We start from the raw sequence: 64355 nt of genomic DNA on the forward strand, positions 1-64355 counted from the left end.
GAATTGTGTCCACCCGCAACATACAATACTTGGATTTCAACTTCACGACGAAGGATATTCAAGTCAAGGCTCAACTTCACAACGAAGGGGCCATCCGCGATTTCAACTCCACGACGGAGGATATCGTGGCACTCGAGACAACACAAGTTCAACTTCACAACGAAGGGACGGCTGGTTGTCAACAAACAACTTCTCAATTTCAGAGCCAATTTCAACTTCACAACGAAGGATATTGGACTCCAGACAACGCAAGTTCAACTTCACGACGAAGGGACCGCTGGTTGTCAATAAACAATTTTCCCAATTTCAGAGCCAATTTCAACTTCACAGCGAAGGATATTGGACTCCAGACAACGCAAGTTCAACTTCACGACGAAGGGACCGTTGGTTGTCAACAACAACTTCCCAATCTCAGAGCCAATTTCAACTTCACAACGAAGGATATTGGACTCCAGACAATGCAAGTTCAACTTCACGACGAAGGGACCGCTGCTTGTCAACAACAACTTTCCAATCTCAGAGCCAATTTCAACTTCACAACGAAGGATATTGGACTCCAGACAACGCAAGTTCAACTTCACGACGAAGGGACCGCTGCTTGTCAACAAAATTTCATTCAGAGCCAATTTCAACTTCACAGCGAAGGATATTGGACTCCAGACAATGCAAGTTCAACTTCACGACGAAGGGACCGCTGCTTGTCAACAACAACTTTCCAATCTCAGAGCCAATTTCAACTTCACAACGAAGGATATTGGACTCCAGACAACGCAAGTTCAACTTCACAACGAAGGGACCGCTGCTTGTCAACAAAATTTCATTCAGAGCCAATTTCAACTTCACAGCGAAGGATATTGGACTCCAGACAATGCAAGTTCAACTTCACGACGAAGGGACCGCTGTTTGTCAACAACAACTTCCCAATCCCAGAGCCAATTTCAACTTCACAACGAAAGATATTGGACTCCAGACAACGCAAGTTCAACTTCACGACGAAGGGACCGCAGCTTGTCAACAAAATTTCATTCAGATTCAATTTCAACTTCACAACGAAGGATATTGGACTCGAGACAACACAAGTTCAACTTCACAACGAAGGGACGACTGGTTGTCAACAAACAATTTCCCGGTTCCAGAGCCAATTTCAACTTCACGACGGAGGATATTGGACTTGGAACAATGCTACTTACTTGGATTTCAACTTCACGACGAAGGATATCCAACTCAAAGAAAGATTATCTGCCATCAAAATTGTCGAGTTCGACTTCATTCAGCTCGATGACACATCAATCACACTACTTTCCGGTTGCAGTCGAGGTTTTCAAGTCGAGAAGAGGACCTGGGTTAGCCATGCCTTAGTGACAAGCAACCATTTTCAAACAGCATAGCTTAAGTCAAGAAAAAGCTATATGTCAATGAAGATTTCTGAGTTCGATTCCGATCCAAGGTCTTTAAACCGAGAAGAAGACCGAAGGGTAACGGGAAGCCACGTGCTGATTCAAATTCCGAACTACGGCTTTAATTTCATATCATTTCAAGATGAACTCGACTTCACGATGGAGGAGTCATCCGTAACTCAATTCGACAGGGAGTTATTGAAACATCAGAGTCAATTTTCAACTCCACCGAACGAAAAGTATGTCTTTTAATCTTTGCCCTATCCCCGTTACACGACTATGGGCAAAGAGGGGCAGCTGTCAACACACCTTTTCGTCCTACTAGAATTCAAACTCCTAAAGATAGGATAGAATTTTGCTAGGATTCAAAAAATAGGATAGAGTTCTACTATTATTTAAATTCCTAAAGATAGGATCTACAAGCACTATAAATAGCCATTGTAACTCACCATTTGAGGACACGATTTACACACAAAACATAGAGGAAAGCACGGGAAGATACAAAGGCAAAGCTATTGTAAAGGATTCGAAAAGGAAATAAAAGGTAGCATTTTCTTTTTTCTTTCTTTTGCATGTGCACGTTATTTTTCTTGAGATTTGGTTCGAATAACCCAAAACGTGGGTTGCGCCGATGACCAAAATGGGTAGGGTTTCGAAGTTTCGAACCTAGATCTACCCCGAGGCTTATTTTGAAAAACCGGTTTGATTTTCGGTTAAAGGAGGGGAAGAGGTTTTTAAAAATATATATTAGTCCCTTTATTTATTATATGGATATTTTATTCATTTATTTTTATTATTTATGTTATTATTATTATATGTATATATATATATATATATTTCTTTAATATTCTACTTATAAGTCTATTATTATATATATTGTAATTATCTTTATCTAGTCATATATTTTTTATACTTTTAATGGTTGATTTATATACCTATTATTAATATATATATATTCTTAATTATTTTTATTTGATTATTTTTTTTATTTACGTAATATATCTTATAACTTTATATATATATATATATATATATATATTATTTTCATTTTTTTATTTATTATTATTATATTATTTTTAAAAAAATCTTGTGTCTTTATCATTATTATTATTAAACATTATATTATATATTACTAACCTAGAGGACCCATTTTTTTGTCTTATTTCTGACTAAAGCCCCTCACTTTCGGTGAAGTGAGAGGGTAACTTTTCTATTTTTTAATACTTTGATGTATATATATATATATATTTTTTTTTCCTTTTTCAAATATTACTATATATAATTATTACTTTACTATTTTTTTTCCTTTATCTTATTTATTTATTTTATTTATTTTATTTTTCCCTTTTACCTTATTTGTTTTATTTACCTTGTTTATCTAACACATTTCTCGATTTTTTAAGGATATTTTCAAATCAATAAAGGGTAAGTAATTGGGGTCGAAACTTTACCTTTTAATTTAACTTGTTATTTTTCTTAATTAAGACAACTGGAAATTACGTAGTACCGAAAGGGCGGTTCAAGGGCGCTAATCCTTCCTTGACCGTAACCGACTCCCGAGCCCGACATATTTCTGGTAAGACGCAGATCAGGTAAGAAATAGGGTATCCGATCAACCCATTTATTTTTAAATAAATGATCGGTGGCGACTCCAATCCATTTTCCTAAGTCGAAGCCCAATTCCGGGGCCCAACCGAAAGACGGTTACGACAAAAAGAAAATAAATTATTGTTATTTCTCTAGATCTTGGGATAAAACACCAAAAATGTTAAAAATATAAACAGATGAGAATTATCATTGAACAAATAATATCGTATGCTTAATTAATAAAAAAAATCAGATGGAAGAAAAAGACTCATAATATTATGATGACCCATTATCCCGAAACTAACTAGAAAAGAATGCAGTATCGACATCTGGAATCAACCAACATTAATCAATTAATAAAACTAATCAATCATAAATAAATAAGAACTGCACTCTTTTTTCAATATTTGGAAAAATTACAATAAAAAACAAATACTAGTAATTTACACCTTATAATGAAACGAAGTCCATTACATAATTAAAAAACAGAGGAGGGTAGTAAACATGACACTCATCGACTTCCCACTCACAGTTCATTGTCATGAGTGAATCAAATATTAAATAAAAAAATAAAATTTAAAAACAAAACGAGGATACTCCCTAAAAACCGCATCCATGTCTTTTTTTTTTGTCGTCATATAATATTAAAAGATAACATTAATTTTTTATATTTCAAGACCTTTTTTTTTCCTTCTAAAATGGCATATTACGACGTAAAAGTAGTATAAAGGGGTATGGTTGGTTGCATTTTCCTTCAAAGTAGGTTCTCATCCTTGTGACAGTTAGAAAATTCCGAACGAACTTCTGTTCCTGCATTATTACAAATTAAACAAAAATATATATAAATAATATGCAAATTTTTAAATATAATCACGGGAAAAAGTTTCACTTTCACGCGCTAGCGCCGTATCTACAAAATCTGCTCCGTTGATATAGCGACAATGTTTCGTTTTTACATATTATCGCCTCAATCAGAACTTACACAAAAAATATAAATTAAATTAATTATCAATTAATTAAAAGTTAATTTGAAGTCATAAACACTTTTTAGCTTCAAAGTTTTTAGTCGTGATTTTTTCTTGAATAGAAATGGATAAAGAGAAGGGTAACGAAGTACTTTTGATGCTAATGAATGGCGCTAAAATACAGGACAGTTGCTAACGCGCCAAAAAGTAAGTATTGATGAAAACCCTATAAGATTAGTAAAATTCCAATTATAACCTCGTAAAAGGAGAACGTACCTTCGTTTGCGCGGGGTTAGTATCTTTATCTGGTTATTCCCTCCAAGCCCGGCTGAAAATGGTCTTGAGTCTACTCCTTGCAAGTCTTTGAAGCGCCTTCTTAGCTCCGGTGACTTCCATTTCCGTTAGACTCTGAAGATGTTTAGTGACTCCGGCAGCCACAAGTCTTTTCCTACAACCATCGCTTCCTCCGCCTAACACGGCGGTCACCACCATCAATGGGTACTTCTTAGAAACAACCTCATTCTTCGGATCCAACATCTGCACTAATCTCATCACACTCTTCTCATCTCTAACCAGATCCTTCCTGTTTGATCGGACGGTCAATAGCGAAACAATTGCTTCCGCCGCCGCGTCTTGTAAACCCACCGGCTTTGGAGATTCCATTAACTTTACCAAAGAACACATGCAACTAGAGATGGCCCGCTTGTTTCCATCACTAACTGACAATTTTGACAACAAAGAAGCTGAAATCTGTTGTAAAATCATGTTCCCGTGCTTGATAAATTCACCTAATTGGATAATGAAGACTGTTGAAGATGATAAAATCCTTGAAACGGAATCTTTAACAGAAAGTGAGCTGATTGTACTGAGAACATGCTCGATTGTATCTGAACTTAATGAATCTTGAATGACATGCATTAATCTCGGCAATCCCTTTTCTTGTATAATCAGAGCGCGAAAATATTCACCAGAGGAAGCAAGGATTGAAAGGCAATTGGCTGCCTTTTCTTGTGCGGCGGTGGAACCCGACACTAATAACTGGACTGTAACAGGAACAGCGCCTTCTTCACCAAGCGCCATTCGAATATCTTCCACGGAAGCCACGTTTCGAAGAGCGCCAACCGCGTGGATTTGGGTTGGTTGGGAACCAGATCGACAGGCTTCTATCAAGACGGACACACCGCCGTAAGCTGAAATCGCCCAGGCGTTTTCAGGATCGGCGGTGATTGCTTCAACAGCAATGGCGGCCTTTTCTTTTAAAGGAATGGAACCTGTTTCGAGGATTCTTAACAAAGGCCCTAATCCACCTTCTTCGAAAATGATTTTTCTTGAATCTTCGCTTGAAGAAGCCAGAATCGACACTGCTAAAACAGCTTGTTCTCGAATCAAAGGTTGGCTGTTAACTTCGAGAAGACTTATCAAATATCCAAAATTTCCTTCTTTAGCAACCACAGCAGTAGATTTCTTGTCCTTGTCGAGAAGCTGGAGAAGTGATTCTAAAGCTTTCCTTTTGAACTCGATTCCTCCAATCTGAAGTCGCGTGAAGAGGTCCCTGATGAAAAACACCAAATCATCTTTACCAGAGCCAGGTCCTGGCTGAGACAAAACGATGGCGCTTGATTGGTGAAGAACGCCAGATCTGAGAAGCAAATCGAGGTCATGGAGATGGCTAGAGAGAGAAGACGAAGCCATATCGAGGTCGCTTTGCATGAGGAGTTTCCCGCCGGCGAAGGAAGAGAGAGTACATTGATCGGAGAGAGCTTTTAAACGCTGGAGAGTGGAGAGAAGGGAAGGAAAAAGAGTGTGAAGCAAAGAGTTGTCGTTCCAGTGAGGAGATTCTGCGATAGAGGAAAGAGATGATTGGAGAGTGCAAAGCTTTGATCGGACGACCTGCCATCGTCCAACGAAAGATCGGACTGTGAGAGAAGAAAGTAGTAAGATAGAGAGAACGCCTGTGATCAAGTCGAGAAGTGTTTGCGGTGGTTGAATTCCAGATTTTTCTGACGAGGGCGGCGTTTGCGGTGGCTCTGATGTAGGCATTTGCGGGTGAAAACCGGATTAAGGATGAAATTGAAAAAACATGAAAAGATGTAGGGTTTGCTTGGAAGGAAAGGAAACGGAGAGGCAGAGAAATACACGCAGAGAGAGGGAAAGGGAAAAGGGTTTTCGAGAAAGGCGTTGAATGGGAATAAATTTTGGTACTTTTTGAAGATAAAGATGCAGCCAGCTGGAATGTATTGATGAAACAGAGTCAGTAAAACTGTAAATTCAGGCCTCAAAAGCATCGATTACGATAGATAGAGAGGCAAAGGGAAAAGGGTTTGCTTTAATGGCATATTACCGTATACGAGTGCGTGGTAGAATTTTTCTTTACTCATAATTTGTACTTGATTCAGAGGGTGAAAACGCAGGAATTACGTGACGTTTTAAAGATTACTGGGTGTAATTGTTAATTTCGTATCTCTCTTTCATCAAAATTGAAACATTAATCAAACTGTTTTAATTTATCATAATTCGGTCTTTTTTCTGTACAAAACTGAAAAATTAGTTGATATTATTATATCTTATCATTAAATTGCTACACTTTATGAGTAATTAATATACTTTGTATCTTTCGTGTTTGATTGTTATAGATGTTTCTCTTTGAAATTAGATATGGATATGAAATAGGATTAGTTGAATTTTTAACCGCTCTAAAAGATTAAGTCCTAGCACCAACCTCAAACTAGACTCGTAATTCGAATTTAAATATGTCTCTGATTCGATTCGACCTTTCTCTTTTCTTTTTCCTTTCTTAAACACAAAACAAGACTGGTTCTCACTTAAACTATTTTTCTCAATTTTAATTTATTTAATATTTTTATTTAAATTATAACGTTATATATGTCATCGTCTAATTGTATGAAAAATATCAAATAAATGAAGACCCTTCAATCAAATAGTGACATATATAATAATATGATCAAATAATTTAATTTATTAAACAAATTAAAATTATGAGTACGTTATTTTAAATATTATATATGTTCCTCAGCCAGATATTAATGTCAAATGACTTGATTGATAATATTTCAATAGTTAAATCATCCGATTGAAAAAAAAATAAAAGATTGATGATGAAAATAAAATTTATTTATAATTAAGTAATCATGATTATAATTTACGCTAAAATAAAAAGGCAAGGTAAACTGCGTGTAGGCTAGAGAGTCAGCCACGGTACGTTGACAGTTAGGATTTCGTTTAAAACGTTGAATTTCTTAACTCTATTTTTTAGTCAACCGTTGACTTGTACAAATAAAATTTGAGTTTGACTTTTAAAATAAAATAAAATTTATTGTTAAAACTTTCCAATTATATTTTAACTGTTTCTTTTTATTATATCATTAAAATTTTATTATAGCCGTTATGTTCAATTTGACATTTATATTTGACTGTACAAATCCAATTATTTAAAATAAATTATTTATTATAAATATTAGACTTTATCAAAATTTTAAACTCTAATATTAAATTAAATTAATAGGTGAAATTTATCTGTTTAATTAAATAAGAAATATATATTAAATTCTACAATAAAAATCAATTTTATGCACCAAAATATAATTACCTTAATCATTATTAATACCACTATGAATTTAAGAATCAATTTCTTGAGGAGGCTAGGGTGGGGATCAATTTGGCAAGTGCATAAAGGCGAAGTCGGTGAAGATTTTCATAATCTTCTTTTTATGGGAAGAAATATGAATTAAGATTTTTTTTTCCAATAATATTTCTTATTTTATTTTAATGGTGGGTGAAAATGAAACAATATTTTTCATGCCACCACATTAACATTTTAAGTTAAAAGGCTTAAAATAAAAATAGGTAATCAAATTATGTCTTCTTTTAAATATTTAAATTATTTTTTTGTCAAAATAAATCCTAAAACTATTACATACAATCATTTTAAATGCTTAAATTAATTTTGATCGGAATAAATCTCGAAATTGTGACTCTTTTTTACTTTAAGTCGTTGAACTATTCTTTAGATAAAAACAAGTACCTAGTTTTGTGTGATCAATAACGGAGCACAAACTAGACTAGAGGGGCTATATTCACAAAATTTTAAAAATTATAATTTATACTCTTAAAATTTTTAAAATCTCCAAAACTTCTAGAAATTTAGATTAAATTTTAATTTTTTTTGATGTTTTAAATTAAATTCCCTTCTATAAATTTTAAAAATTCTCATTAAACTTTTAAAAATTTCAAAATTTTAACTAGACCCTAATTTTTTGGAAAAAATAAAGTAAACCCTTCAAAATTTTTAAAAATATTAATTTAAACCTCTATTCTTTTTAAATTTTAGGTTGGCCCTTCAAACTCTATCACAAAGTTCCGTCACAGTGTGTGATGTGTCAACATCTTATTTGTTAAAAAATATATTTTAAGTTGGCCCCCCAAACTCCATCGCTAAGTTCCGCCACTACGTGTGATGTGTCAACATCTTATTAGTCAAAAAATATTATTCTAACTAAAAAATGATAAGACTTAAAATGTTTAAATATAATAGTTTAAGGAATAAGTTTGACCAAACAATAATTTAGGTACTTAAAATAAAAAGAATAAATAGTTTGAACACCTATTTTTACTTTAAGCCTAAGTTAAACAACAAGCTTAAAATTAGCAGAAAAATTTTGAACTATTAACTATGGAAGTTTGACTTATGTGAACTTTTTAGGGCCAAAATGCAACATATCACAGGCGGTATTGGGATTTTAAGGAATACTTGCACGTGAGCGAGGTCCATTTGTTGGGAATTTACCATTTTAATTACAATTATTATTCTTCATGGGATGTATGAACTACTTACATTACATACTTCATTGCTTATTAATATCTTAAAGTTACTGATATTTTCATTTATTTTAACCTAGTACATTATGAATATGATAATTTATCATAAGGTAAATAAAAAAAGTTAGATGACTATCAAACATAATATTAATTTAAAATTTTATTCATGCATTATTTAATATAATATCATTTATGTTTACGAAAAACAGTTGAAATGAAATCACTTTTATAAAACCTTAGAAGTAGCTTTATTTGTTACAAAAATTACAGGAGAAAGAATACATATTTTGGAACGTATATTTGATTAAGTTCCATTTAAATTTGGCATTATATTTTTATTTATAAAACAATTCATTGCAAGCCCTACAATGAATGTCTAAATTTCATTCATTTCTAAATTACAAGCAGATTTCAGTGTCATAATAATAATCAATTTATAAGTACAAGCTTTTCACTAATATTTACTTAAAAACTCTCTCGTACAAGGCTTTATTCCATCTGCCCATGGTTTATGTTTAAATTACACTTCTCCGTCCATCACTCATTCATTTCTAAATTTCATTCATTTCTAAATTTCATGCTTATCCCAATACTAATGCATATATTCATTCTTTTTCGTTTTGTTCTTGTCATATACTGTGTCGATCACATGATAGTTTCACTCATAATATTTTGTGTCCCTCGATTATACTGTGTCAATCAAATTATCTCTCGATTATAGGATATTACTATGTTAAGTCATCGATTATTAATAGTTACAAAACGATCATCCGATTATAAGATTTTATTTTATTATGTTTCTTGACTATTAAAAATTATAAAATGATCTCAACTATTTATTATGCTCCAAACTCGTCATTTTTCACTATACAATTGGCGATTGTCTAAGTTAGACATTAACATGATGACTGAGATATAATAGTCTTTGAGATTCTAGGAATAGATTTTATCATATCAAAGTCAACATGTTGACGTTTAGCTCAGAATACTCTCTATTTTTAATGGAAAAATGACAAGTTTGGAATATAATGAATAGTCGATGACAATTTTGTAATTCTTAATAGTCGAGGGACTCAACAAAGCAATAATATATAGTGGGAGGACCATTTTGTAACTTTTTATAATCGAAAGATTTAATAAGGTAATATCCTATAATCAGGGACCAATTATGTACTTTAATAATATTTAGTTCATAACCCTTAAAGGAAGTTAAAATTCTTTAACAATACTACCAACCAGTTGATCTAGTGGGATGAGGCACTAGGTCCCTTAAGCAAGGTTAGGGTTTGAATCCTGACGTTTGCGAATGGAGCAAACTGGGTTGGGAGGTTGCCCTCGCCTCTGTAGTACTCGAACTGAATTAGTCAGTCAATAGATCGGATACTAGTGATTAATTCAAAAAAACTCTTTAACAATAATATTTTAAGATTAAGATTTTAAACCATAAAGAATTACTTAAAATTATAGGATAAGATTAAATCCATTAAGTGACTTAAATGATAAAAAGAAATATTATTTTTACTAGAGGCATCGAGTTCGAATAACCATACTACAAAGTTAAATTCAATAATATTTAATTCAATATTAGTTTTTTTTATTCTTTCTTCTATGTCATAAAACCCTTAGCTAAAATTCTTTTAAGTTATTGTAATTATATATAAGTGAAAATTGAGGAATATTTTCAAATAAACCATTTTGGGGGAGGTAATGACAAGCGCCGACCTCAATTTCCATTTGTTTGTAGTACAATATTTATTTCATCAAAGCAAAACGTATTTACCTCAAACAATTGAAGTTTAAAATCCTATTTAATTAGGGTTCGAGATAAGAAAGAATGAAGGTTTCTTAAGAAATTTTAAATAATCAAATCTTTTTAAAAATGTTTAACACGTTTTAAAATTTACTATAATCATATTCTTTTTCCTCCTATTACATTTCACGTCACACACTATGGCCTAAGCCATGTCTTTGTTTTTCTCACGTGTTTGCCCGAAGACGACGACGACCACATGGCGGCTAGCAATATGTAGAACGGTTTATTTCAATAAATATTGTATTCCATGCGCATGTAGGTTGTTTTTTTTCTCATACAAATGGAGGAATTGTTTTTTGTTGAATCCTTTAATTATTATAAGTTATAAAATGATTATCTGACTATATAGTGCGTTGTTTTATCGAGTCTTTCGACTATTAAAAGTTATAAAATGGTTATCTAACTATTCATATGTTATAAACTTGTCATGTTTTCGTTAAAATTTGATAATAATATGAGATGAACGTTAACCTGTTGACATAGATATGATAAAATATGATCTCAAAATCTCAATCAGTAGATTAACGTTCAGCTCTGACGATCGTCAATTTTTTAATAGACAATGTTCACTTTGAAGCATATGAATAGTCAGATGACTATTTTCTAACTTTTAATATTCAAGGTACTCAACAAAGCAATACATTATAATCAGAAAGTTAATTCTATAACTTTTAATAATCAATGTACTCAACAAAATAACACTCTATAGTCGAGAACCATTTATGTACTTTACCCAAAATTATATAAGAATTAATATAATTAATATAATAAAATATTTAGCTTAAACATTTAATTACTATTTTAATTTGATCATAAGGTTTTAAAAATATTTTAATATTAAACAAATTTAATTAATCTTTACCCATCTCCAATCATGGTTTCCTCCACCACTTAATCTCCATATATATAAATTTTAATTGAAGTAAAATGATCATTTCAATAATAATATCAAATAATTACATCTTAAATTCAATTTTTAAAAATAATTTCCACAATAATTTTTAAAAATATTTTTCACATGAAATGACCTTTAGCCTAACCTAAACAGCATCTCCATCCACTTTTAAATATTTTAAATGTGTTTTTTATTTAATTATTTTCCCATAATTGTACTGTTATTTTCCCATTTCCCTTCTTTCTTCGTCAAATTTGCCACCCCACCTGAAACTTAAGACCCTTGAAAACCTCTATAAATACCCCCACACCATCAACAACTCTACATCAACACAATATAAGCTTTCTGAATAACACCCAAAGCAAAAGAGTGAGACTTTGAGAGATTATCAAGTAAAGAAAAGGAAAGATATGTATAGTGAAATGGAGACTTTCCCAGTGATCAACCTAGAGAAGCTTAATGGCGAGGAAAGAGCAGCAACCATGGAGCAAATCAAGGATGCCTGTGAGAATTGGGGATTCTTTGAGGTATATATCTTCAAAAGCTAATGCTTTAATGCTTGTTTCTGTCTTTTTGTTGTGCTGAACTGCTGATTAATAAAAACTGTTTCTTTTGTGGGTTTTTTTAGCTGCTGAACCATGGGATTCCCCATGATTTCTTGGACACAGTTGAAAGATTGACGAAAGAGCATTACAATAAATGCATGGAGCAGAGGTTTAAGGAATTGGTAGCAAGCAAGGCCCTTGAAGGTCTCCAGGCTGAGGTTACTGATATGGACTGGGAAAGTACATTTTTCTTGCGCCATCTTCCTGAATCTAACATGGCTGAAATCCCAGATCTCACCCATGAATACAGGTATAAATATACACACACACATGCAGTAGATAGGGATTAATTGGTTTGGAAAATAATGGATCGATTGAAAAAATAATGCAGGAAAGTGATGAAAGAATTTGCACTGAAATTGGAGAAACTAGCTGAGGAGATCCTGGATTTGTTGAGCGAAAATCTTGGACTGGAAAGAGGGTATTTGAAAAAGGCATTCCACGGGACAAGAGGTCCGACATTCGGAACCAAAGTTAGCAACTACCCGCCGTGCCCGACACCGGATAAAATCAAGGGACTCCGAGCTCACACCGACGCCGGTGGCATCATCTTGCTGTTCCAAGACGCCCAAGTGAGCGGCCTCCAGCTTCTTAAAGACGGGGAGTGGGTGGATGTTCCTCCTATGCGTCACTCCATCGTCATCAACCTCGGAGATCAGCTGGAGGTGATCACCAATGGCAAATACAAGAGTGTGGAGCACCGAGTGATTGCCCAAACCAACGGAGCTCGAATGTCGATAGCTTCGTTTTACAACCCCGGGAGTGACGCCGTTATCCACCCGGCGCCGGCTCTGGTGGGGAAAGAAGCCGAGGAGAAGGAATTGTACCCCAAATTTGTGTTTGAAGACTACATGAAGTTATATGCTGGGCTGAAATTCCAAGCCAAGGAACCCAGATTTGAAGCCATGAAAGCCAGGGAAACAACTCTCCCCATTGCAACAGCTTAAGAATTCCATCCACGAAATAAAATAAAGGAAAATATATTAGCACCTCTATCTTTTAGTTTTGTATGAAAAAAGTTCAAAAGAAGTCGGAGATTCAGTGGCATTGGTGTGTGTTTGATTTTATTACTGTAAACGTCAATAAACAAATCCCCTCAGCCTCAACGATACACTCATCTTGCAGAGGACTAATCCCATATAATCTACCATTCCTCTTCTTCCAAGTAAAGTAAAAATAATAATATCAAGCTATCCAAATGATGGTCGCCTTTAAGGATTTTCTCCTACCATGAGATTGAACCCAATTCACCATATCCATCCAATTAACATGATAAGCCCGTAAAACAACAATCCAAACTTGCCTGAAGAAACAACATTCAGCAACGATATAATCACTATTTTCCACACCATAACCACAAAGAACACAATTAGGCTTAATGTGATCCCTCAATGGAGCGTATTGGTAAACGATCAAGGAGAGCTAGTTTCATTCTCTTGGAAAGAATAATTCACTTAAATTTTATTTTTTTTAATTCATATGCATGAAACTAAAAGTATTATGTTAACGTTAAGAGACCGCGTTTATCACATGATCACACCGATTATGACAAAATCATTTATAAGATAATAATTTTTATCACGGTTCAATAAACCTATCTTTTACTACTAAGCCATTAAAAAGGTTATAAAACGTTAGATTTCGTAGAAAGAAAAGAACTGAGAGGATTCTCCTAAAAATATGCGTTTGTTTTACATCGTTTATTTCCAAGTTAGTTTTCATATGCATTCCCATAAAGCTGCTATTTTGGAGCTACGTCTTCAATATCCTTTGATGGAGACAAACGAAAAAAATATGTCAAAGAATGTCATTTTCTTTTGTGCAAACATGGTATTGGCCCATGCATTCTCTGCATTGGCTTGAACGTCCATCTCTTCAAATAAAAACGTTGTGTTTTATAATTGTTAATTAAGAAATCGTGGCAGTTTGGGAAATCTTTCCAAAGTTAATGCACATCAAAATATAGAAAACAAAATGGTCCCCGTTTGATTCCTTGTTATAGACCAATTTGTTTGTCTGTTGACAAAGTGATGTTCTCAATAGCTTTCTCATGTGAATGCTTTGATTTTGACCTTATTTGGGTTTTTCGCTGCTAGAAAGTTGCAGCACACATTTTTTTTGGGGGGGGGGGGTTGTTGAAACAGGGAATAAAAAAAACATATACATGGAGGCATCCAACAGTGTAATAACATGCATTATAATTCTAATGGTTCTTCTCTGTAGGTCAGCAGCTGGAAATAGAAAAGCCTTGAAAGCTCAAGAGAATGGCATTGGGATGATTGCAATGGTTCCTTCATCCGATGAAGGTATTTACAAATCAATGGTGGAAACTCATTGTTATCAATGTGAAGAACACACGGTCCCTCCAAGAAGATACCAACCGTTGGATTTTCCTCGGTTTAATCAAAGTTTCTTGTTGGGGTTTTTTTTAATAGGTAACTACGGGAGATGGTTACATTCTCAGTATGCAAAGAATTCCCGTGGGACCGTCGGGTGGGACACCAAGAACAGGAATCAGACCACCGGTTCTGTTACAGCACGGACTCTTCATGGTTGTTTTGTTTTGTCATGTTTCTGAGATTCTAATGCAATGAATTTCGACACAAAATAATAATATTTGACAAGGGTTATTCTGTTTTGCATGATGCCAGGATGCAATAACGTGGCTGTTATTGCCTCTGGAACAGTCTTTGGCCTTTGTCTTGTCGGATAATGGCTACGATGTCTGGCTTGCTAACTCACGTGGAACAAAGTACAGCAAAGGCCACATACATCACTCACTCCTAACGATCCGGTTATTGTTTAACTTTATTTTTCATCATGGTTTCAAGCTTTCTGCTATGGGTTTTGGTCATCAGGTTTGAAGATATTAATTTTTTATCCATATTATTATTATTATTATTATTATTATTATTATTATTATTATCATTATTATTATTATTATTAAATTTATATTAAATATATTAAATACATAATAATAATTACAGACCAATTACAATTGGACCGGCCCAGTTACAAACCAACCAGAACCGGTCCAGATCCAACCAGAAACCCTAAATATTTTGGGTTTCCAGTTAGGGTTTCCTAACCCTAATTTAACCAGCCGCCTCAGCTCACAGCCGTTGGATCTGGCAAGATCCAACGGTCCAGATGGTTCCAGAGAGAAACCCTAGGGTTTGATACCCTAGGGCCACGCGGCGCCACCCCAGCTTCCACGCGGCTGCCGACAGTTTTCTCGCCGCCTCCGCCGCTGCCACGTCCCGAATGAAGACTCCAGAAGATCAACGCCAGCCGTCCATGCAAGGCTACGGGGTGAGTCACCACTGGTAGTCCGGTGACTCACCGAGGCCCCCTCTTCAGACCGGTCCGACAGCTACAACGGTGGTGGCTATAAAAGCCACCACCCCATCTGCGAAAAAAAAAAAACCAGAGACAGAAACAGAAAACGGAGAAAAAAAAAACACAGAGAAAGGAAAAAAAAAAACAACAACAACTAAACCAACGATCTCAGTCAGCATCAACACAGCAAGGAAAAAAGAGAGAAGAGAGGCAAAAGCTTACCCTGTCATCGGAGAGCCCCAACCGTCACCGGATCTCACCAAAACTTCGAAAAGCCGAAGGTATTATTGTAGATTTGCTCCGATTGGGAGCCGTTTAACGGAAAAAAACATCGGAACCGTCATTAGGACGGTCCGATCTACATTTAGGATAAAAAATATTTTTTCCGGCCACCGAAGACGGTGGCCGGCGGCGGTGGTCGGCGGCAGAACTCGCGGCGGCAGACGGCTGCCGGATTCCCTCCGGTGAGGGAATCTAGAGAGAGGCCAGAGAGAATTCTGGCTCTCTCTCTCTCTCTCTCTGCTTAAGAAAAAGAAAAAAAAAGAAGAAATGAAATGGCTGGCCCTTCGGGCCAGCCGGTTTGGACTCTTATAGTCCTTCCCGAACGACGTCGTTTCGGGAAGGACTATGCGCGTAATTATGAAATAGTTAAACCCCGTCCGCAGTCCCTCGTATTTGTAAATTTTACATTTTGGTCACTAAACTGAATTTATAATAATTTTAATTCAGTCTTTGAATTTTAATTTTATTCATTTTAGTCCTTTTTATTAAAATAATATATTTAGGATAAATGACAGATTTAATCCCTTAATTTTAATAAATAAATTTTTTATCCCTAGTTCATATTTTTAATTAATTTTATTATAAAATTTGAATTTTAGATAGTTTCATTTTGGTCACTAAATTATTAAATTAGAAAATAAAATATTTAATCCCTATAATTTCAATTAATTAGTAATTAGATTTAGTTTTATTTTTATTATAATTTAGTTATTTATATGTTTTCATTTTACTGCCTAAAATATATTGTTTTAGTGATATTTTTATTTTATTATATTGTTAAAAAATTTATATATTCATAAATATACATATAATAAATAGTAATTTTTTAAATATTTATTTTTAATATCGAAGAAAAGGACAGTCTTAATACAACTGGATGTCCTATTCTGATATTTTAAAATTAAAAAGTAAACAATATTATTTAAATTAATATTTATCAATATCAAAGAAAAGAGCTGTCTTAAGGCACCTAGAAGTTCTTTTCGGATATTTTTAAATAAATATAATTTTGAAAATAATAGGATTATAAATTAAATATATTTTTGAATTTTTAAATTTTAATAATAGAGACAATTTATAATTAAAAAGTACCAATTTTGGGCGTTGTAGGGGTGCTAATCCTTCCCTAAACGTAACCGACCACGAATCCCTTTTTATTATTAAAAAGAACGAATTTTTGGTTATAAACGCAGATCAGTTTAATTTTTTTTTTAATTGATGTTTTCTTAAAACTCTTTAAAAAAAAAAATTTTTAGGTATTCGACCTACCTGATCCAAAAGGCCGATGGCGACTCCCAAATTATTTTCAAAACCATTTATTCACATCACTTTTCCCGCCAAATTTAATATTTCGTGCCCGGACGAAAACCGGTTACGACAGCTTGGCGACTCCGCTGGGGACCTGGTCAAACTTTTAAAAATCAATTATAAATTGTCTCTATTAATTAAAAATTAAAATTTATATATTTAATTTTTAATTCTCTCTTTTCAAATTTTTTTATTTATTATTTTCATAATATTTACATGTTTTATTTTATTTGTAAGTATTTTATTTCATTATTTATTTTGTCATAGGTCTGAACATTTCTCCTCACACACAACACTTGCATTACATTACATAAAGCTCTATAATTGAGTTGTCCCTTTTAAGTGGAAGTGAAAGCGACGTCTTCGTGAGAATTTATTCTCCGTGTCAGACCTAGCAAGTAACTTTCGGGGTTCATATGCTCTATGTCTTCGTGAGAATTTATTCTCCGTGTCAGGCATAGAGAAATGTATCCCCTCGAATTGAACTCAATCCACTTTAGTCTGTGATGGACTAGGATTGAGGGTTAGCAACCCAAGGGGGCACTAACAAGGACAATTCTGGTACCTTTATTCTTAGATCTGAAACCTTGCATATAAAAAACCTTAGAAACTCTTCCGATCCGAAGTCATGCCAAAATTTTGTCCAAAATAGGTGTACACACAGGAGAAATGAATTCTGTCTTTCCTGTTAATTTATTTATTGTTTAAATTACATGTTTATTTAAATTATTTAAATTCAGAAAAGCATGTTTAAATAAAGAATATTTATGTAAATATTATTATTAAATTTCTTTATGTAAACTAATTTATTTTCTTTTTGTGTTCTTTATTTTTCTGTTTGCATTGCATCATACAGGATAAAAGACATTGATCCTTGTGTTAATTGTCTCATTGGAAAGCCTTTATCTATGGATAAAAAGTGTTCAAGTCAAGTAATTCTAAACTCAGAAGTAAGACAGTGGGCTGAGGATTTACAAAGACAAGAAGGAGACAGTTTGCAGGATGATTATGTATCTGACTTGGCCAGTTATGCTTCAGTTTCACTAAAAAGAAATGATATGCAAGATTTGCGAAGCATTTGGGAAAGTTGGGATTCAAACAAAAAATTGCAGTTTTATCAGACTTACGGAGACATCCCATATTTGTTCTATGTTGAAGTTGATGATGAATTACTCAGAGCCCTAGTTCAATTCTGGAATCCAGGGTACAATTGCTTCACTTTCAATAAGGAGGACATGGTCCCTACTATTGAAGAATATACAACTTTGTTACATCTTGAAGGTGCTTTGGAGAATCGAATATATTCAAAGTCAATTAAAACTCAACCCTTTCGAGTTAAATTGGCAAAGATTGCCGGGGTACGAGAAGAATGGGTAGCATCCCGTACAAAACAAAAAGGCGAAAGCGAAGGCATTGCTTGGACCAACATCAGAGAACTTATTCAGAGCCATCCAGATATTAAAGTACGATTCGATCTATTTGCTCTGGGTATATATGGTATGGTCATCTTCCCAAAAGTATTGGGATATATTGAAGCTGCAGTGGTAGACTTGTTTGAACAGCTACCGAAGAAGATTAATCCTGTTTCTGTCATCCTAGCAGAGACCTTCAGATCGTTAAATGCTTGCAGAAGGTTAGGAGGTGGACGATTCTCAGGGTGTACTCAGTTGTTATATGTTTGGATCCGTAGTCATTTCTGGAGGACAGAAAAGGTTTCATACCGACGCTTCAATACGGATTACTCACCATTAAAAGAATTTCTAGAGCAGGAATGGCCGAAAGAAATTAAGAAAGATATGTGGATTAATGCCTTTCAAAATCTGCAAAGCAATGACGTTGTTTGGCGAGCCCCGTGGCAAATACAAAGGGAGTTCTTTTACAGATGTGGTGATTACAACTGGATAATGCTGCTCGGATTATGGGGAGGAATTGGATATGCTCCACTTCTGGTTATAAGACAATATGAAGGTCGTCAATTTGTACCTGTCACTGTTGGATTACAGTCATCAGAGTTCGCATTCCACAGCAAAAATTATAAAAGAAACATCATGGAAGCCGTTACAGCTTGGAAAACAATTTTTTGTATTCGAGCTAAAGCAGCAAAAGAAATGTTAACTCCTGATTATGAAGAATGGAGATCTGTCAGGAAAAATGAAAATATTCCTCTACCAGATCAAAATGAGGATATTTCTATGGAAGATCGCATTAAGGTGGTTCCATCAGAGATTGAAATCTTGAGAGCTGAGTTTGAAGCAGAAAGAGATGGCTGGTCGAAAGAATTAGAGCAAATGAGACAAGATAAAGCTATGTTGGGGGTTGACATTGACTTTCATTCATCACAATGTGCAATATTGAGAAAAGATAAAGAAAAAGGTGAGGATGAGTACAGATCCTTACAGAAAAATTACCGAGAGTTATATAAATCCCGAAAAGCATCAGGACCCAGCCAATCGACGGTACAGATGACCAGAGAATTGAACATTGAGAAAAGACGAGTTGAAGATCTGAAAGGAAAGAATAGCCGTCTACTCAAAAGCCTGGAAAAAGGAAAGCAAAAAATGGAAGATTTCGAGGTCGACAGAAGAGAGCGAATTATAAAACACAAGGCTGAACACCGTGAGATCATGAATGAAATGCAAAGAGAAAGAGATCGAGCCAAAGATTTAGAAGAGATGAAGAATGACATCTTTGTTAAATTTGAAAGCGAGAAAAGTATCATGTTCAAGGGATTTGAATCTGAAATGAACCAGTTGATTGCTGAGCTTGAAGTCAGAGGCCAAAAGATGGAAGAATCCAATGTTGAAAAAGAAAAATGGGAGTTAGAAAGAAAAAATTTCAATACCAGACTTGAGGTAGAGCAGGAGGTGGCTAGCAATTGGATGCAAAGATGCAGAAACAAAGATGTTCAAATCCAGAAGCTTAATCAAAGAACGCAAGAAGCACGAACAAAACTTGAAGAGGATCTGGATCAGTCTAGAAACAAAAATTCAGAGTTTAATTCTTACATTTTGCAACTTGAAGAATCATTGTTTCAAGAAAAGGTTCGTCTAGGACCTAATGATCTCAAAGAAAGTAATGAGGAAAATGCTTCACTGCGAAGATGCATTAGAGATCTTGAAAAAATTCTGCACGATTGTCAAGTCAGGATTACTGAGTTAGAGCAGACTCTTGAAGGAACAAATGAACAATGGCAAAAGTCAACTGAGTTTTACGTTGAAAGAAGTGAAGAAAGAAGTAATATGGTGTTCGAGGCCATGGTTCAAATGAGCGAAGTTGCCAGATATGTTGGGGAACTAGCTGTTGAAGCCAAAATAATTGAGCATCATGTTGATCCAGTTTCTAAGTGCGGAAAGAAGGTGTCATGGTTAATGAAAGAAATTATAGAGCTTAATAAGAAAGCTATGCCGTATCTGTAGTTATGAACTATTATAAAGAAACTTTTGTATGCCGATGAAAGTTGTTCTATGACAGTTAACTTTTTGGGATCAATGTTTTTACATACATGCATTTTGCATACATTCATCATTCATTTCATAATTTTCGCTATGAATTATTTTATTTATTAAGTTAAAATTCATTAATTAAAATTTGAAAAAATAATATTAAAAGATTTTTCAATCGCAGTTACTCTGGCCAAAAGAGAAATACTACATCACTACGGTACTAGACAAGCTACTAAGAGAATTATGGAGGATAAAATACAGCGTATTGAGGAACAGCATCATAAAGAACAAGAAGAAATGAGAATGAAGTTGGAAAAAATTGAAGCCAGTATTGCAAATTCACAAGACAGTATGATGAAGAAGATAGAGGACATGTTTAAAAGGCAGGCTATCAGTGGAAAAATGCATGAAAATCCTGTATCCTTTGATCAAGATCCTATGTATCCTTTAGGTTTTCCACCAGAACCAATTTATCATTCTGGTACTACCCCTATACAAATCAATGCTCGTACATCTGCATTACAAGAAGCCAAACCACATGAAGATCAACAAGTGGATCCTGCATCTTCAAGCAAAAATCCGCTTATATCAGATGTGAAAATAGGGGATCTTAATACTGATCATTTGATCCCAGATTTGAATGAGCTGAATGAGAAACAAAAAGTAAATGAAGAATTAACCAGACATATCAAGAACTTAGAAGAACGAATGAAATCTGTGGAAATAACTGAATCATTCTATGGGTTTGATGCTAGTGAGTTGAGTTTGGTTCCAGACCTAATCCTCCCTATCAAGTTCAAAGCTCCCGAATTTGATAAATATGACGGTACTACATGCCCTTCATCCCACATTACTATGTTTTGTCGAAGAATGGCAGGATATGTGAAGGACGAGAAATTGTTAATTCACTGCTTTCAGGATAGTTTGACAGGACCGGCTTTAAAATGATATACTCAATTGACCAAAGCCAACATTAGATCCTGGAAAGATTTGGCTAAAGCATTTTTAGAGCAGTATCGCCATGTAACAGACATGGTTCCTGACAGATGGACTCTCCAGAATTTGGAGAAAAAGAATAATGAAACATTCAGACAGTATGCCCAGAGATGGCGTGACACTGCGGCCCAAGTTCAACCACCTTTGTCGGAAAAAGAGGCCACAGTAATGTTTGTCCATACATTGAAGGCCCCTTATTTAAACCATCTAATGGGGAATGCAACCAGAAATTTTGCAGATTTGGTCATTTCTGGAGAATTAATTGAAAATGTCTTGAAAAGTGGCAAGATCGAATCAAATGATGGGTCTAGTTCCAAAAGACCTATGTACCGGAAAAAGGAGAATGAAGTCAACAATGCAAATTCCTACAGCAAGGATTCATCGAAAAGTGTTACAATAACCCAGCCAAGGGTTAAGAAAGAGGAAACAAACACTAATCGAGCAGAGTCCAGAGGATCTCGAAAGGAAAATGAAAGGTTGTCTTTCACACCTTTACCAGTACCATATGCAGAGATCTATGATTCGCTGTTAAAAGCAGATGTCATACGGCCCTATCCTTTGGTTCCCATGCAACCACCATTCCCTCCTTGGTATGATACAAAGGCACACTGTGTTTACCATGAAGGAATTACAGGACATTCTATTGAAAACTGTCTAGCATTCAAAAGGGTGGTTCAAAATTTGATCAACACTGGGAAGTTGGAATTCAATACACCATCCGCATCAAGTCATCAATTGCCAAATCATGGAGATAAAAACGTGAATGCAATTCAGGAAGAGGACAGAAAGAAAGCAAAGACTGACATTTCTGAAATTAAATCTCCGTTTGTTTGGATATTCCAACAACTTTCTTTAGCCGGTATAATTCCACAACAATTCAGGCCAAAGCAGAATGAAGACAAGAATTATTGTGAATATCATCAGGAGAAAAGACATAAAATTCAATTATGTCCTGAGTTTAGAAATTTGGTGCAAAAATTGATGAACAACAGAGAAATAGAATTCTTTGAAGAAGAACCCGGGAAAAAAGAAGATGATGTTTGCTCATCAGAAGATTCTAAACCAAATCAAAGAATAAATGATCCTGTGATCATTAATGTGAAATCATCCACGGTGATTCCTGCACCAATAAGGCCAAAAGTAGTTATTACCACTCCTCTACCATTTCCATACAAAGATACCCGCAGGGTACCTTGGAATTATACTACCAATGTTTCAATGGTAGGAGGAGCTGTTTCTCTAGAAAAAACAGACGAGAAAATACAAAGCCTGAGTACAACATCGACGTCTGAAGCAGTAAGTGAGGTCGGTTTCTTTACAAAAAGTGGGAGATGTTACTCTCCCGAAACATCCAATGCTTCAGAACAAGTGAAAGCCAAAGGAAAAGCCATGGCACTACCTCAGAAGGTATTTGAGGATGAATCCCTTCCAGCATTCAATGAGCCTGTGACAGAAAAACAAGCCCAAGAATTTTTGAAATTCTTGAAACATAGTGAGTATAGTGTGGTTGAACAACTACACAAACAACAAGCGAGAATTTCTATTCTTGATCTATTGATGAATTCAGAAGCGCATAGGAATGCTTTGATGAAAATTCTCAATCAGACATTTATCCCCGAAGATATATCCCTCAATAAACTTGACAGAATTGTGGGACATATAGCCGCTGACAATTACATAACGTTCACAGATGATGAAATACCAGAAGGCGGAATGGGGTCAGTAAAAGCTTTGAACATCACGACACATTGTCATGGTCATGTGTTGCCAGGAGTATTGATTGACAATGGATCTGCTCTCAACTTGATGCCTCTAGTTACACTTCAAAGAATGCCTCTGGATCAATCACACATGAAGAGTTATCAGAATGTGGTACGAGCATTTGATGGTACTCAAAAAGAAGTGCTTGGGAAAATGGAAATACCGTTGTTAATCGGCCCAGTCGTGTACAATATTGACTTTGTGGTGATGGAAATCCACCCCACATATAATTGTCTATTAGGGAGGCCATGGATTCATTCAGCAGGAGCCGTTCCTTCTTCATTACATCAGAAATTGAAATTTGTTGTTGATGGACAACTAATATGCGTCAGTGCTGAAGAAGAAATCATTGCGTCTGTAACAAGCGATGTTCCATATATCGACACCAATGATGATGCTCTTGAATGCTCTTTTCGAGCTCTTGAATTTGTAAATGCAACCTTTATTGCAGAAGGAAGCAAAATTCCATATCCCAGATTGTCTGATTGCACCAAGATGACGGTACAACAAACTTTAGGCATCGGAGCTAAAGCTGGGAGAGGTCTAGGAAAGAATCTTCAAGGGATTTTAGTTCCTATTAGTATAAAGATGAAAAAAGACCGTTTTGGGCTAGGGTTTAAGCCCAATCTTCAGCAAAGGAACAAAGAGATGAAAAGAAAATGTGAAGACAGAAAGGCAAAATTGAAAGGAGGAGAAATCCTTTGGAAACACATGTCTTTCCCACAGTTGAAGACAACATTCAGATCAGGAGGAACAATTAATGTGGAACAGCAGCTTGTTGAAGCCTTTAAAGAAGAAAAGTTGACGAAAGATCAAGACATAGTTGAAGAAGCTATGAATGGATTATTTATCAACATGATCACGAATGACAACAAGACTGGCAAGTACTTGAATAGGATTCGCCCATGTTTTCCTGGAGAAACACTCACCAATTGGACCACTGAAGATATTCCTATAGTTTTTAATATTAATGCAGAGTAATATTCAGAACTAATCTTTATGTTTAGCTCAAAATATGAAAACTTTTGTTATCTTGTAAAAGAAATTATGTTAAATATAAGAAATTTTCTTTAAAATTTTCAGATGGCAATCATTCTTTACATTTTCTTACATTTTTACATTTATTTATTTCATAAATTTACTATATTCTTTCGTAAATATGTCTGATTTAAATTTGCAGGTGTCACAGTGTTAATAGCATGTTTATTCCTAGATTTAATCCAGTGATAAATTTAGAGCAGCCTATATGTCTGGAAGAAATCAATGGTTGTGAAGATGAACTGGAATGTGATGTTCCTACTGAAATATTAAGATTGGTAGAAAAAGAAGACAAACAAATTCTACCCCACAAGGAAGAGGTTGAGACTGTGAATTTGGGATCAGATGAAGAAATAAAAGAGGTGAAAATTGGTACTACTCTGACAATCCAGATAAAACAAGAATTGATAAATCTCCTTCAAGAATTCAAAGATATCTTTGCCTGGTCTTATCAAGATATGCCTGGTTTGAGCACAGATATAGTGATACACAAGCTTCCAATCAATCCAGAATATAAACCAGTCCAACAAAAGCTCAGAAGAATGAGGCCAGAAATGTTGTTGCAAATCAAGGAAGAAGTGATGAAACAGATCAATGCAGGTTTCCTACAGGCATCTAAATACCCAGAATGGGTAGCTAACATTGTTCCCGTACCAAAGAAAAATGGGAAAGTTCGAATGTGTGTGGATTACAGAGATCTCAACAAAGCTAGTCCGAAAGATAGCTTTCCATTACCCCACATAGACACATTGGTGGACAATACTGCAGGGCATGCATGGTTTTCATTTATGGATGGCTTTTCAGGATATAATCAGATAAAAATGAATCCTGAAGACATGAAAAAGACAACATTTATAACCATGTGGGGCACATTCTGTTATAAAGTGATGCCATTTGGATTGAAAAATGCAGGGGCAACATATCAAAGAGCCATGGTAACTTTGTTTCATGACATGATGCACAAAGAGATTGAAGTATACGTGGATGACATGATTGCCAAATCCCGAACTGAAGAAGAACATATTCAAAATTTGAGAAAGCTTTTCCAAAGATTGAGGAAGTATCAATTAAAGCTCAACCCTGCTAAATGCACTTTTGGGGTAACTTCCGGAAAACTTTTGGGATTTGTGGTCAGCAAAAAAGGAATCGAGATTGATCCAGATAAAGTAAAAGCAATTCAAGATCTTCCACCACCCAATACAAAAAAAGAAGTTCGAGGCTTTTTGGGAAGATTAAATTATATATCTCGGTTCATTTCTCAATTAACTGACAAATGTGATCCAGTGTTCAAATTACTTCGAAAGAACAATCCTGAAGTTTGGAATGAAGAATGTCAAGAAACTTTGGATATTATTAAGAAATATTTATCCAATGCCCCAATTTTAGTATCACCAATGCCTGATAGACCATTAATTCTCTACTTGACGGTCTTCGAAAATTCGATGGGATGTGTATTAGGACATCATGATAAATCTGGAAGAAAAGAAAAAGCTATCTATTATCTGAGCAAGAAATTTACCGATTGTGAAGTTCGATATCCACCAATACAAAAATTATGTTGTGCCTTGGTGTGGGCTACTCGAAGACTCAGACAATATATGTTATATCATACTACTTGGTTGATATCAAAACTTGATCCGTTGAAATTCTTAATGGAATCACCAGCTTTGACAGGCAGAATGGCTAGATGGCAGATGTTATTATCTGAGTTTGATATTGTATATGTCAACCAAAAAGCGATAAAAGGAAGTGTCATAGCTGATTTTTTGGCCAGTCGTGTATCAAATGATTATCAGCCATTGAACTTCAATTTTCCCGATGAAGATTTATTGTGCATATCCATAAATGAAGAAGTCAGAACAAATGATGAATTTGCAACTTGGAAGCTTTATTTTGACGGAGCATCTAATGCTTTGGGACGAGGAATTGGGGCAGTGTTAATTTCTCCAGAAAATATTTATTATCCCTTTACAAGTAGACTAGAGTTCTTTTGCACCAATAACATGGCGGAATATGAAGCTTGTGTCATGGGGTTGAAAGCAGCTATAGAAAGAAAAATCAAATTTCTCAAGATATATGGAGATTCATCGTTAGTGGTGTATCAATTGCGAGGAGAATGGGAAACAAAAGATCCCAAATTGTTGGAATACCAAAATTTTACCCTCGAATTAGTGAAAGAATTTGAGAGAGTTACCTTCAATTATCTCCCTCGAGAAGAAAATCAAATGGCAGATGCTTTGGTTACATTAGCTGCTATGTTTCAGGCAACTAAGAAGGTTGATATGATGCCAATCAAAATGCAAGTATATGAAATTCCTGCACATTGTTATAGTGTGGAAGAAGAGGTAGATGGTAAACCATGGTATCATGATATTCTGCAATATATCAAATATCAAAGTTATCCACCAAATGCATCGGAAATTGATAAAAGAACTTTGAGAAGAATGGCTGCTGGATATTTTCTTGATGGAGAGATTATGTATAGAAGAAGCAGTGATCAAATGCTATTGAGATGTTTAAATACTAGCGAAGCTCGAAATGTCATTGAAGAAGTACACAGCGGAATATGTGGAACACATGCAAATGGTCTTTCCATGGCCAGAAAAATAATGAGATATGGATACTATTGGGCTACCATGTACACAGATTGCATTGATTATGCAAAGAAATGTCATAAATGCCAAATATATGCAGACAAAATTCATGTACCCCCATCTCCTTTACATGTAATGACAGCACCCTGGCCATTTTCTATGTGGGGAATAGATGTCATTGGAGCAATCACACCAAAAGCATCGAATGGACATTGTTTCATCCTTGTGGCAATTGATTATTTTACCAAATGGGTTGAAGCTGCTTCATACACCAATATTAAGAGGTCCACAGTCTGCAAATTCATAAAGAAAGAGATAGTTTGTCGATATGGCCTACCAGAGAGGATCATTACAGATAATGCTCTGAACCTGAATAACAAAATGATGACCGAACTTTGTGCACAGTTTAAGATCAAACATGCAAATTCAGTGGCATATCGTCCAAAGATGAATGGGGCAGTTGAAGCAGCAAATAAGAACATCAAAAGAATCATTACAAAGACTACTGAAACTTACAAAGATTGGCACGAGAAGTTACCTTTTGCTCTATATGCATACCGAACTACTATTCGAACATCTACTGGGGCAACGCCTTTTTCTTTAGTCTACGGGATGGAAGCAGTCTTACCAATTGAAGTTGAGATTCCATCGCTCCGAATATTGAGAGAAATAAAATTGGATGAATCTGAATGGATCCAAGCTAGATTTGATCAATTGAACCTTATTGAAGAGAAAAGATTGAAAGCTATTTGCCATGGACAGATGTATCAAAAACGGATGATGAAGTCTCATGATAAAAAAGTACATCCAAGAGAATTCCAAGAGAGTGATCTAGTACTAAAAAAGATCTTGCCTATACATAAAGATTTCCGTGGGAAATGGATGCCTAATTGGGAAGGGCCATACGTTGTGAAAAAGGCCTTTTCCGGAGGAGCGTTGATCTTGGCAGAAATGGAAGGAAAAATTCTGAAAAATCCAATAAACTCGGATTCTGTCAAGAAATATTATGCTTGAAGAGAAAAAAAAATAGAAAATAAAAAAGAGAAGAAAAAGAAAGGGGGTCAAGGTGAAAACCCGCAAAGGGCATCTTGTAACCAAAGGAAGGATCTGAGTTGAAAACCTGAAAAGGCGGCTCAAATGCAGGTTGATATTAGGCATCTGGCAATTGAACTTTCTTAAGATTTTGACAGTTTGGAAGAACTTCACATCTACAAGCATTTCGACAACGTTTGAGATCTTCCAGACAAAAGCTTACATCATTTCTCTAAATTGTGTCAACTTGATTAATTTAGAAATACTTATGCTTATAATTTGTTGAGACATTTGAATTTTTATTATTCTTATGTTTGCCAGAACTTTGAATACAATTCTATCTATTTCAAGTCCAATTTATTTGAGATTCAATTTATTTTTGGAAATTCATTTATTCTTTTCTATTGAATTAACATAATTTTGAAATAATTTAAAGATTTCTGAATATCACTTTATGTTAATACTTTTAAAAAAACATGGAATACAAAGTAAGCAAATCATCACTAGCTTAAAGCCATGAACATCAAGATTGTTACAAGTGGTGCTACCGACAACAAGGTCGAATCCGCCAAATACTCATCAATTGCTCCAACTGATCATCATTCAGTTCTTGCACATTTGTTTTCAAAGATATACTAAGGCAATAGAAAGCAACCTTTTGTAGCATTGATTCCGGCAAAAAGAAACAAGACATTGATATCACTGGAAAACATGTCTCTATACAGATCCTTGTGTATGGTTTTTTTAAGGAAACCTAGAAACATTTCCACCTCATCAGGTTCAAGTGGAGTAACTTTATTCCTTCCAACCCCTACTAGATTCCATTTTCAGCACTCATCAAGAACATACTTCTGGACACTCGAAGGAAGGCCATCATTTCTTTGTCAATGAAAAAGCATCAGCATATGGAGGAAGCAAAATAAGAGAAAATCTGTTCTTAATTGGCAGAATTATGAATATAGCCCTTTTCAGTGTAGTAGCATGGAAATACTTCGAATCTACAAATTCTGGCTCTACATCAAATAAGTATTGTGATATCCTAGTCCAAACATTAACTGAAAGATGAATTTGCTCATAGCATCTTCTGGAAGTGTTCTTTGAGTTATCTGATCTGGTTGGACAGAATCAATCATTGAATTGGGAAGATGAATGTAATGTGCTCATAGCATCTTCTGGAAGTGTTCTTTGAGTTATCTGATCTGGTTGGACAGAACCAATCATTGAATTTAGAAGATGAATTTGTTAATAGCATCTTCTGGAAGTGTTCTTTGAGTTATCTGATCTGGTTGGACAGAATCAATCATTAAATTTGGAAGATGAATTTGCTAATAGCATCTTCTGGAAGTGTTCTTTGAGTTATCTGACCTGGTTTAGCAGAACAATCATTGAATTTAGAAGATGAATTTGCCAATAGCATCTTCTGGAAGTGTTCTTTGAGTTATTTGATCTGGTTGGACAGAACCAATCATTGAATTTAGAAGATGAATTTGTTCATAGCATCTTCTGGAAGTGTTCTTTGAGTTATCTGATTTGGTTTAGCAGAACCAATCATTGAATTAGGAAGATGAATGCTCATAGCATCTTCTGGAAGTGTTCTTTGAGTTATCTGATCTGGTTTGGTAGACTAAGAACCAATCATTAGAATTAAAAGATGAACTGCATGATCTTCTTCATTAAGAAGTTTCTTTTCAAGCTTCTTTTGCTTATTCCTTTCCCAAAAATCATAGCACAAGTTTCGCCTTTGCTTGTAACTGGGATCATCACATAATGGCTTCCCATCTTTTACCGGAAGAAAGCTATTTGAAGTTTCAGCCTCTGAGAATCACATTTTTGTCAAGTATAACAGTTTATTCTCTTCATCAGAATCAGAAGTCAAGATTTCTCGGTATTAGAAGAACTATCGATATCTGTGAAATTATCTTGAAAGGTCACTTCATAATCAGATGAATTGTTATCAGAATCAACATGTTGACTGAATACAAGCTTTTCAAGAGCCTATACTATTGAGTTTTATTCTCAAGAGTTTGTGACATTATATCTACATCTATATTTGTCAAAGATGATAGATTCTTTGTTTTGAAGAAGAAAGATCTATTGGGTTTTTACAATTGACGAAATACTCAATTCACCAATCTGAAATCAAACTTAACATTCATGCATCATATTTAGGCATTTGCAAAATAGATGCATTTTTATTCATTTTTATTCTTGTTGAATTTTTAACAGGAATTTCAAAGATTTTAGCAAAGATTCAAATCTATCATTTGATGGATTGACATTTCCAGAGAAGTTCATAATGAGAAGAACTCATCTGAAGAAGGAAGAAGAAATTCATAATGAGAAGAATTTGTTCAACCTTCTGCGTAATTCTATCACTTGATGGATCAGCATTGTTAGGTCAATTCTAATGAGAAGAACTCATCTGAAGAAGGAAAAGAAGTTCATGAAGAATTTGTTCAACCTTTTTCCTGAATTCATCAAATTGATGGATTATCTTTTCCAGAGAAGGTTCATAATGAGAAGAACTCATCTGAAGAAGGAGAAGAAGTTCATAATGAGAAGAAGAATTTGTTCAACCTTTTTTCTGAATTCATCAATTGATGGATTATCTTTTCCAGAGAAGGTTCATAATGAGAAGAACTCATCTAAGAAGAAGAGTTCATAATTAAAGAAACTTGTTCAATCTTTTGCTTGAATTCATCATTTGATGGATCAACATTGCCAGGTAGTTCATAATGAGAAGAACTCGTCATCTGAAGAAGGAAGAAGAAGTTCATAATGAGAAGAACTTGTTCAATCTTTTGCTTGAATTCATCATTTGATGGTCATCATCCCCAGCAGAAAGTTCATAATGAGAAGAACTCATCTGAAGAAAGAGAAGAATTTATTCAATATCTCCATTATAATCAAGTGAAGCCAAATGGATAAAAATTTTATTATCTTTCATCTTTGCCCTATTCTTGTTAACACAATATGAGCAAAGAGGGGCAGCTGAAGATATTAATTTTTTATCCATTTATATATTATTATTATATTATATTATTATTATTATTATTATTATTATTATTATTATTATTATTATTATCATTATTATTATTATTAAATTTATATTAAATATTAAATACATAATAATAATTACAGACCAATTACATTGGACCGACCCAGTTACAAACCAACCAGAACCGGTCCAGATCCAACCAGAAACCCTAAATATTTGGGTTTCCAGTTAGGGTTTCCTAACCCTAATTTAACCAGCCGCCTCAGCTCACGCCGTTGGATCTGGCAAGATCCAACGGTCTAGATGGTTCCAGAGAGAAACCCTAGGGTTTGATACCCTAGGGCCACGCGGCGCCACCCCAGCTTCCACGCGGCTGCCGACAGTTTTTCGCCGCCTCCGCCGCTGCCACGTCCCGAATGAAGACTCCAGAAGATCAACGCCAGCCGTCCATGCAGGCTACGGGGTGAGTCACCACTGGTAGTCCGTGACTCACCGAGGCCCCCTCTTTGGACCGGTCCCAGCTACAACGGTGGTGGCTATAAAAGCCACCACCCCATCTGCGAAAAATCTCACCAAAACTTCGAAAAGCCGAAGGTATTATTGTAGATTTGCTCCGATTGGGAGCCGTTTAACGGAAAAAAACATCGGAACCGTCATTAGGACGGTCCGATCTACATTTAGGATAAAAAATATTTTTCCGGCCACCGAAGACGGTGGCCGTGCGCTGAACTCGCGGCGGCAGACGGCTGCCGGATTCCCTCCGGTGAGGGAATCTAGAGAGGGCCAGAGAATTCTGGCTCTCTCTCTCTCTCTCTCTGCTTAAGAAAAAGAAAAAAAAAGAAGAAATGAAATGGCTGGCCCTTCGGGCCAGCCGATTTGGACTCTTATAGTCCTTCCCGAACGACGTCGTTTCGAGAAAGACTATGCGCGTAATTATGAAATAGTTAAACCCCGTCCGCAGTCCCTCGTATTTGTAAATTTTACATTTGGTCACTAAACTGAATTTATAATAATTTTAATTCAGTCTTTGAATTTTAATTTTATTCATTTTAGTCCTTTTTATTAAAATATATTTAGGATAAATGACAGATTTAATCCCTTAATTTTAATAAATAAATTTTTTATCCTAGTTCATATTTTTAATTAATTTTATTATAAATTTGAATTTTAGATAGTTTCATTTTGGTCACTAAATTATTAAATTAGAAAATAAAATATTTAATCCCTATAATTTCAATTAATTAGTAATTAGATTTAGTTTTATTTTTATTATAATTTAGTTATTTATATGTTTTCATTTTACTGCCTAAAATATATTGTTTTAGTGATATTTTTATTTTATTATACTGTTAAAAAATTTTATATATTCATAAATATACATATAATAATAGTATTTTTTAAATATTTATTTTTAATATCGAAGAAAAGGACAGTCTTAATACAACTGGTCCTATTCTGATATTTTAAAATTAAAAAGTAAACAATATTATTTAAATTAATATTTATCAATATCAAAGAAAAGAGCTGTCTTAAGGCACCTAGAAGTTCTTTTCGGATATTTTTAAATAAATATAATTTTGAAAATAATAGGATTATAAATTAAATATATTTTTGAATTTTTAAATTTTAATAATAGAGACAATTTATAATTAAAATGTACCAATTTTGGGCGTTGTAGGGGTGCTAATCCTTCCCTAAACATAACCGACCACGAATCCCTTTTTATTATTAAAAAGAACGAATTTTTGGTTATAAACGCAGATCAGTTTAATTTTTTTTTTTTAATTGATGTTTTCTTAAAACTCTTTAAAAAAAATAATTTTTAGGTATTCGACCTACCTGATCCAAAAGGCCGATGGCGACTCCCAAATTATTTTCAAAACCATTTATTCACATCACTTTTCCCGCCAAATTTAATATTTCGTGCCCGGACGAAAACCGGTTACGACAAGGTTGATTCTTTGCTGGCTTTTAGGCTTACTGGGATTGGTCGTGGGATGAAGTGGTAGCTTATGATCTTCCTGCAACAATCCAATATGTTTATGATCAAACATGACAAAAGCTTCATTATGTGGGACACTCACAGGTTAAACTTTTTTGGAATAGTTTATTAAGGTGGGGCAATGGGAGAAGTTTGATATTGTTCACTTTCAGGGAACATTGATGGCTTTGGCAGCCTTCTCAAAGGATGAGGTGTTGAACATGTTGAGATCAGCTGCTTTGCTTTGCCCTATTGCTTATATGGGTCAGTTGACTTCCCCACTTGGAAAAAATGCAGCTGACGACTTCATTGCTGAGGTAAAACCACTTCCTAGTTTCTGTGTCTTATATCCAAGTAGGGGTTAACATTGGATTGAGTAAGTAGAGTAAAAAATTTTAGAGTTATTCGAGTTGACGAGTGTATTTTATAATTTGAACTTAAATTGAAATATGTTTGAGTCAAATCTATTTTAAGAAATTTGAGTTGAGTTATTAACATTTCTATACTAATTTTAGTATAATTATTTATAGTATTGTGGTAATGACGGATTCTAATTTTTTTTTTTACTTTCTCTAATCATAATATATATATATATATATATATATATATGTTTCATATTTTTTTTCACATTATAATATTTTTTAATATATTAAATACAATCTAAAATTATAAAATTTATTCATAATATTATATTTTAAATAAAATATTTTGTGGATAAAATATTGATGAAAGTATAAAGGAGTGAATGAATTGATGAGAAGAAAGAATTTGCAAACAATTGTAGTAAAAAAACTAAATTAAGTAAAATGCAAAGTTAAGGGACTAAATAAAAAGAGAGAGTACATTTTTAGTAAAAAAGAATTTAAGTTACATAAGTATTCTATAGTGATATATGAGCATGTGATTCAAATTTTGTAAAAAATGAACTTAAAATAAAGGATGAATTGAAGAAATACAGAGATTATGAAAAATTGAGGGACTAAATTAAAAAAAAATTATCAAAAAGAAAATTTGAAAGTACATATGTATTATACGGCGATTTAGGAACATGTTATTTAAATTTGGTAAAAAATTGACTTAAATTGAAAGGTGAATTGAAGAAATAATGAAATCGGGGACTAAATTGTAAAACTGTTAAATACTTAGTCAATTTTTTTTTATTTTTCGAGTAACTCAGAAATTTTTACTCAAATTCAAAAATTGAATTGATAATTCGATTTGACTCAAATAACCCGTATATCTAAGGATGGACCGATTAGTCTGATGGGTGACGGGGATAGCAGTTTTTGAAAATTTTAAACTTTTATATATACTCTTTATATTTTATAGTTTATGTTGATAGCAAAAAATTTATATTCATATTGAGGCAACTATTTCTTTGTTTTCTTCTTCGTTTGACAGTCTACTGGTTAGGCCTCGATGAATTTGACCCACGAGGGTAAGAACCCCACCTCTATTCTTTGGGGGAAATGGAAAGTCGGAGCAATGTGGGATTTAAGTTCATATTTGTTTCCTATGAACAGGGAGGCAGTAGTTAAACTTCTGAAAGAAATCTGCAGTCAACCAGGCGTTGATTGCACTAACTTGTTGACCAGTTTTACAGGTACAACTACAACTGCCAATTATTAGAAGCAAACTGTTCCCGAGTTAAAAACTCGTTTGGACATACATTTGTAGGTCAGAATTGTTGCTTGAGCTCTTCCATAGTAAATATGTTTCTAGATCATGAGCCTCAACCATCGGCAACAAAGAACATGGTCCATCTGGCTCAGAGTAAGTAATCCATAAACCCTTTTGGAACAAACCACCAAGATTTCCAGTTTTAGGAACATCTCTGCTGAAAATTTTCTGGGGTTGATTTACCAGTGATTAGGCAAGGGACCATAACGATGTACGATTACGACGACGTGGTCGAAAATATGAAACATTACGGGCAACCGACGCCTCCGGCATAAAACATGACCGGCATTCCGAATGACTTTCCTCTTTTCGTCAGCTATGAAGGGGCGGATGCTCTTGCTGATGTAAATGATGTGAAGCTGTTGCTGGGAAGTCTAAAAGATCATGATGGAGACAAGTTTGTGGTTCAGTTTAGAGATGATTATGCTCATGCAGATTATGTCATGGCAGAAAATGCTAAACAAGTATATGATCCTTTAGTCGCCTTCTTTAGGCTGCAGTAGCCAATATATACGTTCACAGAAAGATCATGATGGATCTGTTTTTTTCTTCTTCTTTTCACCTTTAGTTTAACTGTATGCAGTATTAATTGAAGATGACATAATTTACAAGTATAGAAAGCAGAATTGAATATAGTGATCATAGAAATCATAACTATAAAGTTATAAACTATATATTATATGTTACTATATATATATATATATATATATATTTATCATGTCATATGAAAGTTTCGTCTTATAATCCTTTGAAGTATTCCAGTTCGCTCCATAGTGGTATTACAGACTGCTTGCCATTATAGGTAACACCACACCGGTGGTGAATCCGATACACTGATGTTGAAATTACAATCAATGAATATATATATGAATGAACAGCATGCATGTAAAGGAGAGGTGTAGGACGTGGTTGCAGAGAAATGAAACATGTTTGTTAATTAGAAAACATAGCTAAAAGAGGAGGAATGAGATGATCGGAGATGATTTTGTTGGTCTTTTCAGTGGGATGGAAAGCATCCCAGAATACATATTTATTGGCATCGCTGCATGTAAATGGATTGTACTGACTACATAGGTAACTCATCTCGAACGTCCCCGTCGAACAGCACGCCACTTCCGTCACCTCAAACCCTGCAAATAACATTTCTCTTTTTATTCACAGGATGCTCTAAAATGATATGATCGAGTTTAATCCAATCGTATTATAGGAAATTTTCTACTATTTTAACGAGTTTTCAAATGATTAATTAATGCAAAAAAGATCAAAGAAGTGGTCCAATGCGCCCACTAGCTAGCATCTTTCCTTTGCCGGGTACAGTCAATAAATAAACGAAAATGCTTGAAAGACAAACTTACCGAACTGAGAAGGTTTCGTGATGATTTGATAGAAAATATCATACGCAGGTGCAGACACCATTCGCATTCCAGGGAGTTGTTTGTTCAGTTTTACCACCAGGCCTTCCAATTTCCTGTTGAATTCGGATGCCACATTGTTGTACTCGGGTACACAGTCGTTTTGTCCCAGGATGTTGGTGGCCCTCTCCAGTGGCAAACACCCCCATCGGAGGAAGGCCGGTGATCGAGAGTTTCCGAACGCCGACACCGTGGAGTTCCCTTATGAAGTTCTCCCCCAGCTCCAGTAGGAAATCCTGGTATTGCCTCACTGAAAACTGGGATCTTCGGGTGGGAAAAGTGTAGTAATTTTCTAGGAAATCATTCGTCCCTAAGCTCATCAGATACAAGGCTTCTCTCAGTATTCGATTTGCCTTCTTTTCGCCGACATATGCTCTTAACTGTCGCTGGTACTCTTTATAATACTCCATTTCCTTCCATAATGGGATCACATTCTGCAAACCAATAAAGGTAACTTCATTAATCTCTGGGTTCACATTCATATATATATATATAGTGGCTTATGAGTTACAACTTACGAGCACGTTGGAGGTTGCATTGTCGTAGCCAGTTCCAGCTGATGCAAAGCAGACACCGGTGGCAAAATCCGATATATTATAAGCCGGATCCAAGTAAGCCGGGACGGCCGGCTTGAGTCCAAAAGCTTCGGAGATGAAATCTGGGGGTATTCGGCCATTGCAGAAGCGTCCGGTTGGTTGGCCGCCGTAAAAATCACGGCCGTAAGGCTGGAAATTGCTCTTCAAAAGCGTGGAAATCACGTTGTTGTTTCCAGAATCGACGGAGGAGTCTCCGAACACTATGACGGCTGGAACTTCAGCTTTGGTTGCAGTCAAAAGTGTTAGTGCCGATAAAGATAAGCAGAGGCAAATAAGAAATGGGGTACTACTGCAAGACATTTCACCTTCACTGCAAGCATATCATAGAGCTCAGGAGACTGGAATCCAATGTTTAAAAGAAGATCAAAATTTTGCCATGTTTGATCCGCAAATGACAACATATTAATTATTTTTCATGTTTAATATGGAGGAAGGTTTGGTGGAGGGTTTTAATGGAAATAATTAAAGGCTGTATTTACTGCACCACCTACTATTTCTGTGTATATATATCATATCTTATCAATATTTTATTAATGGGAATAATATTGAAATAAAAACCTAAAAAAGCTAAATTTATATGTATATATATCACATCTTATCAATATTTTATTAATGTTAAATATTATTCTTGTATGAAAAATTAATATTAATAAAATTTAAATTCATATATTTATAATTTCTGTTTATAATAATTTAATATAAAATTTATATTTTGATAATATTAATTCAATTTAACTTTTCGAAGGGAAATGTGGTAGCTGTTTTGAGAGTGCCCAAAAGAGTGGGTGTAACTGTGTAAGCTTTAAAGGCTGCATGGGATTGGGAAAATGACGGTCTCAACGTCTAAATCTGAAACCATTAATAGCCTCCTTCCCTCAACAAAGAAAGAGGCTTTGATTTGCTGCACTTTACTACTGTGCTTTCTCTATAAAATACACAAAATCATATTAAAATTATTTTTTAAGATAAACTACTCGGTTGACCACTTAACTATGTATTCTTTTACTTTTGCCACCGATCTTTTAATTTTATCAATTACACTACTTAACTATTTAATTTGTCCAATCAGACCATTAACTGTTAGTATTTGACGAAAATGGTGACGTGGCAATTAAAAGAAAGATATATTTTTATATTTAATCCTTAATATTTATATATTATTTCAATTTGGTTATAATTTAAATTTAATTTAATAAATTTAACATTAAATCAGGATCTGACATGTGTTGTTAGTGACATTGTAAATACATGATTGGAGGATATTTTTTTATTAATTTAAATTTACTTAATTAAATAATTTTTATCTAATCAAAAGGACACACGTGTCACCACCCGATTTGATAGAAAATTAAGGGGATGAAATTGCTCTTGGGTGGAAATCGAAATTGGGAGTAATGGATGGAAAAACAACACTCTAACTACTACACCAAACATCCTCAATGGTTTATAACTTACAACAAATTGTATTTATCCTTTTAAAGTTTGATAATGGTAAAAGAAAATGAAAGTAAAAATAAATTCTTTTAAATTTTTTAATATTTGATTCGAGTTAATCTATTAATAAAGTAATTACTGATGATTATAAAAAATATTTTTAAATACTTTACATCAAAATTATTTAAAAAAATAAAAATAAATTTAAAAGAAAATATTTTAAATAAAAATTATTTTTTAAGAATTTATGTTTTTAAAATTTAATTTTCTTTTTTAATAATTTTTATGTAAAGTATTTAAAAAACATTTTTTATACTCAACAATAATTATTTTGTTAATAGATTAACTTGAATCAAATATTAATTTTAAAAAAAAAGAATTTATGTTTACTTATATTTTCTTTTACCTTTATGAAGCTTTAAAAGGATAAATATAATTTGTTGTAAGTTATAAGCTATTGGGGGTGTTTGGTGCAGTGGCTACAGTGTTGGTTTTTCCATCCATTAGTACCAGTTTCAATTCTACTCAAGAGTTATTTCATCCCTTATATTTTATATCTATTCAGGTGGTGATATGTGTCACTAACACATGTGTTATGTTTCTATGATAAAGCATGTCAGATCATGATTAAATGGTTTATTTATTAAATTTAATTTAAATTATGACCAAATTGAGAGAATATAAAAATATTAAAGACTAAATGTGAAAATATACAAATTCTTTTAACGGCCACATCAATATTTCCATCAAATACTAACGGCTAGTGGTATGATTGAACAAATTAAATAGTTAAGTGGTGTGATTGACAAAATTGAAAAATCAATGGCGAAAGTAAAAGGACTATAAAATTAAGTGATCAACTTAATAGTTTACCCTTTTAATAACGTTTAAATTCAGAGGTTATAAAATCATCATTAAACTTTTCAAATGATAATAAAATGATATTAAATTTTATAATATTATTATATATATTTTTAAATTTATCGAACTATTAAAAATCTTTTATCACTATTTTATTACGTATAATTAGGGATGATAACGAGTCGGGTTAGGGTTAGGTTTTTTGTCAACCCGATCAAACGCGAAAATATGCACCCATCACCATTACCTGAATCAAAAAATATATATCATCCGCTCGACTTCGATCTAACACGGTTTTTACAGTATAAATCCGACCCGATCCAATATAAATTAAGGATTTAATTAAAAAATAATAAAATTTTTAAATAAATTAAATTATAATTCTCGGGTTAGAGTTTTTTACCATCCACTCAAACCTATTTTAAAAAAAAATTGACCCCGTTGGATTGGAATTTGTCAGTTACATGTGAAATTGCCATCCATACGTATAATAATTATTTTATAATAGTTTAGTAAATTTACTAGTATTTTAAATTTTTTGAAATTTCTATCACAAAAAAAATTATTTTAATACTTTACAGTCCATTTTTATACTCCACCTTTTTGCTTTGAATTCAAATGTTTATATTAGGCGAATGAAATCTAGAATTCGGTCTGGTCATTGTCCATCATACTTCAAAGTTTAACTAATTTAATTGCAGCTGTTTATGGATGGTCTATTCACTATTTATATATAATTAAATAAAAATAACTATGAAAAATTAATTTTTTATATAAATGGCTTGGATTGAGCTGAATAGGGAGAATCACCTTGTATTATAGGTGGGTATACGGGTTACCCGCCCGTTTAGTCCGTAAATTTTGATGGTGTGGGCTTAAACAGAGCGATTTAAAAAGCCCGTAATCATAAACGGTTTTGAATTTTAAGGCCCATGACCCGTCCGTTTAACCCGTTGGTTAAACGGGCTTACCCGTGGCCCGTTAAATAAAAATAATTTTAAATGTTTTAAATGCAATAAAAAATAATGTTCTAACTTACTACTAGAGGTGGGTATATGGGCTACCCGCCCGTTTAGTCTGCGGGTGGGTTTTGACGATGCGGGGTTAAACGGAACGGTTTAAAAAGCCAGCAATCATAAACGGTTTTGAATTTTAAGGCATGTGGCCCGTCCGTTTAACCCGCGGGTTAAACAAGCTTACACGCGGGCCGTTAAATATAAATAATTTTAAATGCTTTAAATGCAATAAAAAATAATGTTCTAACTTGCTACACTTTTAAAAATGATCTAGTAACTTGAAAAGGAAGGTAGCACCGTCAAAATAATAAATAATATTTAAATTTTATTTTAAATAGCCGGAAATAATTATAAAATAATATTTTTTTAATTTTTTAATCATTAATATATGTAACGATATAATTACTTAAACTCAAATTAAAAAAACAATATTTATTTATATCACCAAATTGAAAAACAAATAAAACAATAATCACATTATACTTTTATAAAACACGATTATTCAATGCTATAATATGAAGACATATAAGTGTCTGCAAGCATAAATTCAAACAGAAAAATTTAACAAAGTCAAACATTATACAAATCTAACAATTTTTCTTTTGTAAAAGCCTTTAAAAGTTGAAAAATATGTTTTCAATTTTTTCTTTCTTATTTTTAATCCAAATATTACGTGTAATGTGATATATTATTAGAATATCACGTGACTTTTTATAATTAAGAACAAAATAAATAACATACTTCATGAAAAAAAATAAATGTCAAAATTAAATAAAAAAATCTTTAAATACCAAAGTGATAATGATGTAAATTTTATAAGACTAAAATACTATATAAATCTTTTAACTTTTTTTTAAATGAAGAATAATTTGATACATTATAAATGAAAAAAATATCAAACAACGGTAAAATTATGACAAGTACCCTATTAAATTTAAGAACTAAAATGGTTATAAGTAACATCATATTTATAGGTAATTTATTTTCTTTTTCTATAAAATTCTTTAAGTTTATTTTCTCTAAAATTTTATAAATTTTAAATTAAGAGAACTATTGCGGGCTTCGCGGGCTACCCGCGGTTATACCCATTAAACCCGCGGGTTTAACGGTCCGGGCTAAAAAGCCCGCAATTTAAACGAGCTTCAATTTTTTATGTCCAAAACCCGCACGGGCCGCGGGTTAAACGGGTAGCCCGCGGGCCTTTAGCCCATATACCCACCTCTACTTGCTACACCTTTAAAAATGATCCAGTAACTTGAAAATGAATGTAGCACCGTCAAAATAATAAATAATATTTAAATTTTATTTTAAATAGCCAGAAATGATTATAAAATAATTTTTTTTAATTTTTTTTAATCATTAATATATAGAACGATATAATTACTTAAACTCAAATTAAAAAAAAATTCACTTATATCACCAAATTAAAAAACAAATAAAACAATAACCACATTATACTTTTATAAAACACGATTATTCAATGTTATAATATGAAGACACAGAAGTGTCTGCAAGCATAAATTCAAACATAAAAATTCAACAAAGTCAAACATTATGCAAATCTAACATTTTTTCTTTTGTAAAATCCTTTAAAAGTTGAAAAGTATGTTTTCAATTTTTTTCTTTTACTTTTCTTTCTTATTTTTAATCTAAATATTACGTGTCATGTCATATATTATTAGAATATCACATGACTTTTTATAATTAAAGAACGAAATGAATAACATACTTTATGAAAAAAATAAATGTCAAAATTAAATAAAAAAATCTTTAAATACCAAAGTGATAATGATGTAAATTTTATAAGACTAAAATACTATATAAATCTTTTAACTTTTATTTTTAAAATGAAGAATAATTTAATACATTGTAAATGAAAAAAAATCAAGCAACAGTAGAATTATGACAAATGCCCTAATAAATTTAAGAACTACAATGGTTATTAGTAACATCATATTTATAGGTAATTTATTTTCTTTTTCTATAAAACTCTTTAAGTTTATTTTCTCTAAAATTTTATAAAATTTAAATTAAGCGGGCTATTGCGGGCTTCGCGAGCTACCTGCGGTTATACCCATTAAACTCGCGAGTTTAACGGTCCGGGCTAAAAAAACCCGCAATTTAAATGAGCTTCAGTTTTTTATGTTCAAAACCCGCACGGGCCACGGGTTAAACGGGTAGCCCGCGGGCCTTAGCCCATATACCCACTTCTACCTTGTATATTGATATCGATAATCAGATTTTTTTTCGTTAATGCTCCAAATATTATCCGAAATGATTTCAATAATTAAAGGATGATTATTAATTTTAGAAGTCTTAGATTCGAGCAAGACGTCTGTAACGATGTTTGAACATTCATTGTCAAATTATTAAGATGTTAAAACAAAATCATAATAAATATGAAAATAGCCATGATCTAATCATGTTAAATCATCAAGAATAAAAATAAATATTAGATGCGAAAGTGTACTTAAATTAATTGATATGTTGTCAAATTATTAAGATGTTAAAACAAAATCATAATAAATATGAAAATAGCCATGATCTAATCATATCAAATCATCAAGAATAAAAATAAATATTAGATGCGAAAGTGTACTTAAATTAATTGATATGTTGAAATCCTTGAATCTCTCCCTGAATTATAAACTTTCTTACGAGATAAGAGTAAATACGAGATTGTCTATTTTTTGGGATCATAACCCCTTCGTATAGTTGATTAAGAATCATTTATTGTTTGTTGCCCCTCATCAAATTATAAATATAACTTTAATATTATCTACACTTTTATTTCCATGACATTTCTAATACCTTATGACTTTATAATATTATTGGTCATTTAATTTAAGTCATATTTTATGATAACGAGATATATTATAAATATGTGACCATAATTATGGATTTTAATTCAACAATCTCCCACTTGAGCAACATATATTTCCTAATAAATATATAACCTTATGAGCTTAAAATTTGTTATCATACAATATGTATTCTATAAAAATCTCGTCCATCAACTATATCTAAATAGAATCATAGCGGTCTTTGTCATATCAATCATGACTATACCTATTAATGGTCACATATAGAAACATAATCAAATAACAGATCGATTACGGTGCATAGCATGTAAATTACATGCAATGTGAACCACACATGACTATTTCTAACTTATTCTCTTTAAAAATTAGTGAGATTAGATTTTACCAAAATCAGAGTGTGGATAAATTAAAACAAACATTATTTTTGCAAAAAAATAACTTTAAAATAAATATACTTAAACTGAAGTAACTGAAGTTGTGTTTATAATAAATGAGCATTAAAGTTACAAACTCCCGCTAAAACTAAATATTTTTAAATAACATTACACCCACATGCGTAGTGTGCTCATGAAGGACCTTAAGTGATAGTTCTTTAGTAAGCGCACAGTTATAAGTTTGCACCAACATGCTCTATAAACAAATAATCACTCTGAATTTTCTTTAACAATCAGAAACATAATGTCTATGTGTTTAGACTTAAGATATTTCTGTTATATATGAGAAAAAAAGACTGCAACTTTGTTGTCACAAAATAACTCAAGTGATATTTCTTATCAATCCATAATTAGTAGTTCATGTGACAAAATTCTACATCAATATTTCAATAAATCAGAGTACATAAACCTAATGATATCTTACTTACTAGACCTCCGATATGTGAACATGTAACATTTTTATTCTTAAATGTATTGTATGAATCAGTTGGCTGCTATCCAACGACCCATACCCAAAATGCTTAAATATATGTTTAATATCATAAAACGATACGCTATATTCAAATGCGTATAAACCTGAATATTCATTAAACTTCTCATTTTCTTTTGAACCTTTATTTCCTTAGTTTCAAAATCATTTCTAATGCACTGATCAAGACTAAACTTGTTTCCTTTAGCAATAAGAGGTATCGTTTGGTTTACTCCTATTGAACTTATAGTATATACAATTGTCAATCAAATATATCTCAAAACCAAACGAGATAATCACTTGATGGAATTTGTTATACAACTAACGAGAGTCATACTTAAACTCATAAATGGATTTCCCTAATTTACATATCGTTAATTTTGTATCATAAGACAATTTTTAATTGCACTGTATAAAATATATCATCAATGTCACATTGAGGAACACAAATTTGAAATCCAACTTATGTAACTCAAGATTAAATATGAGTAACAAGTATCATGATTATCCTAAAAGAGTCTTTCAATGAAATCAAATAGAAAATCTCTATAACAATTTGTTTTTCTAATATATTGGTTATATATTTTTATATTAATATAACAAGATACATTTAACAAAGGAGATAGAGGTTAGTAGAGTATTAATTGCACCCCAGAAACAAAGGTCAAAGCCCGTTGAATGTTACATGCTAGTTATGAATATCATATAATATAATCATTTGTATTTTATATCTAAACAGCCACGTGTATTGGGTTTCATATCTGGTAGATGAACTTTGTTTAAAAGATATTAAGGTGCTTTCCAGTTGAACTAACCGTTCACGTATCGTTCCTAAATTCATCATTTATGATATATGAATTATTTGGTGATGAAATATTACCTTTATTTCGGATAATAGTACGGGAAAATATAAAAATATTTAATACAAATAAATCTAAGCCAATTCATAAACAATTTTATTTTTAATATATAATTATATTTTAATCATGAAAACATATATATATTTTTTATTTTACCTTAATTTCGATCCCATAATTACCATAATTATGTGGGATGTGAGTTATATTCTAACATAAATGTTGATGGTTACCGATTTTGCAGCTGAGGTGTGTGCTGAAACAAACCGATGCTGAGATAGAGGATGCCAAGCATGGGTACAGTGGATTACATGCATCTAAATATATAAATTGGCACACGAGCGCATGTATGCATATATCTTTTATACTTTGACATAAAACTTTTAGTTTTATATATTTTTAAAATTATTAGATCAGTAGAAATAAATAATTAATTTTTTTAAGAAATATTTTCTTAGTTTCAATTTTAATCTTATTCCTTTATATCTACTCATCCAATAATTTTAAAAATAGTAAAATTAAAAAAATTTATATAGTATGAACAAATCATGTCTACATGTCATTATGTCTTTTCTATTTTTTTAATTTTAGTTATTCGAGTCGAGTTATTCGAGTAAACTCAAATTATCAATTTGGTTTTCGAGCTCGAGTCAAGTTGATATTTGAAAATTTCGAGTTATTCAAAAAATTAAAAATTTGACTATGTATTTTGATAGTTTTATGATTTAGTCACTGATTTTATTATTTCTTCAATTTCTCCTTCATTTAAAGTCTATTTTTAACCAAATTTGAACCATATGCTCCTAAACCATCGTAGAATACATATTTACTTTTCAATTCCTTTTTTCGATAACAAGTTTTCTATTTTTCAATTTAGCCCCTTAATATTTCATAATTTTCTTATTTTTTTCAATCCATCCTTTATTTTAAGTCTATTTTTCCAAATTTAAGCACATTCTCATATACCATTATAGAATACCTATGCAACTTCAATTCTTATTTTCTTACTAAAATGTACTCTCTCTTTTTATTTAGAACCTTAACATTGTATTTTACTCAATTTGAAAATGTACTCTCTCTTTTTATTTAGAACCTTAACATTGTATTTTACTCAATTTGGTCTTTTGACTATAATTTTTTGCAAATTATTTCTTCCTATCAATTCCTTGACTCTTTTATACTCTCAACAATATTTTTACCCACAAAATAAAGAAAAATATAATATATGAATAGAGAAAGTCAAAAAATTGGAATCAATCTTTACCATAATACTATAAATAATTATAATAAAATTAGCATAGAAACTCGAATTAAAAATTTTTGAAGTTGAATTCAAATTATAAAATACGATTTATCAACTCGAATAACTCAAATTTTTTTTACTCGACTTGATCACCGGCCCTAATATTAATGGAAAAATACAAAAAAATTCAAAAACTAAAACACCTTTGCAAATTTGAGTGAGGGCGAAAGTATTTTAGTTTATTAAAATTTTACCATTCAATTACAACATACTTGGTTGGCCCCCTCAACTAATAACCAACTAATATGCATAACAACGAGTTGATTCAAGTGATAAATAATTTGATATCGCTTAAACAAATTGAGTTAGATTCTTTGTGTATGTAAAAAATTCATGTCGTGAGATTTACTCACCAAAATTAATGTGCAACCCGAGTTGGTTCTGATTAGTCATAGTAAAACCCTGAAACCGAAATAATAACAAAAAAAAAACAGGCATATTAAAATTAATTCGTTTCCTTAATGCAGAAGAAGTATAAATTAATAAAATTCTGCTTTTCTGATTCCCTAATTTCTTACTATAGGTATTCTTCTTAGTTCTTACGTATTAAAATTATGCTAATTTGTTGCTATTTTATGTTTTAATGACAGAAGCGAAAAATTTTGGTAAACATTGAAATACAAAACAATTCATTTACTTTTAGAAAATATCGTGTCAAAAATTTTTGCAGCGCTTTTGAAATGCAGTTTGAACTTAATATGAGTGGCCTATAAATAGAGATAGAGAATGCCTTAGTTTAAGCATCTCTACTTGTTCAATTACTTTGTGTTTGATAAGAAAGAAATCAGTTATGGTTTCCATTCCCAAGAGTTTCCTTCTCCTTGCTCTTTTATCTGCCGTTGTTCTTCTCATTGCTTCGGAAGTGGCAGCCCAAATGGACAACGGTCAGCAACTACCATGCCTTCTAGTTATTTATATAAGCTCTCAATCGTATTGCGTGAAGTTGAAATATACATAATATATATAATATTATGGGTACTGTTTTTGCAGGTGAGGTGGCTACTGAAACAACCGACGCTGAGCTTGGAGATGACAAGAAAACCGGTTATGGTGGTGGTTCCAGTGGATACGGTGGTGGTTCCAGTGGTAAACGTGGAGGATACGGTGGTGGCCGTGGAAGTTACGGTGGTGGACATGGAAGTTACGGTGGTGGACGTGGAAGTTATGGTGGTGGACGTGGAAGCTACGGAGGTGGACGTGGAAGTTACGGGGGTGGAGAGCAGAACGAGGCTTTTGTGATGAACAACGAAGATTGAGTGAAGGTGCTCCTCTTATGCTGCGGCTGAGGTGGCTCATACCCATCCTCACTGCTAATGTAGCCTTTACAAATGGCAAGTATCTAAGACAAAATGCTCCTCTCATGGAATTATTTACGTGGGAGCCTCACTGTCAGCTCAATATCAACGCATTGCTTAAACCTAACAAACCGACTAAGTGCACCTCATCACCATCATCATCAACTCAAGCCTTAAATAACCTCATCTACATCTTATGGAAAAAATGGTGACGAAGAACATAGTTGGAGTGGGGTTTCATCGGACGGTCAATTATGGTGGATCAAAAGCTTTATGTATTCTTTAAGAAATCTAAATAGACAGAGAGGAAGAAGAGAAAAAGAGAAGTGTTTTGGTGCCAGCTACTTCATGAGTCGGTGGAAGTAACATCATTGAACGTCGACTAGGAAGCGAAGAACAGTAGAAACTTTGAGAGGGAACTGAAATAAAGGATAAAATAGTGAGAGTTATTTTTAAGCATAATGGTAAAACAAATCCTTAAACTTTATCACTATTTCAAAATGTGACTTTAAAGTATTTTTTTGATAATTTAAACTATGATCATTTATTTTATTTTCAAACAATTTTTTTACATCAAATAAATCCTTTTTAGATTATCAATTAAAGGTGATCATTTTGATAATATGACATGAAGAAATTATTTTTTGGACACTTCCCGCCATGTCATCAATGGTAGGAGTGTTCATAATTCGGTTAAAACCGAACTAACCGAAAATTCGATCTGTTAATTTTGGGTTTAGTCGATTAACGGTTAATGATTTTTTTAAACTTTGGTTTCGGTTAATTAACCGAATTAACTGAAATTATTAAATATTTAATATATTTGTTTGTTCTGAACCAAATTATTGAATCTTCATTGGATCCATGGCATAAAAATGTTTATACACAGCTTTGACATACGTTGTTAGAGAAGAAAAGAAAATTAAGAAAAATAATCTCTAGATTTAATTTTAATTGTGGTATGCATTAAATGAAAAAAGTTGGTTCGAAAAATAAAATCTTAGTGTATAAATGACTTTAAAAAAAGTGACACGAATTCTTTTAATTGGTTGAGATTACGTGTGATGTGATAAATATGATCTATGAAATAATTTCCTATGAGATGATAACATTAAGTGGCGTAATTGAAAAAACAAACAAATGTTAAGGGTTTTGGTTAATGGATCAATTATGGGTTCCATTCCCAAGAGTTTCCTTCTCCTTCCTCTTCTATCTGCTGTTGTTCTTCTCATTGCTTCGGAAGTGGCCGCTCGAGACCTTGCTCAAACTACCAACGAAATGGAAAACGGTCTGCAACTATCATGGTTTCTTATTTGTCTAAGCTCTCAATCGTATTCGTATTGCATGCAGTTGAAATATATAATATGGGATCGAGAGGAACATTTATATTCTATTTATTTCTAACATAAATGGCGTATCATGGATATTGGTTTTGCAGGTGAGGTGGCTACTGAAACAACCGACGATGAGCTTGGAGATGACAAGAGCTACAGTTATGGTGGAGGATACGGTGGACGTGGTAAACATGGAGGATACAGTGGACATTCCGGTGGTAAACATGGAGGATACGGTGGACGTTCCGGTGGTAAACATGGAGGATACGGCGGATATGAAAGTTCAGGTGGTAAACATGGAGGATACAGTGGACATGGTGGAAGTTCCGGTGGTAAACATGGAGGATACGGTGGACATGGAGGGTACGAGGCTGATGTGATAAACAACGAAGATTGAGTGAGGGTGCTCCTCTTATGCTGCTGATGTAGCCTTTGCAAATGGCACGTATCTAAAATAAACTGGCTTAGCATATCCTGAAATAAAATGCCTCCTTCATATAAATTAATAAAACTATGCTTTCCTTTAGTCTTACTTTGCTTGCTATGGGAGTGTTTCTTAATTTATTATCTCGTGGAATTACTTAAATTGGACCCTCTTTATTTATTCATTTTTATAAAAAAAAAAAAACTGGTGTTTCAAAATATTAAATTAATTTATATCGGTTCCTGAACAATTTCAACATTATTTTCAGAATCAAAGATAAATTTAATAATTATTAAGAACCTCAAATGAGGTTTACAATAAAGGATGAGTGTCGTAACCGGTTTTCGTCCGGGCACGATTTTTTTTACTTCGCGGGAAAAGTAATGTGAATAAATGGTTTTTAAAATAATTTGGGAGTCGCCATCGGCCTTTTGGGTCAGGTAGGTCGAATACCTAAAAATCATCTTTTAAAAGAGTTTTTAAGAAAACATCAGTAAAAAGATAAACTGATATGCGTTTAAACCAAAAATTCATTCTTTTTAGAAATAAAAATGGATTCGTAGTCGGTTACGTTTAGGGAAGGATTAACACCCCTACAACGCCCAAAATTTGTACTTTTTTAATTATAAATTGTCTCTATTATTAGAAATTAAAAATTCAAAGATATATTTAATTTATAATCTTTTTTTATTTCAAATTTATGATTTTATGAAAATATATTCATATAAATAAGATATTTATTTATTTAGAAATATCAGAAAAGGGCTTCTAGGTGCTTTAAGACAGCTCTTTTATTTGATAAAAAAATAAATAAAACATTTACTTAATATAGGATTTATAAAAATAGGATATTTAGTAAAAATATCAGAAAACGGACTTCTAGGTATTTTAAGACAATCCTTTCTTAATATAGAAAAATAAATATATATTAAAATATGATTATTAAAAGTAATTTATGAAATATAGGATTTTAATAGAAAACAAACAGAATAAATAAACAAATATTATTATATATATATTTACTTATATAAATAAAAAATAATAATAATGAAATAATAATTAAAGAAATAATAATAATAAAATAATATTGCAAATAATGATTAAAATAAAAGAAAAAAAATAAATAGTATTAAAAATAAATAGTCAAAAATGAAAATTTAATGATTAAAATGTAAAATTATAAAACTAGAGTCCTAATTCGAAATATATAAAAGGTGGGCATTAAAAGTGTAATTTAACCATAATTCATAATACGAGATTAAAATAAAAAATACTAAACTATGAGGGACTAAATTTGATATTTACCTAAATATATATATATATATATATATGCTGATAAGGACTAAATTAAAATAAAATAAAATTAGAAGACTAAATTAAAATAATCAAAAATTGCTTTTAGTGACTAAATTGCAAGGTATACAAACTTGGAGTACTGCGGACGGGGTTTACCCTTTATGAAATTACAGAAATACCCTCCCCAAAATGACGTCATTTGGGGAGGGTTTTAAATACCCAATCGGCCGGCCCTTATGGGCCATTTTTTCATTTCTTTCCTTTCTTTCTTTCTCTGAGAGAGAAAACTCTCTCTGTTCTCTCTAAACTCTCTCCCCGGAGAGAGAGCTGACCAACGGCCGGCAACCGTCTGCCGTCGTAATCCCCACCGCCGGCCACCGCATCCGGTGGCCGGAAAATTTTATTTTTATACCAGAATGTAGATCGGACCGTCCTAATGACGGTTCCGATGTTCCTTTCTCTTAAATAGCTCCCGATCGGAGCAAATCTAGGAAAATACCTTTGGTTTTCGAAGGTTTTTTGTGAGGCTTGGAGGCCGGTAGTGACTCCGATCGAGGTGTTGTCTTCCTCGGTAAGTTTCTCTCGCTCTTTTCTTTTGTTTTGGTGTTTGTGGTTGCTGGTTTGCTTGCCCTCTCTTCGTTTTTCTTCTTTCGTCTTTGTTCTCTGTTGCTGTCTCCTTGCTCTCCGTGGCTGTTGGTTTTTTTTTTTGTCTTGCAGGGAACGGTGGCTTTTATAGCCACCTCGGTGCTCCTCTTCGAACTGGTTAAAGAATGTAAGCCTCGGTGAGTCACCAAAGCTAGGCTGGTGGCTCACCGTAGGGATGGTCGTGGGATGCCATCTGGTGTTCTGGAATTCTCGTTTGGTGTCGTGGCAACGATGGAGCAGCGTGGAGGTTTCTGGCGAGGCGGCGGCTGAACATGGCCCTAGGGTTATGATACCCTAGGGTTTTCTTTGCTGAAGCGGTTGGATAATGATATGGAAACCTTAATATGGTTTTAGGGTTTAGCTTGGGCCAGAATTGGGCTCAGTGATCCATTTGTAATTGGGCCTGTAATATAATAAAATTAATAATAAATAATAATATTAATAATAATAATAATAAATAATAAAAGAAATCAAATATTAAAAAAAACTAATGTCTTCAGTTGTCCCTCTTTGCTTATTCTTGTGTTAACAAGAATAGAGCAAAGACGAAAAGACAATAAGTTTTTTTTCATTTGACTTTATTTGGAAATGTTGAACAAGTTTTTCTTTGGGATTAGTTCTTCTTATTATGAACTTTTCCACTAGGGATGACAATTTATCTCCTTCTGTGATGTAATCTAGCAAAAAGTTGAACAAATTCTCCTCCTTATGAACTTCTTCTTCTTCAGATGAGTTCTTCTCATTATGAACTCCTTCTGGAAATGCTGATGATGATATATCTCCTGCTGTGATAGAGTTATGCAAAAGGTTGAACAAGCTCTTCTCATTATGAACTTCTTCTTCTTCTTCTTCAAATAAATTCTTATTATTATGAACTTTCTCTGGAAAAATTGATGATGATATATCTCCTGCTGTGATATAGTTATGCAAAAGGTTGAACAAGTTATTCTCATTATGAACTTCTTCTTCTTCTTCAGATAAGTTCTTCTTATTATGAACTTTCTCTGGAAAAGTTGATCCATCGAGTGATGAATTCAAACAAAAAGTTGAACAAATTCTTCTCATTATGAATTTCTTCTTCCTTCTTCAGATAAGTTCTTCTCATTATGAACTTTCTCTTGAAATGATGATCCATCGAATGATGAATTTAAGCAAAAAGTTGAACAAGTTCTTCTCATTATGAACTTCTTCTTCCTTCTTCAGATGAGTTCTTCTCATTATGAACTTTACCTGGAAATGTTGATGATGATCTATCTATTTCTATGATAGAGTCATGAAAAAGGTTGAACAAATTATTCTCATTATGAATTTCTTCTTCCTTCAGATGAGTTCTTCTTATTATGAACTCTTCCTGGCAATACTGATCCATCAAATGATGAATTTAAACAAAAGGTTGAACAAGTTCTTCTCATTATGAACTTTTTCTTCCTTCTTCAGATGAGTTCTTCTCATTATGAACTTGACCTGGCAATGCTGATCCATCAAATGATGAATTCAAACAAAAAGTTGAACAAGTTATTCTCATTATGAATTTCTGCTTCCTTCTTCAGATGAGTTCTTCTCATTATGAACTTGACCTGGCAATGCTGATCCATTAAATGATGAATTCAAACAAAAAGTTGAACAAGTTCTTTTCATTATGAACTTCTTCTTCTTCTTCAGATGAGTTCTTCTCATTATGAACTCTTTTGGAAATGTTGATCCATTGAATGATGGATTTAAATCTTTGCTAAAATCTTTGAAATTCCTGTTAAATATTCAACATTGATAAAATGAATGAAAATGCTCCTATTTTGCAAATGTCTAAATATGATGTATGAATATTGATGCAATCTTCGTTTGACTTCAAAATGGTGAACTCGGTTTTCCTCCACTTCATCATTTATTGCCAGGGTCACCTCTGGATATCAGTGTAGCAACTTATGCTATCAAGCTTGCAATTCTGAAGAACCATCTGATCAACTTGTATCTTTATGTCTTCTTTGCTTCATGAAAGTCTTAGAAGAATTGTTTCATTTGTGGAACTCTTGTCGTAGTCAGAACTATGACCTTGATGCCCCATTTTGTCTTTGGTAACATCAGCTTTCTTTGTATGGACTTATGTAGAAATCCGATAAAGCTTTCATCTTTGAAAAGAGAATCTGTCATCTTTAAAAAGGGAATCTATCATCTTTGAAGAGTGTAGATGTAGATATGCCTGACTCAGCAGAGATTAATTAGGAGAGTAGAGTCTGTTCTGATTTGACTCTTGAAACACATCACAAGGAGAATTTATCTCAATTCCTTTCATGTCCCCACATTTAAATGGTTCTTGAACAAGGCAACTTGGATCATATCATGCCGAGATGCTTAACAACAACCTGTCGTTCAACCTTAGTTGGCTCCACTAGTTTCTTGTTGTTAAAATTTCAGCTCTCCTTCTGCGGAAAGAGATCTTCATCATATCTCAACTTATAATCTTGAAGTTGAAGAAGACAAACTTCATCTTGGATCAATAAATGGAAACCATATGATTGCAACATTGGTTCAGCACCATAATCACTGGTTTGTAAAACATTTGACAATACATTCATCTTTTCCTGTGGTTTCTGTCGAGATGTAAAACACTTGACAACACATTCATCCTTTTCTGTGGCTTCTGCTCAGATGTTCGTAAAACATTTGACAACACATTCATCATTTCTTGTGGTTTCTGCTCAGACGTTCGTAAAACATTTGACAACACATTCATCCTTTTCTGTGGTTTCTGCCAAGATTTCTTAATCATTGAAGCTCTTTGCCTAGTATTCAAAGCTTTTGAATGATGTCACAAGACCATTTGAGAGCAAAACTCAGTGGAGATTCAAGTGTGATGTTAGTATGACCAAAAAGTTGGTCAAATTCACAAAATGTACTAGTGTCGAATTGAATAGGAGATACCAACTGATCACATTTTCATCTCGGGCAAAGGCAAATATAATATTGATCACGTTTTCTTCTGTAATGGGCGTTGTAGGAATTAGAAACACACCCACTATAAGAGCCATGTATGGAAAGATATCCGTAGAATTCTTGATGCTGGGGATGAAACGCACATGATAAACCAAATAGATGAAAACTCGGTTCAGTCTAGTTGGCAATGATAACCCCAGAAACAATCGGGAAAGAGCAATATACATGATATTCTCTCTTCAATGTCATCAAGTAAACAAAACTGATGTGAAAAATAGCTTCGTAACCTTAACAGTATGGTTGAAACTAACTGACAGGAATCTCAAAGACCTTAACAGTATGGTTGAAACTAACTGACAGGAATCTCAAAGAAATATTTTCAATTATCACCGACACACAAAAGGCCAAATTTAGATTTCGAGGTCTCGAGGAACTGATCCTTAGATCGAATGGTCTACAAAGGGACCATCTTTATTCATGCAACTATGATGTAGCTTAACAAAGAACACACTGTTATGTGACACATGGTTTAAGAAGATTGGGTATTTGAAACCATACTTGCTGAATAAATATTTGTTCAACAACAGGTCCCTAATGCAACTGCTTGATGAACGAAGCAATTATGTATAGTCAATTTCACTGTCATTGTTTCACCATTTTCATTCTTCATATCTTTATGTCTCATTGGAAATATTTGCTCAAGTCAATGATTTTTAACACATGATGATGTGGGCCTTCAGCATGCCCCAGCATTTGCTGATACGATCGTTCAAAAATGCATCAACAGTCCTAATTCTGATTGAAATGGGCTTTCAGCATGCCCCGATATTTGCTTCTTGTTAATCTGAGCCTTCAAAATGCCCCACATGGATCTGTCTGAAGGAACCTTTAAAATGCCCCAACATTTGCTGATACAGATGTTAAAAGTATGCTCAACATTACTTCTTGTTGAGATGAGCCTCTAAGAATGCCCAAATATTCATATTGTTGTGAGCCTTCAAAATGCCCCAATATTCTATTTCTGGTTGAAAATGGGCCCTCAAGATGTCCCTCTAGATTTGTCTGATTCACTCTCAATGTCTGTTTGACTGAAATGTCATGATCCCCACGAGGTCCAATTTTGACAATGAACTATTGTAGGTACTTGTGGCTTTATTCGTGCCCCAAATCTGTTTATCTTGAATACTTTCATTCCGGTGTCACTAAACAGTAGTATTGTCAAGTAACTGGAGAAATTCTCTTCATATTGTTACAAACTTAAGAAGTACTCAATCATTCTGACAAAAACGTCTGAGATATGTGTCTTCTGAATGAGGTGACCATTTTCTGTATCTGGAGGGATTTAGCAAGACAAAGCAATATAAATAGCTTGGTAATCTGTTCCAGGCTGACACAGTGGCTTATCATATTTTAGTGAAGGCCATCTCTGAAATATACTTTTCTGTGGGAGAGAAACCAATTTATGCGAACAGTAATCTGATACAATAACAAGACTACATATACAATGATACAAGCTCATCAAAAATTCACACCCATGCAACATGTTGATTCTGATAACAACTCATCTGATTATGAAGCGATCTTTCATGATGATTTCACAGATATTAATAGTTCTTCTGATATCGAGGAAATCCTAAATTCTGATTCTGATGAGGAGAGTAAACTGTTATACTTGACAAAAACAGGATATTCAGAGGTTGAGGCTTCAATAGCCATGGAGAGATGTGGTCCTCATTCATCAATTACAGAGTTGACAGATTTTATACGTGCTGATCAACTGGTTAAGGCTACTGACACACTTTTTCCGGTAGAAGATAGGAAGCCATTATGTAATGATCCCAATTACAAGAAAAGGAAAAACTCGAGCTATGATTTTTGGGAAAGGAATAAGCAGAAGAAGCTTGAAAAGAAGCTTCTTAATGAAGACGATCATGCAGTTCATCTTTTAATTCCAATGATTGGTTCTGTGGTTCCTACCGAGCCAGATCAGATAACTTCAAAGAACACTTCCAGAAGATGCTATTGAGCCTTCTTATTTCTACCATGAGCAAATTCATCTTTCAAATCTAATGATTGGTTTTTGGGGTTCATACCAAACCAGATCAGATAACTCAAAGAACACTTCCAGAAGATGCTATTGGGTCTTCTTATTTCTACTATGAGCAAATTCATCTTTCAAATCCAATGATTGGTTTTTGGGGTTCATACCAAACCAGATCAGATAACATCAAAGAACACTTCCAGAAGATGCTATTGGGTCTTCTTATTTCTACTATGAGCACATGGCACTTGCTCCAATTAATGTTTGGACTGAAATGTCACAGTACTGATGTTGTAAAACCAAAACTTGTAGATTCAAAGTATTTTCATACTGCTACACTGAAAATGGGCTATGTTCATAATCTGCCAATTGAGAACATATTTCTTCTTATTCTGCTTCCTCCATGTGCCATACATGATGTTTTTCCATTGACAAAGAAATGATGGCCTTCCTGGGATCCAAGAACAAAGTTGAACTGTTTATAAACATGTACAGGAAGTGCCAAATTGACAGAAAGGATCTGTAAGGCTCTTGAAGCTTATAACAATGAGCCACCTTCGAGTGTCCGGAAGTATGTTCTTGATGAGTGCTGAAAATAGAATCTGGTATGGATTGGAAGGAATAAAGTTACTCCACTTGAACCTGATGAGGTGGAAATGCTTCTAGGTTTCCCTAAAAACCATACATGAGGATCTGTATAGAGACATGTTCCATGGTGGTATCAATGTCCTGTCTCTTTTCTCTGGGATCATTGATGCAGAAGTTGCCTTTTACTGTCTTGGCATACTTTTGAAAACAGATGTGCAAGAACTGAATGATGATCGGTTGGAGCAATTGATGAGTAGTTTTGTCGAATTCGACCTTGCTGTCGGTAGCATCCCATGTAACAACCTTACTGGAAGAAATAAACATCATCAGGATGAAATAGAAGATTTTTGTTGGTGTATTTTCTTGCAATGACTGTTACGACAACTATCTCTTTTGCTGCTCCAAAATACACACTGCCATATCATACTCTTCCCTAACCATGGAAAGGTTTAGTTGATGGTAAAACTGATTATCTCAACTTTTGGAATCCTGTACGGCATACAAATGTAGAATTTGTTCCAATGTCTTATTCTGTGCCATAAGTCCTTAAATTCAAATTCAGCAATCTTCTGAAGGACATAATGGATATCATATTGACAAATAAAGTGATCGGCATAGAAGAAGTAGCAATGATGTGTCAAGACTTGAGCCAACATTACGGTATAACCAGAGTGCAGGTAGTGACTTGTTCATGGTTCTATGATGTAATCTTCTAGAGAACATGAATTGATGGTTGGGGAAAATAATTTGTCTGGTGATGCTTATTGCCCTCAGTATGAGATAAGTGATAATCTTTCTTGATGGATTGCTAATAATGTCACAGGAGAGTGTCACAATTTCAATTCTCCAGACTTTCTGGCTTCTTGGACCACTTGCCTTCAAAAATGTGAAGTGCTTCATTATTCTGGCCTCATTCATTCTTTTTCTTCAACCAAGGTAGAATAAGCAACAATTTGCTTCAAGGACCTTCTCTATTTGAGACTGTCCTGTTTAAAAATGTTTTTTCTTCTTTCTTTATTGAAGAATGAAAGAATTTTGCAAAGTATTACCTCTTTCAAGTTCACAATATAATCAAATCATAAACAATGAGTTTAATGAATATCAAATAAATCAACTACACTTTTAAATCATTCAAAAATCATAGTCATATGGCAAGTGTCAAAATTATTGATTGATTTGAGGTGTATGTTGATTTTGGAAAAGTAGGTTCTTTCAAGTTGGTTCAGTATGTCATTTCGGGCTTCCACTAACTTGAAGAAATGGTTGTTATGCTCATCTTGTAGAGATGCTTCTCGTTTCCAAAATGTCAGAAATATCTTTGGAATGTGCGGTGCTTCTTTTAAGAGCTTAAAATCGTCTCTTATATCGTTGTTGCACCATTCATTATTCGAGCCGCCTTTTTTACGTTTTCAACTCGAATCCTCCTTTGGTTTCAAGATTTTATTTAAAAATTTACATCTTGAACCCCCCCTTTATCATTTTTCAAATCATGCATTAAAGATTTTAAAAACCAATTTTTGCAAATAAAAATCAATCTTGGGAGGCGAAATGAATTCTAAAGATATCCTCTTTTACTTAGAAATCCATGTATGATTAGAATGGACTTTTCAGGTACGTAACGTAGGCCATGGCTTATGGTTAAGAAAGAAAGAGATAAAAAGGCCCAAATAAGTGTTTAAGGGTAATCAAACCAAGGATCAATTCATTCTGATGCCATCAATCTTGCCTTGCTTAACTTGGATATGATTTGTTGGGGATTTTTCCATCATTTTGATCCCTCTAGACTGCCAAATTTTGGATTCATTTCCAATTTCTCATATCTTCAGCATTTCTTGCTCTTCTTGTTCGTACTTGATCAACCTTGTAACTTGAGGCTCAATAAGTCACCCATCTTGATTCAATTTTCCTTTTTCTTCTTTTTTTTTCTTTTTTTGTTTCTTCTTTCTTTGCTGGATGAGTATAATACTTCAATTGCTTTGAGCACCTCATTTTCCTTTTGCATTTTGGAGGTTTTCCATTATTCTTGATTGGATTGATCTTCAAGCACTCTGTATTTGACATACTTTATAGTTCAAAACTTTCATGACTTCATGGAAACTTGTCTTCGTAATAAAACTGTATTGACAATCTTTATTCTTGTGAGCCAATATCCTTTACCTTGCCCCCCCATGTAGAGGGTGATCCTTGGTTAGGGTTGAATTAAAAGAAAAATTATTCAGGCTCAAATGGGGACAACAAAGGATATATATATATATTAAAGGATAAATGAAACAATGCCGTTCATCATCTCATACACAGAAACCTTTGTAAAAAGAGGTATCCAGGGGGATGAATATTCAAGATTAATTTTACTTACATGAAAAATGTAGTTAATGCATGATATATTTATTTCAATCAATCACTTTCCCCTTCTTCTTTGAGTATGCCCTAATCACTCGGAATTATGTAATAATACAAATTGTGCAATATAAAAGCAAACATAAAAATACAAATGCAAAGATGCCAAATGTAAATATGCAATTGTAAAAATGTAAATGTAAATTATTTAAAATACCAGAATAGGACATCCAGTTATATTAAGACTGCCATTTTCTTTGATATTGAAAATAAATAAACATTATTATTTAATTAAATATGTTTTAATACATGATGTAAATTTAAAAATGTAAATGTAAATACAAACGTAAAAATGTACAAATGCAAAATACAAATGCATGTATGAAAAGGTGTTACTCAAGAGTGATCATCTTAGAACAGATTTCATTGAACACAAAAGTTTCGGTACATCAAACAAAACTTTACATATAGGGATATATTTCATTCCTAAATTCTCCAAAGCCAAATTAGTCTATCAGCTTAAGGGACATATTGCTTGTCTGGACTGCAACTTCTTCCATGACATTCTCTTTCATCTTCTGTGTCACTTCTCGGAGTTGCTCATTTTCCCTTGTAAGAGAACCTTTCTGTCTAAGAAGTTCTTGAACAAGATCTTCATATAAGTTGTAGTTCGTTTTCAACTTGGTGACCCCTGTGATCCACTCTTCTGGGGTATTTCCTAGGCCAGTATTTTGAAAGGCTTGACTGATTTTCTGAAAATCTTCATGCATAGTTTTCATTTCTGTGCTCAATTTCTTGTTTTGGTCGTTCAAGTCCTTCAAATAACATGCTTGAGCTTCATAAAAACATCCACTACTCTGAATGCCCTGACTGTTGTTTTTACCATAGACTGCTTTTGGTATCAATCTAGTAGGATCCTTGTGTAATACTTTTGGTATTAATATAACAGGATCTCTGTGTGCATTACTCATTTCTATCTTCAGAGTTTCTTCAGGATGTCTTTCCTTGGCCGCATCATGTTTTGTTTGATCATAAAACTTTTTTGTCCATTTATGATTTCTTTCCAATTTGATGAACAGTCTTTCAAGTCAACACCTTTTGGTTATGCCATGATCATGTAATGCAGACAAAAGAATATAAACAAATTAGAGCAATGTAACATGCATGGAAAAATAAGAAAACAAAAATAGAATAATTAGTACCAACTAATGGAAAAAAATATATCTATCAAGGTATAAATCTTAACCTCATGCTTTCTAGTTCCATGCTTTGTTTGGAAAATTTAACCTAAACGCATGATTTCTAATTCGCATGCATTTATTCAGAGAGGAAAATAATAAATTAAATAAATTAAAAGCTAGAGCTTATTTCTCCTTTGTGTATACCTACTGACAAAATTTCAGCATGGTTTCAAATCGGGAGAGTTTCTAGGGTTTATTATATACAAGGTTTCAGTTCTAGGAGTAAAGGTACCCGAATTGTCCTTGTTAGTGCCCCCCTTGGGCTGCTAACCCTCTATCCTAGTCCATCACGGACTAAAGTGGATCGAGTTCAATTCGAGGGGATACACTTCTCTATGTCTGACACGGAGAATAAATTCTCACGAAGACATAGAGCATATGAATCCCAAAAATTACTTGCTAGGTCTGACACGGAGAATAAATTCTCACGAAGACGTCGCTTTCACTCCCACTTAAAAGGGACAAACTCAATTATAAAGCTTTATGTTAAGCAATGCAAGTGTTGTGTGTGAGGAGAAATGTTCAAACCTCTAACAGATAAATAAAATAATGAAATAAAATACTTGTAAGTAAAATGAAATATAAATATAAATATTATAAAAATAATAAGTATATAAAAAATTTGAAAAGAAAGAATTATAAATTAAATATATGAATTTTAATTTATAATTAATAGAGATATTTATAATTGATTTTAAAAGTTTGACCAGTCGCCAAGCTGTCGTAACAGTTTTTCGTCCGGGCACGATTTTTTTATACTTGGCGGGAAAAATAATGTGAATAAATGGTTTTTAAAATAATTTGGGAGTCGCCATCGGCCTTTTGGGTCAGGTAGGTCGAATACCTAAAAATCATCTTTTAAAAGAGTTTTTAAGAAAACATCAGTTAAAAGATAAACTGATCTGCGTTTAAACCAAAAATTCATTCTTTTTAGAAATAAAAAGGGATTCGTAGTCGGTTACGTTTAGGGAAGGATTAGCACCCCTACAACGCCCAAAATTGATACTTTTTAATTATAAATTGTCTCTATTATTAGAAATTAAAAATTTAAAGATATATTTAATTTATAATCTTTTTTTATTTCAAATTTATGATTTTATGAAAATATATTCATATAAATAAGATATTTATTTATTTAGAAATATCAGAAAAGGGTTTCTAGGTGCTTTAAGACAGCTCTTTTCTTTGATATAAAAATAAATAAAACATTTACTTAATATAGGATTTATAAAAATAGGATATTTAGTAAAAATATCAGAAAACGGACTTCTAGGTATTTTAAGACAATCATTTTCTTAATATTGAAAAATAAATATATATTAAAATATGATTATTAAAAGTAATTTATGAAATATATGATTTTAATAGAAAACAAACAGAATAAATAAACAAATATTATATATATATTACTTATATAAAATATAAAAATAATAATTAAATAATAATTAAAGCAATAATAATAATAATAATATTGCAAATAATGATTAAAATAAAAGAAAAAAAATAAAGAGTATTAAAAATAAATAGTCAAAAATGAAAATTTAATGATTAAATGTAAAATTATAAAACTAGAGTCCTAATTCGAAATATATAAAAGGTGGGCATTAAAAGTGTAATTTAACCATAATTCATATACGGGATTAAAAAAAATACTAAACTATGAGGGACTAAATTTGATATTTACCTAAATATATATATATATATATATATATATATGCTGATAAGGACTAAATTAAAATAAAATAAAATTAGAAGACTAAATTAAAATAATCAAAAATTGCTTTTAGTGACTAAATTGCAAGGTATACAAACTTGGAGTACTGCGGACGGGGTTTACCCTTTATGAAATTACATAAATACCCTCCCCAAAATGACGTCGTTTGGGGAGGGTTTTAAATACCCAATCGGCCGGCCCTTATGGGCCATTTTTTTCATTTCTTTCCTTTCTTTCTTTCTCTAAGAGAGAAAACTCTCTCTGTTCTCTCTAAACTCTCTCCCCGGAGAGAGAGCTGACCACCGGCCGGCAACCGTCTGCCGCCGTAATCCCCACCGCATCCGGTGGCCGGAAAATTTTATTTTTATACCAGAATATAGATCTGACCGTCCCAATGACGGTTCCGGTGTTCCTTTCTCTTAAATAGCTCCCGATCGGAGCAAATCTAGGAAAATACCTTCGGTTTTCGAAGGTTTTTTGTGACGCTTGGAGGCCGGTGGTGACTCCGATCGAGGTGTTGTCTTCCTCGGTAAGTTTCTCTCGCTCTTTTCTTTTGTTTTGGTGTTTGTTGTTGCTGGTTTGCTTGCCCTCTCTTCGTTTTTCTTCTTTCGTCTTTGTTCTCTGTTGCTGTCTCCTTGCTCTCCGTGGCTGTTGGTTTTTTTTTTGTCTTGCAGGGAACGGTGGCTTTTATAGCCACCTCGGTGCTCCTCTTCGAACTAGTTAAAGAATGTAAGCCTCAGTGAGTCACCAAAGCTAGGCTGGTGACTCACCGTAGGGATGGTCGTGGGATGCCATCTGGTGTTCTGGAATTCTCGTTTGGTGTCGTGGCAACGATAGAGCAGCGTGGAGGTTTCTGGCGAGGCGGCGGCTGAACATGGCCCTAGGGTTATGATACCCTAGGGTTTTCTTTGCTGGAGTCATTTGGGCCGTTGGATCAAAACTAGATCCAACGGCAGCAAGTTGAGGCGGCTGGATGATGATATGGAAACCCTAATCTGGTTTTAGGGTTTAGCTTGGGCCAGAATTGGGCTCAGGGATCCATTTGTAATTGGGCCTGTAATATAATAAAATTAATAATAAAAAATAATAAAAAATCAAATATAAAAAAACTATTGTCTATAATGAGCATTAAACACAACCATTCGCAGTCCAAAACCTAACCACACCAGAACAAATCAAAGTCATTTGATGGCAACCAGCTCGCCCAACACATATATCTCCACCAATGGACCTAATATTTAGTTTTACATAATATAAATTATATAATACCTATAAATAAATAAGTACATTATAAGCACAAAACAAATTGAGTTGAGTTTAAATCTTAAATGTTAGAATTAAAATTAATTCATATTTTAAACGGACTTAATATTTTTATATTTAATTAAAATCCAAAGGTGATGGCTAACGATGGCAGACGGGTAGAATTTCGTGGATTTCGTACCGCACTCACTCTAATTGGGGTCAGGATAGGTATAAGTGAAGTGAGTAGTGGGCGGTGTGGATGTAAAAATTTATACCTGTTGTGGTTAGTGGGTAAGTGATGAGTTTGAAACATTACATGTCCTGCATCGGCCAGCCCCACATCCATCCACCCACTAACTATTCACCATATAAATCTTGGATCATTATGAATTTAGGTATAATTTTAGAAATTATTATATAAATTTTAAAATTTTATAGGACATGTAATTTAACAAAATGTTAGGGTATAAACAATTTTAGAATTGAAAACTGCCGCTTATGTAATCTATGAGGTATCTGTCAGGCGAGTATGTGTGGGTACAAATGGATACGAGTTGAGTGGTGAGTATCTAGTTGGGTAGTGGATGTGGGGATGATTTGACAATGTACTCGCGTGGGTGGTATGTATTTAAAATTTTTATCTGTTGTGGGTGGTGGATAGGCGGTAGATACGAAAATATCACTACAACAAAACTGTTCTTTAGCGGTATTTTTTGCGGCGCCACAAATTTTGAACAAAAAGCGGCGTTTACGGGTAAAATGTCGTAATTGACTCTTATAAGGTGGCATTTTTGTAATAAACGCCGCAATAGTCATGCACTTTAGCAACATTTTTTTATAAACGCCACAATAATCATGCACTTTAGTGGAGTTTTATAATAAACGATGCAATAGTTATGCACTTTAGTGGCGTTTTTGCAATAAATGACGCAATAGTCATGCACCTTAGCGGCGTTTATAAAAAATGCCTCAAAAATCATGCACTTTAGGGGCGTTATTTTTTATAAATGTCACAATAATCATGCACTTTAGTGGCGTTTTTGTAATAGACTCCGCTATAGTCATCCACCTTAGCATCATTTTTGTAATAAGCACCGCAATTGTACAATCCTTTTAACCCATCGGGTTCCAAATTCCTAATTGTTTCATTCTCATTTTTTCTTATTTTCCTCTAACACCCAGCCATCACAGTGAAGCCACTACCATGCAGCCATCACCACAACCCCAACATCACGCCGCCGCCGTCGGTTTTCAGTCACCTACAGAAAATACCAGAAAGAAGCGTAGCTGTTCTATGGCACCAAATCACACTGCTAAACAACCACAAATGCAGCACCAATCATGAACATCCTCGCAAGCTGATCTAGAAATTCAATTGAAGGCATCGCGCGACGTAAGGTGGCCACTTTGTGTTACCAGTTCATATGATGGATGTATTTCGCTGTGAGCAGTGCCTGTTATCTGTGGTTTTCTAGCTCTAGAAGCCTGATTTCGGATTTTTTAGCAATAT

The 64355-nt window shown here is 33.4% G+C and overlaps 4 protein-coding genes and 2 pseudogenes across 4 annotated transcripts; 4 read left to right on the top strand and 2 right to left on the bottom strand.

The window, feature by feature from the left end:
* Window positions 1-4253: 4253 nt before the first annotated feature.
* Window positions 4254-6115, bottom strand: LOC120130872 (protein CELLULOSE SYNTHASE INTERACTIVE 1-like). The gene has a single exon (XM_039148024.1). The coding sequence runs from the start codon at window positions 5987-5989 to the stop codon at window positions 4259-4261; it is 1731 nt and encodes a 576-aa protein (XP_039003955.1). The 5' UTR covers window positions 5990-6115; the 3' UTR covers window positions 4254-4258.
* A 5740-nt stretch (window positions 6116-11855) lies between these two features.
* LOC120130874 (1-aminocyclopropane-1-carboxylate oxidase-like) lies at window positions 11856-13093 on the top strand. Its single transcript, XM_039148026.1, has 3 exons — window positions 11856-12020; window positions 12122-12348; window positions 12430-13093. Exons 1-3 carry the CDS (start codon window positions 11904-11906, stop codon window positions 13043-13045), a joined length of 960 nt encoding a protein of 319 aa, XP_039003957.1. The 5' UTR covers window positions 11856-11903; the 3' UTR covers window positions 13046-13093.
* A 1169-nt stretch (window positions 13094-14262) lies between these two features.
* On the top strand, window positions 14263-35053 carry LOC120130873 (annotated as a pseudogene).
* Window positions 35054-35324: 271 nt separating this feature from the next.
* LOC120130855 lies at window positions 35325-36931 on the bottom strand (annotated as a pseudogene).
* Window positions 36932-46544: 9613 nt separating this feature from the next.
* On the top strand, window positions 46545-47010 carry LOC120130665 (glycine-rich RNA-binding protein blt801-like). Its single transcript, XM_039147859.1, has 2 exons — window positions 46545-46638; window positions 46745-47010. Exons 1-2 carry the CDS (start codon window positions 46545-46547, stop codon window positions 47008-47010), a joined length of 360 nt encoding a protein of 119 aa, XP_039003790.1.
* Window positions 47011-48212: 1202 nt separating this feature from the next.
* On the top strand, window positions 48213-48780 carry LOC120130666 (cold and drought-regulated protein CORA-like). Its single transcript, XM_039147860.1, has 2 exons — window positions 48213-48337; window positions 48488-48780. Exons 1-2 carry the CDS (start codon window positions 48220-48222, stop codon window positions 48778-48780), a joined length of 411 nt encoding a protein of 136 aa, XP_039003791.1. The 5' UTR covers window positions 48213-48219.
* The last annotated feature ends 15575 nt before the right edge of the window (window positions 48781-64355 follow it).

The sequence above is a fragment of the Hibiscus syriacus genome, unplaced genomic scaffold (genome assembly GCF_006381635.1).
Source record: "Hibiscus syriacus cultivar Baekdansim isolate YM2019G1 unplaced genomic scaffold, ASM638163v2 tig00110548_pilon, whole genome shotgun sequence".
Taxonomy (NCBI): Eukaryota; Viridiplantae; Streptophyta; class Magnoliopsida; order Malvales; family Malvaceae; genus Hibiscus; species Hibiscus syriacus.

What these genes read in the sequence shown, in the direction of transcription:
- LOC120130872 (XM_039148024.1), bottom strand. Translation starts at nt 5,989, where the DNA reads ATGCCTACATCAGAGCCACCGCAAACGCCGCCCTCGTCAGAAAAATCT.
- LOC120130874 (XM_039148026.1), top strand. Translation starts at nt 11,904, where the DNA reads ATGTATAGTGAAATGGAGACTTTCCCAGTGATCAACCTAGAGAAGCTT. An exon ending in AGAATTGGGGATTCTTTGAG is followed by an intron (nt 12,021 to 12,121) that starts GTATATATCTTC and finishes GGGTTTTTTTAG; the next exon opens with CTGCTGAACCATGGGATTCC. An exon ending in GATCTCACCCATGAATACAG is followed by an intron (nt 12,349 to 12,429) that starts GTATAAATATAC and finishes AAAATAATGCAG; the next exon opens with GAAAGTGATGAAAGAATTTG.
- LOC120130665 (XM_039147859.1), top strand. Translation starts at nt 46,545, where the DNA reads ATGGTTTCCATTCCCAAGAGTTTCCTTCTCCTTGCTCTTTTATCTGCC. An exon ending in GGCAGCCCAAATGGACAACG is followed by an intron (nt 46,639 to 46,744) that starts GTCAGCAACTAC and finishes CTGTTTTTGCAG; the next exon opens with GTGAGGTGGCTACTGAAACA.
- LOC120130666 (XM_039147860.1), top strand. Translation starts at nt 48,220, where the DNA reads ATGGGTTCCATTCCCAAGAGTTTCCTTCTCCTTCCTCTTCTATCTGCT. An exon ending in TACCAACGAAATGGAAAACG is followed by an intron (nt 48,338 to 48,487) that starts GTCTGCAACTAT and finishes TTGGTTTTGCAG; the next exon opens with GTGAGGTGGCTACTGAAACA.